This window comes from Notamacropus eugenii, chromosome 4, assembly GCF_028372415.1.
Source record: "Notamacropus eugenii isolate mMacEug1 chromosome 4, mMacEug1.pri_v2, whole genome shotgun sequence".
NCBI classification, from domain to species: Eukaryota; Metazoa; Chordata; class Mammalia; order Diprotodontia; family Macropodidae; genus Notamacropus; species Notamacropus eugenii.
Genome location: NC_092875.1, coordinates 52,963,750 through 53,035,838, shown reverse-complemented (window position 1 = coordinate 53,035,838; position 72,089 = coordinate 52,963,750). Strand labels below are relative to the sequence as shown.

The following is a 72,089-nucleotide window of genomic DNA, read 5'->3' as shown; positions in this document are numbered from 1 at the left end:
TTTTTATCCATCTGAGGTGTTTCTAGCCTTTGGAAGATCCATTTTTCAAAGCCCAGAAAGGAGAGGAATCTAATGTCTTTTTCAGAGCTTCTGAAAAGGAGCATGGCTCAAGGCAGGTTGAGAGTGTCGGGGAAGGAAATGCTGATGAAGAGACTGAATTTGGAATCAAAAGACATCAGCTCAGTTCTTGTTAACTAGTTGTGTGACTTGTTACTTCCCCCTTTGGATCTCAATCTCCAAGGTCTCTTACAGGTTTAAATTCCATGACCTGAAAACAAAGGGGAAGGCATCCGAATGTGCACAGCATAGCTACATAGACTCTTAAAAGTATCTGCACCACAGATGGAAACCAAGGAATGTAGCTGAGGATGAATTTGAAAGGCCTGAGAATTTCTTCAGGGAGGCCACACAGCTTGGAAGGAGTTCAAGCCTTATGACAAATGCTCAGGATGACAAAGAGCTCTCTGTCTCTCCTTCTTTGTATTTCTTTCTCTATCTCTTTCTCTCTGTCTTTGTTTCTCTGCCTCTCTCTGTCTCTTTTTCTCTTTTCTTTTAAGCTTTGCTAAAAGTTAGAAAAGCAAGCAAGGGGCTCATCCACTTCTTGGGAGAGAAGCAACTGGTGTATTGTGTCCAGTTCCAACACCATGTTTTAGGAAGCACATGGAAATGGACAAACTGGAGTTACCACACAAGAGGAAACAGGCCCTGAACTGTGAAGCAAATAGGGGTGTTTAACCTGGAGATGTGGGGCAATGGAGTTAGCGTTTAGGATGGAGTAGGAAAGGACAGGATGGGTGACATCTGTCATCAGGTATTTAAAGTTCTGCCAACTAGAAGAGGGATTAGATGCGTTCTCCATCTCCCCAGAGGACAGTAATGGATTTATCTCCAGGCCACAATATCTTAATTAACAGCAAGTGACTAAGCAAACTCATCCTGTCCACTAAAATGAGGTCACAGATCCTAGGTTGCCTGGAACGACACCCAGATGCCCACTATGACCCTCTTGCAAACTTTCCTATGAAAATAATAGGTCACATTTCCAGGGATATTTAAGGATCCCAGAAAGAGAGCTACTGTAAGGATTGCCACACTACTGTAAGAATTCAAACTGGAAAGGGATTTTAGAGCTCATCTAGTTCAATCTCATTATATAGAGTAGGAATCTAAGGCTCAGTGAGATTAAGTAATTTGTCCAAGGTCACACACACTTACACCATTGGAAGTTGGGTCTTTTAAGACAAATGCTCTTTCCCTTACACCTTGTCCTCTTCCGTTGCTATTCTCATTTTGTAGATGTAGAAAATAAGACTTAACAAAGAGGCATGCAAAAAAGACTTAAGGACATATTTATATAAAAATATTTATAGTAGCTCTTTTTGTGGTGGCTAAAAATTGGAAATTGAGAAGATGCTCAACAATTGAGAAACGACTAAACAATCTGTGGAATGTGATTTTGATGGGATATTATTGTGTTATAAGAAATGACAAGCAGGATGATTTCAGAAAAAAACCTGGAAAGACTTACATGAACTGATGCAAAATGAAGTGAGTAGAACCAGAATGTTGTACGCAGTAGCAACAATGTTGTACAATGATCAACTGTGAATGACACATATTCTCAGCAATACAATGATCTAAGACAATCCCGAAGGACTAATGATGAAGCAGACTTTCTGTCCCTAGAGAAAGAACTGATGATGTTTGAATACAGACTGAAGCATGCTATTTTTTACTTCTTTCATTCTAGTGTTCTGGTACAAAATGACTAACATAGGAATGTTTTACATGATTGCACTTGTATAACCTCTATCTGACTGTTTACCATCTCAGGGAGGGAGGAAGGGACAGAATTTGGAACTTAAAAAAACCTAAATGTTAAAAAAAATTGTTTTAAAGTGTAATTGGGGGAAAATAAAATATTGTGTTAAAAAAAAGAAAAGGAAAAGGATATGACTTGGCCAAGATCCCATAGCTAGTAAATGTCCCAGCAAGAATTAGACCAACTTCATTGTTTCTTTGAATCAGCTGAAGCCATATTGTTCCAACCCTCAAGGTCTGTCTAATTGGCTTCAATCCAAACTTTGCCTCTTGGCCTTCGGAGTTCTTTTTCCCATCATTCCTGACCCCTCCAGGCTCATTGTGAAGAGAACTGGATTTGTGATCAGAGGACGTGGCTTAATTCTGGGCTCTGCTGATTTCTAACTATATGACCTAAGACAAATTACTTTCCTTCTCTGGACCTCAGTTCCTATCACTAAGGCCCCTCTTAGCTTTTACTTTTAGGGCCTGTGATACCCCACCCTTCTTCTCAGTCAATCTTTCCCTCTTCCAAGAAGCCCTACCTGATTCTCATACCCTATTCTGCAACTCTTGAAGCAGCCTACCATGGGAGATCGAAATGGACATGGACAAGCTGGAGTGACCAGAGAAGGGAAAGAAGGATGGGGATGGGCCTGAAATTTATGCCACATGATGATTCACTGAAAAAAACTGGAAGAGACGTGGGGTGTGCACTGGAAAGGTAGGGGAAGAAAAGATAGGGTGGAAGGACAGCTGAGGTTATGATCGGGAAGACCTAGGTTCAAATTCTGCCTTAGATATTAGCTGTGGGACCCTGGACAACTTCATTTAACCTCTCTATGTTTCAGTTTCCTGTTTTGTAAAACAGGAGATAATGACTCTAACACTTATTTAATGGAGTGGTGGTTAGCCCAGGACATTTAAAATCTTAAGAAAAGCCCTGTTATATTCACTGTTATCTATGGCCTCAGTTTATCTTCAGATGCTGCTTTATCCTGATTTTCCTCCAAGTTCTTATTTGGGTAGTCTGGGATCTTGGGGCCACTCTAGGAGGGTCAGATTATTAGGTGGGGGAAATAGAGGGAAGGAAACATTTATGAAGCACCTACCAGGCCCTGTGCTAAGTGTTTCACAAGTATCTCGGTTGATCTCAAATCAGACAGGTTCTTTCAAAGGGAATCCCAACAACTGAACTTGAGAGCCCTTCTCCCTGAAACACAAAAGCTCAAGGAACATTCTGTAATATCTAATACCGAGAATAATAGTGTTTCAAGGTAGGCAAAGTGCTTAACAAATATTATCTCATTTAATTCTCACAACAACCCTGGGAAGTAGGTTATTATTATTATCCCCATTTTATAGATGAGGAAACTGAGGCACAGAGAAGTTAATTGACTTGCCCAGGGTCCCACAGCTAGCTTAGTGTCTGAGGCCACATTTGAATTGAGGTTTTCATGAATCAGTCCTTTGCTTTACTCTCATCCCCGCTTACCTGCCTCAGTGGACAATCACCAAGCGTTTCTTAAGGGTCTATTATGTAACTGGCACTGTGCAATTACCTCTCTCCACCTTTATCTGTGACCATTTCTTGTACAATTACCTCTCTTCACCTCTTCCCTTCTCTGGGTTCGATAAAAGGGTATCAGAGATGTGTGTGTGTATGTGTGTGTGTGTGTGACAGGTGTGTGTATATTCGACACAGCAGTGTACTTATGATATGGGCCATCTGACACTGTTCTCTGTGCGATAGAGCAATGTGTGTGGGTGTGTGTGGGAGTGTATGTGTGTGTGTGTGTGTGTGTGTGTGTGTGTGTGAGAGAGAGAGAGAGAGAGAGAGAGAGAGAGAGAGAGAGAGAGAGAGAGAGAGAGAGAGAGAGAGAGAGAGAGGGAGAGGAGAAGGGGTATCACTGAGCTGGCACAAGATTAGGGCAGACAGAGAGAAGGTGCATAAATAGGGGACCCTGTCAGGCACTGTACTGAAGATACAAAGAAAGACAAAAGACAATCCTGCTCTCAAGGAGCTCCCAGTCTAATGCCAGCAAAAGTCATTCATGGATGAGAGATATAGACAGGACCAGTTGGAGATCATCTCAGAAGGAAGGCACCAGGATTAAGGGGACTTGGGAAAGGTTTCTTGCAGAAGATGGGGGTTTGGCTGAGACTTAAAGGAGTGCAGGAAAGCCAGGAGGTTGGGTTGAGAGAGGGAATTTCGGGGAAGGGGCACTGGGTGAAAATCCCTGGGGCTGGAAGATAGAATGTCTTATTGGAGGAAGAGCAAGAAGATTGGCATCTCTGGGTCCTATAGGAAGGTGAAAGAAGACTGGAAAGGTGGGGTGGGGAAGGCTCTGAAGGGCTTTAAAAGCTGAACACAAGATTTTAGATTTGATCCTGAAGATGAAAGGGAGCCAGTGGAGGTTATTGAACAGGCTGAAGGAGGAGTGTGTGACATGAGCAGATCTGGGCTTTAGGAAAGGGCAAACTGAGGCAAGAAGGCCAACCAGAAGCCATGAAATAGTCTCGGCATGAGGTGACAATGGTGTGCACCAGGTTCATTATAGTTTTCAAGAAGAGAAGAGGGCATATTCTAGTAGGAGAAAGGACAGTATTTGTTGAGTGCTTGGATATGAAATGTGAGAGAGGGTGGCGAGGTGAGGATGGCACCTAAGTGGCTGAGCTGGGTGATTGGGAGGCTGCTGGTACCCTCAACAGTAGAAGAGAAGTTTGGAAGAGGAAATGGTTTGGGGTAAAATATGAGGAATTCGGTTTTGGAAGCATTACCAGAAAGCCTCCCTTGTGAGGATGGGAATGTATAACTGATGGAGACAGACCTCCAACTATCCCCACCACTTCCAAAGCACTAGTATGTAAAAGAAAGGTCTGGGCAAAGGGCAGGAGGGGTTGAGCTGTGGAGGAGGTGGTGCATGCAAGAGGGACCACTTACCTGCAGCATAGACACAAAGATGTGTGGTTCTGCTCACCTAGTTCTACTGCTGCAGGGTTTTTATGTGTCTGACACCAAAGCCTTATGGTTGCAAGCTAACCTCCTTGTTCTTTCAGCAGCAAGCCAATAAACTGTGATATAATATTTCAAATTTAAGGGCTTTGGATTTATAGACTGACCTTTTTCAATGACTAAAAAATTAAACTCTGTGTGTGTGTGTGTGTGTGTGTGTGTGTGTGTGTGTGTGTGTGTGTGGAGTGGCTGTTTTCTAGTCGTTCAGTTGCATCTGACTGTCCTTGACCCTTTTTGGGGTTTTCTTAGCAAAGATACAGGAGTGGTTTGCCATTTCCTTTTCCAGCTCCTTTTATGGACGAGGAAATGGAGGCAAATAGGGTGAAGTGAATTGCTCAGGGTCACACAGCTAGTAAGTGTTTGAGGCTAGATTTGAAATTAGGTTTTCCTGACTCCAGGCCTGGTTCTCTGTCCACTGTATCACCTAGTTGTCTGTATACATACAGAGACACACATGCACAGAGAGATATGATATGATATGATATATATATACACACACACATATATATGTACATATATATCAAAGGGGTTTAATTTGATAAATATATCAAGGGAGTTTAACATATATGAGTTATACACATCTTTATATACACTTGCACAGATAGATAGATAAATCATTGATTCTCATTTGTGGTAGTTATATTTTATAAACACTCAACTAGCAAATAGTGAACGAATATTCCATGGGAAATTCAAGGTAAGGTTTCTTGGAGCCCCTCTGGCCGCAGCATTTAAGTCAGCACTTTCTGGAGCAGCCTCATGTACACAGATCAGTGAATTCCCTTTTTCTTTTTCTGAATGGACCGTATTGTTGATTCACTAACATTGAACTCATGGCCAAAAGCACTATCATTCAGGCCTGAATGAAGCTTATCTAATGAATGTATTTTTTCTCATAAGGCACATCAGAGCCTTTTTGTGCTTAGGGACACTGGACCGTACCGTACTTCAGCACTGTCCATTTTAAATAGCAAAACCACCAACACAAAGCACCAAAATGCAAAAGTGGCTCTAAATAGATTGTGCAGAGGATACAGCATATAAACTGAAAAAAGGCAGATGTCCCCTTGTTCTGCTTCATCTGGAAATTTGTGCATCAACAACTCAAATTTTGACTACTCTGAACATGTCTGCAAATGACCAGGAAATCACCACCAGTATGGCGGGTTACAGATAAATTTTAGCAAGTAAGTGAGTTCCCAAATACAGAATCCAGGAGTAATAAAAGTATGGAATATAAATATATATGTATGTATATGCATATATACATATACACATGCATACATGCACAGATGCATATAGATTTGTTTTCAGTTTATCAAATAACTTTCCTGAGTCACAGGAGCAAGGCATTATTAGGAAAATTATCTATTAATTTGACTTTCATTAACACTGGACAATATGATGTTGTCACTTTGCTTTCCATGGAAATTTATTTTATTGCATGCCTTAAAATGGCAGTGTGTGTTTGACTTCTCAACATAATAAAAGCTCTTGTTATTTTGTTATCAACACAAAGGATCCGGCCAAGGATTGGGCCTTGTGATTTCATTGGCGTAGAGAATTCTCCTCCCTGCAGCGGGCATTTTGGCCCCCCTCTCTTTTTTCAGCTTATGGTCTTCTAGGCAAGTTAAGGAGTTGTGTAGAGCAGGCGTGTCAAACATGTGGGCCAGCTGCCCATGTGTTATGACTCAAAACAGATCAAAATGTAATTGGGAAATATTTAACAAAATAAAAGAAATAAAAGTGCTATAAAACAGAAATAACATTACATTTTAAAACTAAGGCAGCATGAAGTCTGCAGGGATCCTTATGTACAGATTTCTGTTTGAGTTTGATATCTCTGGTCTAGAGCGTTAAGAGGTTAAGTGGTTTGTGAGGTATGAGGGCCACGCAGCCAATATTTGTCAAAGGCAGGACTTGAGCCTGGGTCTTCCTGACTCTGAGTCTACCTCACTTTATGAATGATTGATAGAGTGAGGAGACATTCTGCATAGAGGTTATGTATTCAATTGTTTTTTCGTGTTCAAAGTGCCTGTATTTCAGCCTCAGATAGAGCTATCACAAGCCCCTTTCCTGTTTATTACTGTTACATACTTGAAGTTGTGCATAATTGTAGATAATTATGAAAGGCTCATTCATTTTTGATGGCTCAGAGGAGATAAAGTTCACTGACTAGAGCCTTGCTCCAGTTTATTTTTATTGTTAGGAGCTTTAGTTAGCCATGATAGACCTGGCTTTTCAGAAACATTGTACATAAAACCTAAATTATATAACTATACTTCTTGTCTTGATTGGGGTTGAAATGTATGGATGAAACTGTTTTGTTGAAAATATATTTAATTCTGATTATTATATAACTATGTTATCAAAATGTAATGTGTAGTCTACTAGATCGTTCAGAAGGTAATCCACTAGGAATTCAAAAGGAAAGTTGCCCTCTCTAAGTTCATCCATATAGTGAAACTAAAGCCTTTCACTATTATGGTAAACGTTGCCCCTGCATTGGTTAATTGGGATTATATTCTTAGTGGCTTAGAGATAAAATCAATTTATATTTATCTCAGTCCTTCTAAAACGTAAGTTGAGCAAACTCTACTCTATATTAAAATAAATGACACTATACAATGATATATGAAGTATATGCTTTTTTTATTGTTGTGATGCAGCTATACTCATGACCAACCCAAAATAATTGGTTAAGCGTATTATTATGATTTTACAAAGTATATTAGAAAAGAAATAATTTTATTGAGATGATGATTTAGATCTTGACTTATTTCGGCCTTAAACTTATTTGATTCTCTTTGGGAAGTATAAAATCAGAGAAATCACCTAGCAGAACTTTTATGGACAGATTCTGAGGCAGAAAGAGGACATTTAAGTTTATAGTTCCAGAGTTGTGAGTTACTTTAATTACATGGGTTTTCCTCATTCATGCCATCCCTGACAAATTTTCACAAAGATATGTTCACTTTCCTCCATAGATACTAAATGCATTAATAATAGAGTATGACCCAAGTCTGTTTGTGGACTTCAGTGTAGCATTTATTATTTCTGAATTTGTATTTGCTATACTTGTGATGTTACTATTTCTTTTGCCTAAGTAAATGGTTAGGTTTGAGATGGGAAAGTGTCATAATTGTGAGTGGCTTGTTTGAGTACATGGAAAGAAATAGGTGGAGGCTCAAGATTCAGAGGGATAAGAGGAGTATCTATCTATCTATCTATCTATCTATCTATCTATCTATCTATCTATCTATCTATCTATCCGTCTGTCTATCCATATCTCTCTCTCTCTCTCTGTATACATCTCCCCACAATGGGGTCACCCCAAGGACCTATCATAGGGAGGTAGTCCTTCTTAGGGAACTAATCCTTTTGTGAGCTGCTAAAATGGTTTAGAGTGATCAAGTCAGTCCAGAGAGTGAGGAGGTGTCCAAAGATGCTATGTGAGAGGTGTGGGATGTTTACAGCATTGTTACATAACCACTAACCACTCCTATCTTTAATTGGAGAGACATAAAAGCACCCATTTGGAAATCCTAGATGTTTATCTATCAAATCTAATTAATCCTTTAATTGCTCACATTTATCGTTAGATTAAGCATACGACCAAGGAGGAAGGCATTACGGATTTAGGATTTTACTGAATCTTTGGACAATAACTAAACAAACAGTTAATACCTTTGTATATGGTAAACTTTTTTTTTTAATTTTAACTTCTGAAGATATTAAGGCTAAAGACTTTCTCAGGCCTAAAATTTCCATTCTAGACTCTCAAAGAGTGAGACTTCCAGAAAGCTTGCAGGACAAGTCCTCACCAGGTACTCCCACACCACTAGATCTGGTGTCAAATGTCAGGACCATTCACTATGAATCCTCTAGCTTACATTAAAAGATGTTTCTTTCCCTCTGGAAGAGGGATTCAAACAGAAGGGCAGATCACCTAGGCAGATAATATCTTCCCCAAAAGAGAATGAGGCAAAAACAGCACAGTCCCCATAGCCTTGGAAATTGTGCTAATCTTAACTCCTAGTATATTATAAAGGTTCACAATGCTACCGATGGTTGCTTTGAAATGTATTTTACGTAAAACCTAAGGCATATCAGGTGGGAGAAAGGGGGGACAAAAAGGAGCTGGAAGCCAGAGTTTTCCAAAAGATTGTGTGAACCCTAACAAGCTCAAAAGATGAATATTTTATACAGGTCATATTGTTTAAAAGTGTAGAGTTGTTGATATTTGGTAGTAGCTCTCTAAGCGCCTTAATTTAATTGGAAACACTGCAACTTATTGTGTATTGATTGGTAGCAAATACAGTTAATGAAGATGATGAAGCTATGCTACCCATTCCCATTCCCAGCCCCATGCCTATCCCCATAAATGACAAACTCACAATGCAGATTGATAGCATACATTTTATACAGGTCCAATGAAGAAATTTATTTTACTTGGCTATTTATATTTGTTACAAGGAACTGTTTACATTTTAATAAGTTTTTATTGATGCATTTATTTTTTTTAAACATCACCACAGTTTTCTTCAGTATCTCTCTCTCTTCCCCTCCCAGACAACCAACCATATAACAAATGGTATTTGTTAAGACAAAAAGAAAAAAGAAGAGGAAAAATTCAGCATAACTGATACCTACATTGAAAAAGTCTGAAAATAACATGTAATGCACAAGGCTTATGGATCTCCTACCTCTGCAGAGAGGCTGAATGGAATGTCTTCTCATATTTCTTTTTCTGAGATGTGCTTACTATTTGTAATTTTATAGCGGGATGGTAACAAGAAGGAGGGAGTGAGGATAAGGAGTAGAGTTCTTCCCTCAAACTTTTTAAAAACAAAATTCAAAGAGAATAAAAGGAAGGCCAGAAGGAAGGGCAGACTAACAGGACAGCTTTGAAAGAGTAGCTTTACATGTTAATTTTATTACATACTTGGAAAGCAAATTGTACATGGTAAAGATTTAGAGTTTTATGTAAAATTTCCTTTTTTTCTTAACAGGAAGATAAGCAATCAGATGGCTCAATGTATAGATTGTTGGTCTGGAGTCAGGAAGACCGTGTGACCCTGGGCAAATCACTTAACCACTGTCTGCCTTAGTTTCCCCACCTTGCAAAATGGAAATAGTAATAGCACCTACTTCACAGGGTTGTTGTAAAGACCAAGTGATACATTTAAAGCACTGAGCACAAAGCCTGGCATATAGTATGTACTTAATGAATGCTTATCCCCAGTGTCAAGATATTTGGAAACACCCTTTGCCCCAGAGCTAAAGCCCAGGAAGTAGGCTATGCCCTAAGCTTGGCATAAAAACAATCCTTTGCATTTTGGATAATTTCATCTTCTGGCAACGTTTATTGCTTTGACTAATACCAGGTGTTCACTGCCCCATATTTCCTAGGGACCTAAGAGCCATTCATCACACTTCTTGACATGTTTATCATCCCTGTTTCTTGTAATAGCTGAGTGAACCAAATCAGGTACTGCACTTCTATTCTCACAAAGTTAACTCTTGTTCTGCACCCCGCTGTTATTCAGTCAGTTTGGAGACTGTTCCCACAGGACCCAGGAACAGCCGCATTGTCTGTACGTGAGCTTGCTGTGGGAATTGCTCAACACCTAAGAATGATTATGTCATGGTCCAGCCACTTGTGGTTGTTTATGTATGTTGTTTGTGTATAAAAACACCGTCTTGCCTCAGCAGTTAAGCCCTCCTCCTCAGGAGGACTTCTGTTTTCCAGTATTTTCTCACTGTGAAATTAGTTAAACTTCTGTTTGTGTCCTGATTCTTCTGCCTCTGGCCTACTTTGTCCAGCTCTGGCCACTCACAGGTTAGAGGCTGGTTCCATTCTGGTTAACACCTACTTCCAGTTCTATAATGTACATGGAAATGCTCATTGCATTTGGTGTTGAGTTCAGGATTAAAATAAAGGAAAACCATTTTTAAAAGAAAAACAAACTTGCTATGTGAGCTGGAGCTTCTTTGAGGATAAGTTCCATGTTATTGATTTGATTATCTTAGGAAGCTCCAGGCTGTTTCACTAATGTCACAGAAGGGCAGATGTTTGCAGGCCCAAGGTGGAATGTTGAAAAAAGAAAGCCTCAAGTTTATTAGACAATGGGCATGGTAATCATACTCCTTATGGAACATAAATTTATAAATTGACCTTCAGAAGATAACTTTTTTTTTAAGTTCTTGCATTGTTACGAAGTTCCAGGTTTACCAGAAAAAAACTCTCACACTGTGGTCATTGCTGTGCACAAAGTTCTCCTGATTCTGCTCCTTTCACTCAGCATCAGATCATATGTCTTTCCAGGCCTCTCTGAAGTTTTCCTGTTCATCATTTCTTATACTACAATAGTATTCCATTATATTCATATACCATAATTTATTCAGCCATTCCCCAGTTGACGGGCATCCCCTTGATTTCCAGTTTTTGGCCACCACAAAGAGTGCTGCTATAAATATTTTTGTACATGTGGGACCCTTTCCCATTTTTATGATCTCTTTGGGATACAATCCTAGTAGCGATATTGCTGGGTCAAGAAGATAACTTTTTATACTTTTCTTTGACATCAGATGGAACTGAGAAAATGTTTCAGCATATCTTATGAGAATTTAGTTGCATACTTTATGACCTACCCCTGACTGAAGCATAAAGCTGTTACAGCTGTGTCTCACTTCCCTTCATCATCCCCTTCATTTGTTGCATGTACCAAATTTCAGTTCAAGGAGGCTAAAGTGGGGCATAGAGTCTATTATGGGGAACTGACAGGTGAGTCTTAGTCTGCCAGCTCAAGGAAGGGTTGTGGGAAGGATGTTAAATTCTTTCTCTCACTCTGTCTCATCTCCTGACTTCTATTACTCTGTGTCTTGACCTCTGTGCAACACCTCCCCAGCCCCTTCTCCAGAACACTGGCAGAGTTGGCTGTCTAATTCAGGAGAGTGGTTTGGACCAATTCTTACAATCCCTGATAAGGAAGAGGCTCCTCCATATCTACATGAAGACATTTATAAAAGATATAAAGATGTACCGGATTACTATCTCCTGAGAAACAATTTCTGATCCTTTAACAGATGGTGGTGGTGGTGGTGGTGGTGGTGGTGGTAGTGGTGTGTGTGTGTGTGTGTGTGTGTGTGTGTGTGTGTGTGCGCGCGCGCGCGCGCGCGTGTGTGTGTGTGTGGTTTGAACTGAAGGGAGGGAGAGGATGTAATGGGGAAAACTTTCTTTTTTCTGTATCCAAAATCTGCTTTCCCCTTGGTTGTATTGCTTTAAGCTTTCTGTGTTGACTTCAGTCTAGTTCTCTTCCTTAAGAACAGAATTATTGTGTTTTGTTACTGTTTTCCTGCAAGATACCTACTCTTCAAACACCAAGGGAGACACAGGCCTCTCTGCTGTTTCTTCCACATGCTGTCCCATTTCCCTACTCCAGGCATTTTTAGTGACTGCTCCTCATACATGGAAGGCTCTCCTTCCTCTCTTGATCCCCTGGTTTCCCTGGATTCCTTCAAGTTTCAGCTAAAGTCCCGTCTATGGCAACAAGGCTTTCTCAGTTCCCATTAATTCTGGCATCTTCCCTCTAAGATCATCTCCAATTTATCATATATATGTATATATATATACATATATATGTGTATGTATACACACACATACACACGTATATACACATCATGTATGTTTATCATACATATACATCATGTACATTTGTCATATATGTATATGTAAAGCCAATTATTGCAGCACACCTGAGAACTGCTGCTGTGAATGATTTCAAGAATGTAATCACATAGTATAAGGAACCCTTTATTTATTTAGCAACAAACTAAACATTGTTTAGTAAAGTATGACATTCATGGCAAAATCTTTAAGTAAAACATATCATTCAACATATATACATGTATATGTATATATAAATATGGATATGAATATATGTATATATACTCAACGATGGCAACATCCTTAATCAATACCAAATATCCAATTTTTTCAAAATACCACACCATCTACTCCTAGGCTACAGTAAGAACAATCTTCTTAATCAATACACGGTGGCTAAATAAAGTGCTCTCTCATCTTGCCTCAAGACCTACTTACAAACCCCAGGGCTCCTCCTCTGTGGGCTGACAGCCTCCAGCTCTGGTCTGGGTTCATACGCAGGCAGCTCTTTGCTTCTGCTCCGTGTCTCAGCTCATGGGAACTGTTCCACTCCAAACTCTTCCTGCTTTTGCCTGATGGCAGGTTCCATGGGCTCTTGCCCACAGCTTCTATTTCTAGGAAAACAAGGCTTAACAGGGCTTTTAATATTTATACACATTACCAGTACTATCATCTCAATTCATTCATAAAAACCAACAGACAGGACTTCTGTCTGAGAAATCAACACACATCAACAGTAGAGTGTCTGTCTGAGAAAACAACACAGACCAACAGACAAGGCTTCTGTCTGAGGAACTAACACAGATCAATAGACAGAGTGCCAATATCACCAATATTCTTTCTATTGGGTCTCCCCACTAGCAAGTTCCTCTAGCCCTCTCATGGTTGCTTCTCTCTCAGGTCTACTTCTGACTGTTTTCTCTCTACAATACATATACTGTTTCTAACCAAAGACTCTTGGTTGATACAAAGGCAAAACTCAATCAAAGGCACTTGATTGACTAAAACTCAAACAGCAAAAGATCCTAAATTGCTTGCCATTACAGCGTATGTACATAAATATGTGTACACGTAATATATTTGTCATACATATAATATATCATATATATTTATCATATACATGCAAAAGGCAGTCTTTGTTCTCAAGGAGCCTACAGCCCAATGAAGGAGAAAGCATGCAAATAATTGTACAAATTATATGTAGATGACTATGTGGATGAATATATGTACATATTTGCTTGTGTATTGTCACCTCCATTAAACTGTAGGCTCCTTGAGAGCAGGGATTGTCTTTTGCTGCTTTTTTTTTTCAGTATCCTCTGCACTTAGCATAGTGCCTGGCACATGGTAAGTGCTTAATGCACTTTTGTTGACTTGATTGCATTTAAGAATGAGAAGAGGACAAAAATAAAATCTTCCATGAAAGTTTACAAAGTTGACAGAACTAGTATTCCCAGAATCCTCAAGATCACTCACTCTGGTCTATTTGAGTTGTCTTAAACGTTGTCTTTGAAGCATATCCTTCAGACATGGGGACTGTCTTCCCCTATTCATTCACTTGCCTAAAGTTCCATCTCATGGGAGCTGCTGAATGGTCTAATTCTTCCTCAATCCCCTCTCTTGCTCAGTGTCAGTTCTCAAGAAACCCTGAGGTGAATACTGGACGAGTCCTTGAAGTCTACCCCCTCCAGTCCTGCTGCTGACCTCACTTAAGCCCATCTGTTTCTCAGTCCATAAATATTGATTAAACACTGACTGTGTACCAAGCACTGTTCTAAGCACTGGGACACAAAGAAAGGCAAAAACATGGTCCCTGCCTTCAAGGAACTCACATTCTAAATGGGGAAGATGACATGTAAATTGTTAGGTACATGTAAAGCACATACAGAGAGGTAATCTTGGGGTGGGGGACAAAGACTAGGAAAGACCTCCGTATAAGGTAAGTCTTCAAGGAATTCAGAGCATCTGGGAAGTGCAAATGAGGGGAGCATCCTTGACATAGGTCTGAAACCCTATAAATATACCACTATATTCACTGACACAGCTGCACAGCTGTGAAAATAGACATCAGCAATGAAGCAGATGTGGAGTTTTGTTTGTATCACGGCAGTGAGCAAGTACAGAGACTGAGCATGGGAGACCTAGAGGTGAGGAACACGTATGGAGGAGAAAAATGTACTGCCAAGACTGCAGGATTGCCCAGGTTCTTTTGTTCTATCCCCCTGTCCCGTGTCTCATAGTGACATCTTGGTGAAGCACACGGGTCCTGCTCTCTGCTGGACTCACTGCTCCTCTGGTTGACCAAAATCTCTGCCACCTTTGATTTCAGGCCAAGCTAAAATCTTTGACTAAAAGATGGCCAAGCTCATTCAGAAGGAGCCAGAGCCCCATACCTTTGGGCCAATGTAAAGATTCGGAGTCAGAGCTTCCTTTCCTTGGAATCTCAGCTCTGAGGTCTGATGTCTCCTGAGAGGCAGGATCCCAGCTACACACACCAAGCTTTCTCCTTACTTCCTCCCCGAAAGCTTAGGGGTTCTGGAAGTTGTGTTCCTGATTCCCCTTTTAGGCTGTATGCAAATACTCCTTTTATGGTCATGTGTTTCTGCCATGAGACACCATTGAGATGAGGCTGAGATAGTAGGAGTGAGGGTATTCCCTTCGTACTCTTTCCCTCTTTTCCCCTTTCATTGCATTCATCCCATTCCTTCTCTTCCTCTACTCTACTCTCCCCTCCTCCTCTCCTCCTCCTCTCTCTTCTCCTTTCCTTTCCTTCCTTTTCTCCCTTCTCCCTCCCTTTCCTCACCTCTCCTTCCCTTTACTCTTCTCTTTTTCCCTCCCCTTCCCTCTCTTCCTATTACCTCCCCTTCCCTCTCCTCCTCTCCCGTCCCTTCCCTTTCCTCCTCTCCTCTCCTCTCCCTTCCCCTTCCCTTGGCTCCTCTCCTTTGCCCCTTACTCACTCCCTAACAGATGCTCACTTTGAGTGAGGTAATGCCCATTTAGCGAATAGTCCTCTTTAAGAAGTCAGTACAAGGATGGCCCCCTTTAATTAGAAAAAGAAAAAGAAAAAATCAAACCAGGAGGGGAAGACCCTCAGGGTTGCTGTTACAAAGAGAAACAGTTACCATTGACATTCACTTTGAAGCAGGAGGGCCCAAAATATAGGCATTAAGTGGAGTTTGGGCAGGGACCTATTGTGGTCCAGTCTATGAGTTTAGGAGTGAAATGGGTGAGAAGAAATAAAGAAAGAGAGAGAGAGAGAGAGAGAGAGAGAGAGAGAGAGAGAGAGAGAGAGAGAGAGAGAGAGAGAGAGAAGGAAGGAGGGAGGGAGGGAAGGAAGGAAGGAAGGAAGGAAGGAAGGAAGGAAGGAAGGAAGGAAGGAAGGAAGGAAGGAAGGAAGGAAGGAAGAAAGGAAGGAAGGAAGGAAGGAAGGAAGGAAGTAGAGGGAGGGAGGAAGAAAGAATGAAAGACAGGAAGGCAGGAATCTAGCCGATAAATCCCAAGCTAACTGGGGAGCTTACAAGCCATCAAAATTCACCTTCCTTTGAAGAGGAGAGGGAGAGGACAAGCTGAGTTACTCAATAGGTCACTGGATCCAGAGGGCTGTGGAGGAGAAAACGAAGCTGGTGATATTGCACAGCCCTCCCTCCCTCAAATCCAAGTCAACTGCAAGTCATGTCATCATCACTTTTCTGCTATCATGGTCCTCTTTGAAAATGAAGGACAAACACAACAACCTTAACAGATATTAGAAACTTTGGGAGAGCTGAAAGGGGCCTCAGGGTACTGTTGGTAACTGCTTTTCTTTTCATCTCTTCAGAGTGGACTCCTTCAGCACTAACTCTTTCCATAGAGCTGACTGATTTTAGAGCCATCTTCCTTTAACAATATATTTTAAATTTATTTTTTAATTAACAAAAATTTATTTTCTCTCCCCTCCTTTTCCCCCAATTTAAAAACATAAAAGACAAACAAAACCCTTATGACACATATGCTTGGTCAAGCAAAATAAATTTCTACATGGTAGTAATATATAGTCCAAATATGTATGTTGCACTCTGCACCCTGAGCATTTCATCTTTCTGTCAGGAGACGGGCAGGGTCAGGTTAGTCCCTTCTCTTTCTCTGCTCCTTAGTCAGGGACTGAGGCAGGGATGGGCCTGATACTGAATCCCTAAATTAACTCCACTGAGGCAGAGGAGGCTATTGCCTAATATAATACTTAAGCAACCCTAAGGTGACAGGAAAGGATTCCTACAACAAAGAGACTGTCATTATGGCCTGAAAAGTGTGTCCCAGGGTAGATGACCAACAGAGTCCCTACAATGTTATAATGTTTTCTCTCTTTCTCTCTGTCATTCCTTTTCTGTCTGTCTCTCTATCTGTCTAGACAGAACAGACAGAACACTAACATAAAACATGCAAAAGCAATTAAAATACAAAAGAGACTTATTTTGCCTCTGCTTGAATCAATAGCATTAATTCAGTTGAATATATTGCTAAATTATCTTCATGGAAAAGCAAAGTGACTCCATGTATGTGTCTCCCTATGTTGCCACTCCATATTGACTGCGTTAAAAAAAACAGCAAACAAACAAAAAAATCAAACCTGAAAAATCAAACCAACATTGACTACTCATTAATGACAAAATTACAAAGACATATACTATAATTACTATATATATTAATTACTATACACAGTTACTATACACCACACAAAGCAACTATGCAGTGGATAATAACTGCTTCTAATCAGTCATTCAAAGGTCATATAAATCAGAGTCTGAGTTTCTCCACTCTCAGTGTTGTTCCATGATTCCAGGTGCTATTTCCAAATCCATTTCAGGAAGCTAGCAACTCTGAAAATTGAGATTATAAGTCATTAGAAATCTCAAGTCTCTCCCACTACTTGGGAAGGAAGGAAGGGTCTTTTCAGGCTTAGTATCCTGTCCCAGACAGTTTCTAGCATGTGGATGTGCCCCCTTTCACTGATTTAATGAACTTTTCTTTTCCAATTTGCTCTAGATTTTCTCAAATGCCTTTTATGAGTGCTAGAGGCTGTTGTTCTCTTTACAAGACAGACATTTGTATCAAGCATTTTTCCAAGGGGAATTTATGGCTCTTGTTATCTCACTAACTGGGAGTGAGTCATATTTCAAGAAGGATGGATGGGAGTGGAAAGAAATCTGAGTGAGGGAGAGCAATTAGAGGTCTATTGTAATGGTCAAGAGGTGGAAAGGGATTGAATTGGGGTGGTGGGTATGAAAGAGAGAAGAAAAGAAATACATACACGCACACATGTATGTATACACACCAGGCACTGTGCTAAGCACTTTGTAAATATCATCTCACTTGATTCCCACAGCAGCTCTACAGGGTAGGTGCTATTATCATCCCCATCTTCCAGATGAGGAAACTGGGGTAAACAGAGGTTAAATGACTTTCCCAGAGTTTCACATTTAGTAAATGTCTGACCTCAGATTTGAACTCACTTCTAGGGTCTAGGTGCAGCACTCTATCCACTTTCTCTCATCGTGTGAAGTCAAGGGACAGATACGAAAGATATTATGGAGATAGATATGTAAAACCAATTGGATGTGATGGAATATTTTTCACCTAGTTGATGAAGAAAAGTCTCCAAATTGTAAGAACCTGGGTTAATGAAGAGATTGTGGTGTCCCTGACAGTAATAGGAAAGTATATCAGAAGGGTGGACTTGAAAGGAAAAGATGGTACAATGATAATACATTCTTGCTCATCCTGGGTTCACTCTTTGAGGGATGTAATCACAACCACAAAGTGATCTGGGGGGCAGGTGGTAGGAGGCAAATGTTCCCAAAGGTACCTACCCAGCTGCTGCTGTAGTCATCCTGTAGCCCTTAGAACTTCCCTGACAGACAGACTTCTAGCTCAGAAGGGGAAGAGATTGGGAAGTAGCACAGATGAGGGATGAGGAATATGGCAGTCAGGGGGATAGTGTTGTTAACAAGTCCAAATGATTGGCTGTAATGGGCCAGGGTCAGATGCCATGGCATGCCATTTTTTCACTCTCCGATTTGTTGCTTACATGCCCTTTAGGGCTGATTCACAGCCCTGTCCCCACTTTGGAAACTACTGGTCTAGGCAATTCTCTAAGACTACAGAACTGCAAAGAAGGTGCTAACCTACAATGACTGAGAGCTTCTCAGTGAAGGCTTCCTTATACCAGCTATCTCTCTAGAAAACTGTCCCCAGCTTAGGTGGTCATAGATTCAGTATTTGTCTTTATTCTTCAGCTTCATGTTTCTCGGGGTTTTCTTTTAGTGGCTAGATCACTTCTGTACATTCCTTCTCATTTACTGACCTTCACATCTACATTGTGCCATGAATTCTCTAATTCTCTCTCTTTTTCTCTCTCTTTCAATGTCTCTCTTTCTGTTTCTGTCTGTCTCTCTGTCTCTCTTTCTCTCTCCCCCTCTCCTTCTCTCTCTCTTTTTCTGTCTTTGTCTCTGACAGATTGATTATCTTGCAACCCAGCCCAACTCTGTTGCAAGTCACTACATTTCTCTTTGTTTTGATTTGATATTTCACTGCTAGGTAGCATGATGGATCGAGGTTTCACTCTCCATCATGTCTCAATACCCAGCTTGGTATGCTAGAGAAATCAGAGACTTGTCTTTTGGTGGGATCTGGAACTCTCTCTCTCCCCTGGTTGAGCTGAGTTACCTCACTCCTAATGGGAGGGTTTCTTCACTTTATATTATCTGGTGTATGTTTTCCCATGTATACTGATTTCTCTGTTTCCTTGAGAAGGGGGAGGAGCTATTAACTTAGATAAATGGGTTTCTTGACTACCTACTATGTATGGAGTCAAGAATGTCTGAATTCAAATGCCACTTCAAATACTTATTAACCGTGTGACCTTGGACGCTCAGTAATTTACCCTCTGTCTGCTTTAATTTCCTTACCTGTAGAGTGGGTATCATAATAGCGCCTGTCTCCCAGGCTTGTTGAGAGGATAAAATGAGATAATGTTCATAAAGTTCGTGACACATCATAAGTGCTTAATCATTGCTTGCTTCCACCCCCTTTTTTGGATTCACCACATGAATTTATTCATTTTATGTTGTGAGAGCTTTCCCTCACACATAGTGTCGGATTTCATTGTGTGGCTCAGAGATAGGAAGAAGAGACATCTCTAACCCCTTCTGCCCTCATATTTCTCTTTCTTTAGTTTGTTCCATGAAGGGAAGCAGGAGGCTGGAACCAGAAGTTGGTCACTCTGCTCTCCTCAGAGGGAGGGGGTTCTGGATTGTTGTTGCTCAGCTTTCATTTTCAAAGACCGGTGACATCAAGGGTGATGTCTTGACTTGTGCATGGATTGGATTTAAGTGAGGTGGAGTTGTGTAAAATCATCAGGCTCACTCTCTTTTCCAGTCATCAAAGTCCAATGTCAAGATGGCTGTGTATGGCTGTGTATGCAGATGACATTAGACTCTTTGATGTCTGACCAAGTACTAAATGCTCCCCAGTGTCTGCTCAGCTGCCTTCATAGCCATTGAAACAAATAGTCCTCATCTGCCCATTCCACAAGGGAATGCTTGGGAGGGTAGACATCCTTCTAACTCACTGACAGGTATGAGACTGATTAGTTCCCCTCAACCTGGTTTAACCCATCTGCCAAGACAATTTACTGGGGTATGGCTGCTGTGCATGCCACAGCTTCTTGGAGCCACAGGTGAGAGTTGGGTGAATCAGGTGGACACTAAAGGTGGATGGGCAGCCCTCACACCAGAGCTGCTAATTCTCCCTGAATATCCTATACACCCTGGGTATCAGGTTAGAGTTATATCAGTCTTCTCCCTTAAATATTATTAGTTTAGGAGATGTGGTTCTCAGGTTTAAGCTAACTTCTGGTGATTGTTTCATTAACTGAGGGGAATAAGACCCAAAACTTTATATGCAAGGCTTAATTTCCTTCCCACCAAATATCAGTTGCACAGTGAATACACATAGTAGGTAACCAAGAAACACATTTATCTAAGTTAATAGCTCCCCTCACCCCAAGGAAATCAGAGAAATCAATATACATATGAAAACATACACCAGATAATATAAAGTGAAGAAACCCTCCCTTTGGGAGTAGGGTAACTCAGCTCAACCAGGAGAGAGAGACAGAAAGGCAAGTTTCTGATTTCTCTAGCATAACGTGCTGGGTATGCGGACATGATGGAGAAAGCAGTCTTTTCTCATGTTAGCTTCTTCCCAGAGTCTTTTCCTTCAGCCACCTGAAGTGAGATTGACATTATCTATTTTCTCTCTCAAGGCAGAAGCCAGAGGAGCCTGAAACACAAAGAGGCTTAGAGAATCTCAAGAAGTCTGGAGAGCTCTCCTCTATCTCATGCTTGCCAGCTCTGCTCTGTCCCTTACACAGGTGCAGAGCTTGATCAATTGATCAACTGATATGCGATAGAACCCATAGCAGTAATCTTTGGGACTTGGTTTACACTTATACTTCTCTGTTTCCAATCATGTTTTTCATGTTCCAGTTATGATCTAATTTTGGCTCCACATGGCTTCTACTTTTTTGGAAAAGTCTTGAATTAATTACATAACTTTGTGAGCAGGTCATCTGAAGGGTAATTGCCAGTTTTACAGTTTTAAATTTTGGCACACAAGTCATTGGCTCAATTCGATTTCTTTCTTACAAATCTGTAGTCATAAGGTGCCTTCAACTCTCTCCCTTTCTTCCTTTCCAATTCTTTTTAGGCACTTAGATGATTACAATTCAATCTCTATACACATTACACATGTTTAATTTAGTGAACTACTCAGTTTTGCCAAATCACTTAGATTGGCCCATGTGTTTAGGCAAGTCATACTCAAACTGCTAAAAGGTATTGCTTTTCCCCCTAAATATTTCTACAGTGGAAAAAACTTTGTCTCCCCCTCCCTGTTCTCTTCTCCTTAAACACAGATATTCTTTCCCCAAGGCTAAAAATGTTTCCTCTCCAAGAGGAAGAGAGAGAAGACAGAAAGGCTTACACTCTTAGGGAGGAAATTATCAAGCACAAGATAAAGTGGTAGTGAAAGCAGAGATTCTGGGGTTTTGGGAGTCACTGAAAAACCTCCTTTTCTTTTAAAAATTGACTCTCTGTTAAGACTGAACACTTCCTTAACTGAGCAGACTCCATCACAAATACACATCAAAGGGGAAAGAATGAACATCTATTGCCAGCATCCACTCATTCATACAGTGAAAAATATTTTAAAGGCTCTATTTTTTCTTTTGTCTAGAACAAGGGATTTTTATTGTGAAAACTGTTCCCCCTGGTAATCTCTAGTCTATCAGTTCCATTTATTTAAGAAAGTGCAAGTTTCATGGCTACAGTGGATGTACATATAAGACACTGGTCTTATCTGTATTCCCTGTTTCAGAGATTAGAGACTTGTCTCGTCTTGTCAGTGAACACTGTGTTCTGACCTCCCCTGAATTGTGAGGTACCCAGTCTCAGTTCTCACTGATCAGCTGATACCTGACAATCCACATCCACTGGGAGAATCTTTCCTTAGACCTTGACGATGGCAGAAATCTGGTCTAAATTCTAAGGAAGTGCAGTGACAGTCACATGTTATTTAGTAGCCAACACCATATAGGGGAGAAGAACCTGGAACACGATATTCCAGAAGGTAATTGATATGTGCTTATAACCAAAAATAACTTAGCCTGCAAAGTCAATTATAAAGACATGGGGGAAATGAACTTTTAGCATAATACAGGACTTTCTGATGAAAAGATCAGAGCTGTGGGGAAATTTTGGCTTCTCAATATCCTCTTTTCCTGCTATGCCATTTGTGCCCCCCCTAACCAGAACACCATCCTTACACAAGTTGTCTTTTCACTCCACCCTTGATCTGCAAGATTTGCAACCGGGTTCTGGAAAGTGAGAGACAAAACTGCCAGTTCTTTTTTGCCCTGGTCACGGTGCTGGCGAAGCCCCAAACAATTCTGAGATTTCCTCTTGCTTTGACGCACGGCTTCTTTCTGAGTACTGAAATGCTTTGCAGCATGCTCCTGATGAGCTTCCATCACCAATGTATTCATACCTCTCTGTCTTTTATCCTTTAAAATTAAATCTTTGCAGTATGGCTTCTGATCTTATTATTCAACCCAAACTTCTCCCTCCAAAAGTACCAATGACATCTTAATTGCCAAATCCAATAGCCTGGTCTCAATCCTCATTTTTAATGACTACTCTGCAGCCTTCAACATTATAGTTCATCATCTTGTCCTTGATATTCTGCCATCTCTAGGTTTCATCATACTGTTTTCTTCTGATTCTCTTCCAACCTGAGTCCTCCTTTTCTGGTGTCCTATGCCCTCTTTTCTCTATATATTATTTCACTTGGTGATCTCATCAGATCCTAGGATTTCAATGATCTTCTCTATGTAGATGACTTTCAGATCTACTTGTCTAGTCCCTATTTCTCTCCCAACCACCAGTTCATTTCCAAATATCTATTGTAGGTCTTGAACTGGATGTCCCGTAGACATCTGAAATGCTGACATGTTGGAAACCAAGCTCATTATTTTGCCTCCCCCTTCACCCGTCCCCTCTCCTTAGCTTTTGTATTAGTCTTGAAGGCATCAGTCACCAGGCTTATAATCTAGGTTTCATATTTAACTTTTAATTTCTTCTTACACCCCATATCCAATTGATTGCCAAATCTTGTTGTTTCTACTTTTATAATATTTCTTATATATGTCCCCTTCTCTCTTCATCAACTTACACTTCAACTGTATAATAGATGGCCTTTTGGTTTCCCTGTCTCAAGTGTTTTTCCACTCCAATCCATCCTTCATTTAACTGACAAATTGATCTTCCTAAAATAAAGGACTAACCATGTCATTCCCCTCCCCATTAAAAACAAAATATAACTAGTTCTCTATTATCTTCACAATTAAATATAAAATTCTCTAACTTTTAAACTTCATGACTTCCAATCTTATTACAACTTACTCCTATCCTTGCACTCTATGTTCCAGTGACATCCTTACAGTTTTTTTTAAGATACTCCATCTCCCAACTCAGCATTTTTGTTGGCTGACCCCCTTGCTTAGAACACTATTCCTTCCTTATTTCTGTCTTCTTGCATCCTTCAAGTCTCAGATAAAGTCTTACATTATGTGAGAATCCTTTCCTAGTCCTCCTTCATCGTGGTGCCTTCATTCTGAATTTATCTCCAGTTTAAGGAATATGTATCTTATTAGTAGTTCACATGTCGTCTCTGCATTAGACCATGAGCTCCTTGAGATCAGGGAGTGGATTTCTTTTTGTGTCCTCAGTAATTACCCCAGTGCCCAGCTCATTGTAGGTGTTTAATGTATGTGTGTTCATCCTTCTTTGTCGAAGAAGACCATGCCATCAGAGAAATAATGACATGACTTGCACTTGACTTTGTTTTTTGAGTGAGGGTTTAATGAATTCTAGTTGAATGACTGATCTAAATATGTCAGAAGAGCCATTGCATAATAGACAAAAAGCCAGAAGATATGAATAAACAATTCTCAAAAGACAAGTCAGTCATCAACAGCTGTGTGGAAAAGTGCTTCATACACTAATAGAGAAGTATAAATGAAAACAACTGTAAATTTCATTTCACACCTATCAGATTTGCAAAGATTGCAAGAAAGGAAAAATGACAATTATTGAGGGGATGTTGGAAGATAGGCACGCAAATGAATGGTTGAAGAAGCTGTGAATTGGTGGTACAACTATTCTAGAAAGGATTTTGGACCTTTATCCCAGAAGTCACAAAACTATGCACATCCTTTGACCTGGCAGTACCATTAATAGGCATATACCTTAAAGAGATGAAAGATTCATATGGTTTGTGAATCTAATGGAATACTGTTGTATAACAAATTATGAAAGGCACAGATGAAAAATTGCATGAAATGATATAAAAAAAAGTGAGCAGAGCCAAGAGATCAATTTAAACAGTGGCTACAAATTATAAAGAAAAGCAGTTTTGTAAGATTTAAGAAGTGTGATCAATTCAATGACCAATCATGACTACACAGCACTGAAGGTAAAATATGTTTTCCACTTCCTGAGATATACAGAATGAGAGGCACATTTGTGGAAATGTTTTGCTTGCCTGTTTAGTGCAAGGGAGGGTTTTCTTTATTTTTTTTGGAAGGGGAAAACTGAAGAGGAGAGAGGGAGGAATGATAAAGCTACAAAAAGAAAAAAGAAAAGAGAAGCATGATATGAACGTCAATGAAACTGTTTATTTTTAAACTAAACAGATGAAAGCAGAGGGAGACTCGGAGAGAAATACATTCAGGATAGCTTTGGAACAAAAAGAACCAAGCTGCATGTAATGAAGATGCATAGTTTTATGCACAATTCTCTTTTCCCATTCTTCTTGGTATATCAAATCCTATACATTGGTGTTTGTCAAATTCAGAACAAAAAAAATTGCAGTTAAGAAAAGACAAAACATGTGACATGTTCAGTGAACAGGAAGAGGCCAGCAGTCTCTGGTCTAAGGACTGGGAGAAGCACTCTAACTGGACAGCATCTAAGTTGATTAAGGCTTTGAATGTCAGGTTGAGGAGTTATGATTTTCTGCTGTAGGATGAGTGGGTGAAGGGTGAATAGGTAATTATTAGTGGTCAATGCATGAGAAGTTAGTGTAGGGTCCCAAAGGCTGATTGGGGGAGAAGACAGTGAGGGCAAGGGAGGGTCTGTGGGAAGCAGTGAAAAGAGCCCTGGATTGAGTTAGAACCCCTGAATTTGGGGTCCAGTTCTTCTGTTTATGAACTGTACAGCTTGGGCCTTCAATGTAGGTCATTAGATTATGATTTCCTTGAGGACAAGTACTATTTTTGCCTCTTTTCATATCCCCAGTGCTTAGCACAGTGCCTGGCACATAGTAGAACCATTGTAAATGTTTATTGATTGACAGGTGGCAGTCTAGTGTAGTGGAAAGAATAGGCTATGGAGTTGGAAGGTCCATGTTGAAGTGCTTGTCCTGTTATTTATTAATTGACTGCCCTTGAACAAGTCACTAAGGTTCTCTGAGTCTCACTATCCTCACCTATAAAATGAGATAATCTTGAAGATCTCTTCCAGATTTCTATCCTAATGATTCTCCCAGTACTAGACATATATACCTAGGAAAATACATGGATGCTAAAATATTCATTGTGATGCAAATTACAATAGAAAAGAATGGGAAACCAAGTAGATGCTTGTCAGTTGTGTAATCATTTAGCAAGTTGTGGTGTATGAATGTAATGGAATATTTTCCTTGGGTCTATGCTTGCTTTCTCAGTGTCTCTGCCTCTGCTACTTGAGACTATGTCCCACTCTGGGATCCAGGACTGGAGCTCTCCCAAGTATAGTGGCTTTCAGTCCCTGTGCCCTCATAATGTTCTTGCTTCTGGCCAGCACTAGGTAAAGTATCCTTGCTACTCCTCGTCTGCTCCCTGCACCTCCAGCAGCATAGATCTTAGCAACAGGCATCCTGGTACCATCCTAGACCACTCCACCACTCCTTCTCCCAGGAGTAGGAAATACAAGGAAGCAAAAGAAAAGCAAAAAATGAAGAGAACCACAGCATCAACAGTTCCCTTTTAGCCTATCTTGCGACTTTTGTCCTGCTACAAAAAAGAGCTCATCAGGATCTAAATAAAGTGAGAGGGTGAAGAGGAGGACACCAAACCATAGAATTATCAGAGACTTTTCAGCTGATCTGTTTTTCAGGGAGTCATTTCCCTAGGGAAAGTCACTATACTTTGTATAGGTGAGGCAACATTGAAATAGGTTAGGTGCATAAAAGATCTATACAGTGGAAATAAGAAGAAAGGAACTAGGGGAAGGGGAGGACCAAGAAAGGTCCTGCTGAAGGTAGGATTTCAGCTGAATCTTAAAGTAAGTCATTCACTCTAAGTGAGTACCTAAATAGGGCTTAGCCAGAAAAAGGTCAAGGTCTCCCATTGCATCCTGGGCCATCTCCAGTCATCCTGATGAATATCTTGTCGTTGGATCTAGATGGCCCAGGTAGGGAAGTGAGGCTGATCACCTTGCACAGCTCTCCTTCAATCAAAACAAAGTGCAAGTCATGTCATCATTTCTCTGATGTCATGGTCTTCTTTGAAAACGAAGGATGAACACAAAAACAAGCAAAAAAACCCAAAAAACAAAAAAGGAAGCCAAGAGGAGGAAGAGAAGGAACATTTCAGACATGGGGGACAGCTGATTAAATGGCATAGAACTGGGAGATCGAACATCCTGTTGAAGGAAAAGCAAGATCTGGGAGGGAAATGGAAAGACATCTAAGAAAGGGAGTTGGGCAGGAATGTCTCCAAATAGGTGTGTTTCTACTGGTTTCCTTTTCCAAGTGCAATGCTAAATAGTAAATCCATAGAAGCCTCCTCATCCTTGAAGTTCACTTCACTTCTGGACTTTTCATGCTAGAATTACATTTCCACTCTGGAGACCTCTTCCTCTGATTGGCTGGTTCCCTCAAACCCCCATTTTAAACAAAAATGTCCAAGCCAGTCATGTCATTCTTCTCTAGGCTGCACTCTTGACTCACTAGATATTACCAACATCTGACCAGGTAGCTGTCTCCCTCACTTCTGTTTTTTAACTCCCTTTTATGAGTCTTGAATCTAGGTAGCACAATAAATAGCACGTTGGGCCTGGAGTCTGGAAGACCTAATTTCAGATCCAGGTTCAAATACTTACTAGCTGTGTGACTCTGGATAAGTCATTTTACCTCTGTTTGCCTCAATTTCCTCAACTGTAAAATAGGGATAATAAATAAAATGGGGATAATAAATAAAAGGGAATAAATAAATAAATAAATAACAGAATTCCCAGGGGTTGTTGTGGGGATCAAATGAGAGAACATTTGTAAAGTGCTTAGCACAGTGACTGACACATAGTAGGTACTTCAAAAATGTTTGTTTCCTTCCCTTCCTTATTTTGTGTATCCCCCCCCCCCCCATTAGAGTATAAACTCCTTAAGGGCAAGGACTGCTTTTTTTTCTGCTCATATTTGTATTCTCCTTGCTTCCACAGTGCTGGGCATACTGTAACTACCGAAAAAATGCTTCTTTTGTTACTGCTAAATCTGAGAATCTATGAAGACATTCATATGTGCCCTGGGAGAATGAAGTCTGCTGTAGAGTAGGGACTCCGAGGCAGAGAGAAATATCTTGAGTCATATACCATTTCATACCCTAGAATCGAACTCAAATATGACCTATTAAAGGGTTAATCAAAAGTGCTTTTGCATCACTGCTATTGAGGTTGATTTATACAAGAAATACTAGAGAAGTGTTTGGAAGCTTGTCACCATCTAGTGGCCAGATAAGATAAGGCAGCCACTGAGTAATTTACCAGACCTGGGAGGGGATGGTTGTATAGAGTGCCATCTGATGGTCAATTGATATATGGTACCCAGCTAATTGAAATCCTTTGCCGAAAAATTATTACAATGACATGCTTTCTTAACCAAAGGGTTCCATGACGCGCCAGGGCCACAGAAGCATTCCCAAGTTACGTCCTGAGACTTCTGTGATTTCTGGTCATGTATGATATTAAATTTCGATCCCTTGAAGTTTTCCATTGGTCTCCTTGGCTTTTCCAGTTTAGTACTCACACAGTGATCTAGACTTTCAGTGTCATGTTCCATCTATGACTCAAATGATTCCTCCTCAGAACGGCGTGTAGAAGAGGGGTTGATCTGTAGAGTTACTCCAATCATATAACCTATAGAGAATGTCACAATCTAATTAGTTTCCAGGGACTGGGGCTGCCCCTAAGATGATTTGGGAGGATGGATAATTGTTATTAGAAGAGCCACCTTCTGTGAGACCTATAAAACCGAGCCGATAGACCTCCCAGCCATTTTGTCTCTTTCACTTGTTTCTCGATTAGGACCCAGAGCAACACTCATAAGAGAATACTTGGGTTTTCCAGAGTGGTGTACGTGTGTATGTAAGGGAGTGTGTATGTGGGAGTAAGATGGATTGGAAGGCTGAACATATGTATAATTTCTACCTCCTAGAAACTGATAATGATTGCCTAGGGACACAAGCACATGAGAGTTGCGTGCTTTTTTGCCAACATATCCTAAAAGAGAAAAAAACAAGAGGCCTGAGAAGGACTTTTCCAGTTAAGTGGAAGCAGTAGCTAGGGCAAGTTTCCACAGAAACTCATGACAGAAGCAGACATGTGTCTCCATGACCTGAGAGTTCAATTCTTGAGTGAAGGCTTTGCTCCCGCCCAGGAGGTTTTATTTATAGGCAATGAACTTGATCCCAGACTTGAGACTTCTAGCTAGAGCAGGGAAATTTCCCATCAACTCTAAGAACTTGGGAAGAGGATTTATTTCCTGAATGATCCCAAACTCCAGAGCTTGGAGTTCTAATATGCTAGAGAGAAGGAGCCTTAGAGCTATAGGAGCTCTGAGGGGTTCAAACTACCCAGTGGTGGAAAGAGACCTGAGCATTGCTACCTCTTGCTCTTTAAATGAATTATTCAGACAGTGAAGTTTTAATAGAAAAGGAATTGTTTACTTAGCAGTCCCCAAATGTGTTCATATGCTGAGTGGAGTCTAAATTGCAAAGTGGTTTCACAAATCTGGTGGGGTTTGAGATTATGTATTACTCTGTAGAAAATTATGACTCACCAGAATGTCACCTATAACTTCAGGTTTTCTCCATTTATGGGCTTTTGGAAATCTAGGCAATTGTTGGCTTGAGTGCCTGTACAGGAGGTGAGGACTCTTGCTGAAGTCTCCTGGTATATGGCCCAACTTAGGGAGACAGGGAAAGATAGTAAGTCAAGTACCATGCATCTTAAGAAAGAAATTCAGGCCAGTCATTTCTTCATTTCCCAGCTGACTGCACTCTTCTAGACTTCTTTATTATGCCCGCAAGCTAGGTACCTTTCCTTTTCCTCTACCCCTTTCAATTTACTTTTGTGTGTGGTCTTTCCTCCACTGGATTGTAAACTCCTTGAGGGCAGGAATTTTCTTTTTCATATTTGTATCCCCAGCTCTTTGCACAGTGCCTGGCACACAGTAGGCACTTAATGTTTATTGGCTGACCGAAGGGAGAAGGACCTGGAGGCTGATAGACATCAATGACTATGACCATCAGAATGTATAGGACTTGGTGGTTCCAGGGCATCTTGATTCACAACTCAGGACTGAGAGTGGTCACACTATCTAGACCCCTATAGAGTCCATGCTTCCACAGAAACAGGCGGAATCTTCTTTCCTCAATGTAGGTGCTTTTCCAGGACTTCAGTGGGGATTGGGGGAAGATGAGGGGCTGGATAGAATGTATATTTCTCTATACACCAATTTTACTCCCAGGGAAGAGCAAGATGGCCACACAGCTCAGACCATGGGTGCCCTAAATGTCAGAGGAACAGGCTGACCAGAGGAACAGGCCATTCCTGAAAATGTTAACTCCTCGTTGGCCCTCTGGGCTCATCTCACCATTCCCATTTCCCTTTTTTCCAAAGAAAAAGAAACTCCCGTAGGCTAGGATAACTCAAGCATAGTGTCAGGAGAAATCAGTGTAGGAGCATACATCAGCCAGCAAAGGCTGAGAGGCATCTGGGCTAGTAGCTGGTAGTGGATCTGGGACTTGGGTATATCACTCTCTCAAATCCATAATCCTGCTCCCAAAACCCCATTTCCCCAAACCATCTCCTCCCAAAATGCTCATTGGATATTTTGGAAATAAAGGATGATAGACACAAATTATGATGGGGAACCAGGGTAGGTCCAGCTGTGTTGCCACCTGCCCTGATGTTACCCCTTTCTTCTTACCTAAGACAACCACTCTCTAGACCTTACACCTGCCTGACCTACAGAAATCACGTCCCATCCTTCCACACATCCTTACCCACTCTGATAAGGGAAGATAGAGATCTACCAGTCAAACTTCAACAAAAAACTCTTGCATAATTGAATTGCCAAATGAGTATCATGATTGAGCAAGCATGGTCAATAACGTACTTCCTCCATTTGGATCTCTGTATCTTTGTGAGGTACTGCCCACATCTATGACAGCCATTAAAACGAAGTAGTTAACTACTGGACTGAATTGAAAATCAGAACTTCAAATCTCTGTTACAAGAAATTAAACTGAGACTTTCAAAAATAATGAAGCATAGTCAACCATATTGCTCTCAACAAAAATACTGTAATTTTGGAGGGCTTTTGTATGGTTAATATGTCCATTAACATTTCATCTTTATCTTAACCCTTTGTAATTTCTATTTTTATGTAAGCTGTATTACGTAAATAATGTTATCATGGTATTACATGTATATGATTTGAAATAAATCATCATGCATATTGCAGGTATATGATCAAAAATGTTATACTGATGGAATATGTGATTAGAAAAGTTTGGGGACAGGACAGGCCTCAAAAATCAGTTCAAGGACATCAGCTCAGGGGAAAGATTAAGGGAAAGATCATTAATCCTGTGTAGAGATTCCACCTTTCCCCCCCCCCCCTTCCCTCAAGTTCAATACAGGTGGGGAGAAACAGATAGGGAGAAAAGGGGTTCTGGGCCAGTTTGGTTTTGTCCTATGGAACTGAACGCTGAATCAGAATCTGGGAGATTTCTCATATTGATTTGATCTTCAAGTGGTCAGTAGACCAGCCATGCAGAATTCATCCTTGATTTGGACTGTCTGAGGCCCCTGTGTCAAACCAGGCTATATTGTTGGAACTGAACAATGCTTTTTGGTTGTGGACAGCCGTCTTGACACCCCAGGGCTGGAGAAGGTTGAGAGCGTCTGTGATTTCACTCGATTCCTGCTCTCCTGCTTTTCTTTCTCTGACTGTTCATCTCCGGTGCCCTGTTCTTCTAAATCACTCCTCACGTCGTACGGTACCTGAGAACCAGACAACGAAGTTGGAGTAGACACACAGAGAGAAAGAAGGACAGACAGAGAAAGAGAGGGACAGTCAGAGAGAGAGAGGGAGTGAAACATAGGAAGCAGTAGAAATACAAGGGGTTAGAAAGGATGGGGAGTAAGAGAGAGAAAGATGGATGGGGGAAGGGATAGATATTAAGTGCCTACCATGTGCCAGGCACTGTGCTAAGTCCTTTACAAATATCTCATAAAGAGAGGAAAATGTGCAGACAGACAGAAAGGAGGGAAGAAATAAGAAACAGGTAGACAGGAGAAAATGATACAAGGAGGGATTGGGAAGACAAAGAGAAAGAAGAAACAGAGAGATAGAAAAGAGAAGTCAAAGAGAGAAAAGAATTTGGATGAGAGAGTCAGGAGAGGTAGAAAAAGGGAAAAGTGGGAAGTGAGAGGGAAAGAGGAAAGGGCTTTGGATGAGACTTTCCTCCCTTCCCCACCTCATCCCCCAGTCGATTCAGGCCTGCTTGGTGCCTACTGGCATTAGAATACCAGGCCTGAATCCTCATTCCCTACCCCCCACCCCTACCTATTGCCTATACTAGCTGCATATATTTTTCCCTCTATGATTTCTATTCACTTGCCCTTCAGCTGCTGAAATAGCCTCTGTGACAACAGGCCAGCAGTCTCACTGAGTTATAGAAGAATCAGGTGCCAAGACCAGGGATAGCCTTTGTACACACCTTGCCCAAAATAACAAATATGTAGAACATGTGAAGGATGAGGGATGCCCAGAAGATATTGAGAACCTGAAGAATCATCAGGAGGGCATTGCTGAAGTAGTACCCAAAGAAGGGTTTATGGTTTTCCATGGAACTATAGTAGGTACTGTACAGGATCCTGTTGAAAAGAAAGAGGATTCAGGTAATGGTAGGGTCCAGGCAACCAGAAACATTGTTGGGACCTGACCTCTAAACACTTTGTGTCCCAGGTGAGACCTCCTCTTCCAGGAAGGGGATAGGATTTAGTAAAAAGCCCTATGTATGGGGGAACAGTATCTTGAAAAGATTCACAGGCTTCCTAGCCTGACCAGGAACTCATTCTTGCTGCTTTTTAAGAGGCAGGTTTTGTTAGCAGATAATCCCCCAAAACAAAGACTTGTGGGTACTAAGATCCCCAGGACTCACGGTCACTACCCACACAACCTTTCCCATGTTCTAGAATCAGGCTTACTTGTATGGGAGGAAAATAAGTCGGCAAATGAGAAATACCACGGTAAAGATGACAAAGGTAATTTCACTTGAATTCTTCCACTGTGCATAGTTGACCATCTTGCCTGCCTTAGAGGAGATGAGAGAAAGAATCTTACAATGACATGATCTAAGATAAGAGGGACCTCTGGGGGCATCTTGTCCATCCCATACTTTGACTTCTCAACCACTGATTGGTCATCTAGCCTCTACATCATTACATCCAGCAAAGGCGATCTCATTCCTTCCCAGAAGCAGCCTATTACACACTTAGACTATTGGGAAGGTTTTCATAAGAGTCAGCCCAAATCTGACTCTGTAACTTCACCACTCACCTGGGGCCAGACAGAGCAAATTTAAAGTGATAGCCCTGTAAACTCTTGAAATAACCTCTCATGTCTTATTCTCTAATTCCTGAGTTTTCCCTGAGTCAAGCATCTCCAATGCCATCGACTGACCCATGCTTGCCATGAGCTTCACAATTCTCTCACTATCTCAGACACTCTCATCTGGAAACTCTCCAGCTCATTGGTGCCCAAGATTCCTCTCTGATAGCTCTAATCCTTCCATAAGTCTTTCCCAAATGTGGATCCTAGAGCTGTACAGAGAACTCCAGATGTGGTCTAACCCAGACACAGCCCAGAGAGACTGTTACCTCCCTTGTACAAGACATTGGACTTCTGAATGCAATTCAAGATCTCACTAAATTATGTCACTCTGTAGACTCTCAATAAGTTTGTCATTCATTGAAAGACCCAGGGCTTTTTCCATAGAAAGCATTGTCTAACTACAACTCTTCATCGTGGGATTATAAGTGTATTCTTTTTTATTTTTTAAATCTCAAGTATAGAACTAGATGTGGCTGTAGTAGACTGATCACTGGACATGGAATTGGGAGCACAAGTTTGTCTCCAGTCCCAACACTTATTGGTTGTATGACTCTGGGAAGGTCACATAAGTTAAGTGACCCATCCTGGCTGAGTTTTCCTTCATCCAGCCCCACCTACTCCCTATATTTAAAGATCCTTCCCTGCCTCCCACACATACCCCATCACCTGCCAAATTCTGACTGCAGATTGTTGCAGAATTCAGGACTAGAAAAAGTCTCAAGCCAAAAGTGCAGACCATAACTACAAGAAGATAGCAGCAGGCCTGATTACTGGACTGCTGTGAGTATAAGAACATCTGGGGTCAGATATTCCATGCTCTTCTCTGGCCCTGAAGCCCCTGTAAAAATGAGGCTCCTAGGGGCCCACTTGGACAAGTGAGTTGGCTCACTCACCTCCAAGAAGATATCAGAGACATCATGGATCAACATCACCAGGGTCCCAATGCGTATGTAGTTGGCACAGTAAGAGAAGTAGATCAAAATGATGACAGAAAAGTGGTGGATGATTTGCTGTTTGAAGTCCTGAGAAGAGGGGGGCAGCCATGAGGCCAGAACCTTTGGGATTTCCCATGGAATGAAGCTGGCCTCGCCTTTGCTCAGAGTGAGTGGATCCTGATCCATGCAAAGTTCCCTTACACTATGTCACCCATGACTTGGAGCATCCTCTGCAGGAAGGCCTGGGGCTTTTAAGAAGAGGCCAAGGCACTTCAGGTGAGACATATTGAGAAGTAAAATGAGATGAGGTGGACAGGAGAGATTTGGTGGGTCACGGGGAAGAGAGACAACATGATGGGAGAACTGGAGACTTGCTTGTTTACAGACCCAGGGAGAAGAGCTCCAGGGGGCATGCCCTTGTTGAATTGAACTACACTGAACTGACCTCTGAGGTAAAAGCTTCCTTGTCTAACCTTCATAAGAGCACATTGATTTGAGGTTGATCAGGTCTGTTCTTGTTGCTTCAATGGGACAAATCCCTTTTGATTACACCAGGGATTCCGGGATAGTCCTACAGAGCCAAATCTAAGTTCACACTTTTTCGGGAAGGGCAGGAACTGGAAGCTGGCCTCCCTTTCTTTCCTCTTGGGTCTTTTCCCAAAGCCTGGGATCCCACCACACTCACCTTTCTTTTTATGTCAAAGGATAAGGTAATCAAGAGGGAGAGGTAGAAGCCAAACTCCAGAAGGTACCACCAGTATATGGCAGGCTTCAGAGCCTGAGGGTCAAAGAAACCGTAAAGTCAGATCATGGTACAGAAAGAATCAGAGGTCTAGGGGAGACAAACTGTTTGGAGAGAACTTTTCTAGAATCAAAGACTATGCCTTGCATCTTCTCTGCCTATGTCTGGGCCTCTTGATCAAAGGACGCCTGAGACAAGTCTTCCCCAAGTCAGACTCACCACATTATCTTTTTCTGATGGGGTTATAGTAGACTAGGTCAATATTGAAAACAGATTTTCACATACATTGTAGCTAATCATTTAATAAAATTTCTCATGCTATTCTTGTAGAAAAAAAATAGAGAAAGAGTGACTAGTTGATCCTATGGTTAGGTAACTCCAGACTTAATTGAATGGGCCCAACAGGTGGTCATTAATAGCTCAATGTCAACTTGAAAGGAAGTTCCTAATGAAATGTCCAAGATATCAGTGTTAACCCCTGGACTTGTTGGCATTTTTATCAATGACTTGTAGAGGGAGAGGGGAGACAGGAAGCAAGTTTATCCAATTTGTATATGACACTAAGTTAGGAGATATGACTATCCAAAAGGCTATTGATCAGCTGGATAGAATAGTTAGCTAAATATAACGCAGATACATCTAATAAATGTACATTTGGGTTAAAAAAAAAGTCAACTTCCTAGATGCAAGAAAGGGAAGCAGTTGATTAGAGAGCAATTAGTATGAAAACATCTGTTTTTCTGGTTTTTTTAATGGCCTGTAAACTAGCTCCATAGGAGATAGCAGCATGATTTGAAAGTAAATACCAACCACACAAACCAACAATAACAAAAGAAGCCCCACAAAACAAAACAAAATTTAAAAAACCACTAACTAAATGTTAGACTGTGTTGTGAGATAGTGTTTTGGATTAGGCAGGCGACATTCCCACTGTCCTCTTCCCTGATTTCCAAAGTGACTACTCTGCATCTGGGGTGATGGATCACCCAGAGCCTGAGGGCTCAAACTTAGAGTTCATTTAATAAAAATGTGTTCAAATATCTTCCTCCCTCTGCCTATATGTTCCCTTCTCTAAGAAGTTCTCAAGAGAGCTCAAAAGAAGTTAAGGAAGAGAAAAGCTGATAAAAGTCACCCAAAAGGAAGTTTTTAAAAAATTGGCAAGGAGGTTCCCTGGAGTCTCTGGAGCTCCCTGATGAACTGCTTTTAAATTATTCTTGCCAAGAGGGGACATAGCTCAGTCATCTTGGGGACAAAATTAACTCCAGCCACCCCAGGCCTGGCTTTCTACTTCCTCGCTCAAAACAGTCCGTGCTGGTGTTGTGGAGTTTAATCCAGGCTACCTCAGTTTCACCAGTACCCTGGCCAACAACAGCTGGTCAGACCACACTTACAGCATTATTTTTAGTTCTGGGCATTGTAGGTATTGTGTTGGTAAACTGAAGCAGGCCCAAAAGAGGGCAACATGGATAGCAGAAATCCTTGAAATCATGCCCTGCCATCCTCTAACCTCTGAAAATATTGACCTTGGAGAGGGGAAGTAGATGAGACAAGATATGTGCTTCAAGTGCTTGCAAACAAGGAAGACCTTCAGTTTGGCCTCACAAGGCAAACCAGAGCAATGGGTGCAATATCAAAGAGTTCAATTAAGGCTAATGTAGGGAAATACATCGTAATGTTTAGAGCTTTCCAAAAAGAGAATGGACCATGCTCAAGATCTCCCAAAAAATATTCGATGAGCTCTGGTTAGGTTTGCCATAGGGGAGATTTCTGTTCAGAACCAGCCTCTGAGGGTCCCTTCCAACAGTGGGATGCTGGGATTCAGCAATTAGGATCCACTTTAATGGGCATCTCGGATGCCCACCCTTGTCCTGGGGCTGCTCACCTGTTTAGGGAATCCATCCCAACATAGTTCAGGCTTCCAAAACCATGGCTCCTGGAAGGAAAAGGGTTAAATCCCTGGAAAATGCCTCATTAAGGTCAGCCTCCATAGGCAGTGGCTCTGCTCCATAGCTTGAGGTGGTCATATCCCCAGGAAACTCCAATAGGAATATTTTAACCATACTTTGTAGAAACACCCATCATTTCCCTGGCTTCACCTTTCTCTTTCCTTCTCAGGGAAGCAGGTCAGAGTCAAAAAGAGGTCAAGGAGAGCTTTGGCCCTAGGTCCCTACTCTGGTCCTTCCCTCTAAGTTATCTGCACCTGACCCTTCTGTGTTGACTATGGCATAGCCTGAACTGGAGGTGGGGCTAGAGTAGCTTCTCAAACTGGCCACCAACACAACAGGGGATGACCAAATTGTACTCCCCATTGGGATACCTATCACTTTAGGCACATACAAACTGAGCACCCCACCAGTCTGCCTATCCCCACATTCTTCTTTTACTCCAGACTAGATGTATTCTCCCCATAATTCTTGACTCAATGATCTGATGCCATCATATGCCATTATTGCATTTTACTCAAAATTTCTGATCCATTCTTCCTACTTCTCAGATGGGCCAATCTAGCTGCAGAGCCCCTGGAAAGGATATAGTCATGCATTCCTCCCACCCATAGGGACATGGAGGGAAGGTGTGGAATGAACAAGGGGAAAAAGTAAAGATGAATGAGAGAGCTAAGGAGGGTTGAGAAATACTAAAAGGGCAGAGAGGGACCAAGGGGAAAGAGATGAAAAGGATGAGGAGACAAAGGGAAATAGAATGGACCAGGCATGTAGGAGGAGAGGGATGAAAATGAGAATGAAAAGGAATGAAAAGAATGAGAATGGAGAGGACAAGAAGGTACAAGGGGATGGATGGTGTAAGAAGAATATGAAGACATAAGGGAAGGAAGAGAATGGAAATGGGTAGTAAAGATGAGAAAGGTAAGAAGAAATGGGACAAACAGTTTGAGAAAAGAGAGGGTGAATGTGGTCAGAAATGAAGAAGATAAGAGGGTATAAGGGGAGGAAAGAAGATGGAAGGGGTAGAAAGAGGGAGAGAGAAATATAACATAGAGATTGATGGCACACAAAGGACAAATGGGGATGGATGGGACATATGGTGAGGTTGGGATAGGACATACTCACATTGTAGACAGTGAGTAAGCCTCCAAAGAAAGAAGAAAAGTAAAATATAAATTTCCAACTGAAAATAAAAAACAAAGTTAATTAGGAGAGGATGGGTTTAATGGAAAACTGTATTGCTAGGGTGAGTGGATTGACAGACAGATGAAATGGGCTTCTGCTTCCTTGGTCAAGCCTGATCTCATAATCCCCTAATCCCATAATGGACTGTTTGGAGCCACTCCTCCATCAGGTTCCCTCAGCTCACCAAGCTTCGGAGAATTTCGCACTCAGTAACGGTCGCTCCTGGTTTCTCCGATGTCGAAACCAGCATTGAACTTGCCTCAAAGAGAGGTTGCATTGGGTGGCTAGGTGACTCATCTGAGCCTGGGGACAGCAGAGGGCAAGGGATTTAGAAGTGGAGCAGAGAAAGGGAAGACCACAGACCTAAAGACTATATGGAAAATGTCCTCTCCACCAAGTTTGCCTAGTCCTCCCCACCTGCTTCCAACACCCACTGCCTACTCTGCCCCAAGAATTTCACAGGGAATGGGAAGGAGAAGATAGGGTTGCCTCTTCCCTTTCCCAGAGTCAGTGGTATATGTTCACCTATTAAAGCATTCATCAAACCACACCTTGGTCCCTGTCAGGGTTTTCTTGCCCGTAGGGCGAAGAGGGAAGAAAAGATCCATGTTGAAAGAATCTCTGACAATACTAAACATGAAAGGGACCTCAGAATTCAATTCAACTCAACATCATTTTAAAACACCTAGTATGTTCTAGGTACTGTACAAAGACAAAAAAATGAAACATTCCGTGTACATAAGAGGTAGCAGTTAGGTACTATGGTGGCTGAAATTTTTGGACTTGGAGTCAGGAAGAGCTGGGTTCAAATCCTGCCTTGGACTCTTACTAGCTGTGTGATCCTACTCTTTACCTCTTAGTTTCCTCATCTGTAAATAAAAGCATCGACCTCACCAGGTTACTAAAATATCAAATGAGGTAACACATGTGAAGTGCTTTGCTCACTTTTGAGAACACTAAAAACAGGGAAATAAGGAAAAAAGTCATAGGAAGTGGCACTTGAACTGTGGATTAAAGGACTGGAGGTGAGAAGGGAAAGCATTCCAGGCATAGGGCAGAGCTTGAGCACAGAAATAGGAGATGAAGAGTTGCTCACCACAAACAAGCAGGTATAACTGGGACATAGAAGGAATGACAGGGATTAAATGTGTAATCTGCCTGAGAAATAGGCTAACAATAGGATGTAAAGGGATTTAAATAGATGAGTTTGTATTTCATCCTAGTAGTAATAGGGAGCCACTGAAGCTTCTTTATCAGGTGAGTAACAATGAAGACCTGAATTTTAGAAATGACCTATTTAGCAGCTGTGGGAACTATGGTATGGAGAAGAAAGAGGTTGGATGCAGGGGGACCAAGGGGAAGGCTATTGCAATAATGGGGACCAGAGGGTTATAATTACGGTGTGAGTGGAAAGAAGGGGATGAAATGTGAGAAATGTTGAGGTGGTTGAATCAATAAGATTTGGCCACTGATTGGCTATGGGTGAGAGTGAGAAGGAAGAGTTGAAGATGATTCCTAAGTTGCAAACCTTTATCCACTTTAGAAAGTAAAATCTGGGAATGACTTAAGAGTAAATCAGGTTCAGTCCCCTCATTTAACAGATGCTTAGAGAGGGGGACATGACTTGGCCAAGGTCACACAGCAAGGCATTAGCAGAGTTGAGATTAAAACCTAGTTTTTGCGAGCTCCTAATCCATTTTGATGCTAGAGCTTGGTAGATCTTGGTGTTCATAACAAGAATTGCTCTTCTGAGGAGAGATGGCACCACAAGAAGCTTGTTTGTGAGTCAGTCCTGGGAACATAGCCTCCTCTATCTGTCCTGCTTCTTATTCAGGAACTAGTGAATCCCTGCTAAAGGGAATTGTGGCTTAAACCACTGGGCTCTTTAATAGTATTGTAATTTGGCCCCTACTCACCTCTTTTGGATTCTGACTCTGGGTACGGAAAAAGGACTCTAGGATGGGGTTGTGAGAAGCTTTGATCTTGCGGCCATCACGCACACCCATGAGCCTGCTCAGGGGTAATGCAACAGTCCTAGGAGAGAAGACAGAAAAAGGTTAAAATCTAGGAGAGCCTTCTATATCTGAAAATCTGAACCTTGGGGAATTCTCTATGGAGCAAGGGCATGGACCATGCTCAAAAATGTCATTCCTGGTTCTGAGTGGAGAAGCATTGGATGGCCTGCTTTTAGCCATTGCTGAATGCCATTGAGATGTGATAGAGTTTCCTTATTGACTGTACAGCCAGAAGAGCTGCTGACTTATTGAATGTAAGAAAGGAAAAAAAGATAATGTCTACTTTCTCAGCCTCTTTTCTTCTCTGACCTACTACAGTTTATATGTACCCAAGTAAGTGAACCGACATATTAACATTTAACTAAACTAGTCCACAAAAGGGACAAATGACATAAAAAGATTCCAACAAAGAAGAAACTACAAATTGAAGATAGCATTAATGTGTTCTCCAACAACTACATGATGAGGTAAAAACAGTGGTGCTCTAACTAAACCTGAAAAGGAGCCAAAAACTTTGAAATGTTTTTTATTTAATTCAATTTTATTCAATTAAATCCAATCATTCAAAATATTGATTCATAGTCAATTCGGTTAATAAGAAACCTTGCCCTAAGTCAAGACAACAAGTATTCATTAAGTACTAACTACGTACAAAGCATTGGCCAAAGCACTGGGGATACAAATAGAAATAAAAAGACAGTTCCTGTCCTGAAGGAGCTTACGTTGTAACTAAGGAAGGCATCAGGTAGAGTGGAGCTGAAGTGAAGAGGGGAAGATAAGACACCTGTATTGGGGACATCATGACAAGATCTTGAGAATTAAAGATAATTCATCTGGGCTCAAAATGGAGGTTCCTGGAGGAACTCACCAATGGGACAAGGGTATATGGTGTCTTTAGATTTTAGTTAATTATAGTAAAAAGCAATAATTTAAAAAAGATACTTAAAAGCTAAATTTTTGTTGACAAAAATGAAGAGTTTCACCCATTCTTGAAAACCTGAAAACTCAAGCCTGAAAACCGCCTGTTCATATCATTTGACCATTTATCAATTGGGGAATGACTTTTTTCTTATAAATTTGACTCAGTTTTCTATATATTTGAGAAATAAGGCCTTTATCAGAGATCCTTCCTTTAAAAAAATTTCTCCGGTTTTTTGTTTTCCTTCTAATCTTGGCTACTTTTGTTTTATTTATACAAAAGTCTTTTAATTTAATATAATCAAAATTATTCATTTTACATCTCATAATGCTCTCTATCTCTTGTTTGGTCATAAGTTCTTTCATTATCTGTAGATTAGACAGGTAAAATATTCCATAATCCCCTAATTTGCTTATGGTATCAACCTTTACGTCTAAATCATAATACCCATTTTGATCTTATTTTGGTATATCGTATGACATGCTGGTCTATACCTAGTTCCTGCCAAACTATTTTCTAGCTTCCCCAGCAGTTTTTGTCAAATAGTGAATTTGTGTCCTAAAAGTTTGGATTTTGGGGTTTATAAAGACACTGAATTACTATTATCATTTACTAGTGTATATTGTGCATCTAATGCATCCCCCTGAACCACAACTCTGTTTCTTAGCAAATACCAGATTGTTTTGATAATTACCATTTTATAATATAGTTTGAGATCTGGTCTGGCCAGGTTACTTTTTTCACATTTTTTTTCATTAATTTTCATTAATATTCTTAACTTTTTTCTTCTCCTGATGAATTTTGTTATTATTTTTTTTAGCTCTATAAAATAAATTTTTGGTAGTTCAGTTGGTATAGCACTGAATAAATAAATTAGTTCAAGTAGAATTGTCATTTTTGTAATATAATGGCTTGGCCTATGAGAAGTTAATATTTTTCAAATTGTTCAGATTTGACTTTATTTGTATAAAAAGTGTTTTCTTAGAGGTAAGGCCAAAACAAGGACTCACCTGACCTCTCACAAGTTCCCCTCCAAATAGGTTTAAAATAATGCCACAAAACAAATTCTGGAGTGGCAAAACCAACAAAAGGGAAGGCTGAAACAATATTTTAGCCCAAAACAACTCAGAAGTTTGGCAGGAAAGGTATGTCTCACTGTGGTAAGAGGGAACACAGTCCAGAACATGCTGTAAGGCACCAAGCCCTGGCACAAGCCAGCAATGACATGGCCTCTGCATAAAGTAGCCAGCAGCCATGCTTCAACAAGCCAGCAACAGACTTTTGGGGCAACTAAATCTATGGCAGTGACTTCGAGAGCTCAGAGCCCATAGATAGTAAGGGAGATTGGGCAAGTGGTGAGGAGATTACACTGGGTCCAGGACTCTGTTATACTGGATTGCAGTCCTAGGGCAAGAAGGAACACTAACACACTAAAGAATGTGGCTACAAGAAAATGGGGACCCTGATCATAGTGACTACAGGGCAGAAAACAGTGAGAAAACTCACAGACCAGAGGACAGGGCAGGACAGCAGTGACCACACATCTCCTTAAATCATGCCCCCTTGGAGAAACTAAAAACATACAAACCCCCAGAACTGAAAACAACAGAAAAAAGTGAAGCTTTGGATAGAACCTCCTCCACCCAGGGGCAAAGCACAATTATAACATAAAGCTAAAAGTCAAGAGATAAGCTGGAAGAACAAGCAAGCAACCAAAAAAAGAACCTGAAATTAGGAGTCACCTGACATATGGTGACAGAGGATATCAAAGAAGAGGACAACAATATCAAAATGGCGACATCCATAGGAGCAAAGAAAAATGTGAACTAGTCTCAGGTCCAAAAAGAACTCATGGAAGAGCTCAAAATTAAAAAAAAAAATCAAAGAAGAGAGGTAAAGGAAAAATTGGGAAAAGAAATAAAAATGATGTAAGAAGAAAACAACTCCTTAAAACATAGAATTGGCTAAATGGAAAAGGAGATGCAAGCTCAGTGAATAAAATAATTCCTTAAAAATTAAAAGTGGACAAGTGGAAGTTAATGATTCCACAAAACATCAAAAAACAACAAAACAAAATTAAAAGATGAAAAGTAGATGATTAAGTGAAATATCTCATTGGAAAACAGATCAAGGAGAAATAATTTAAGAATTATTGGACCACATGAAAGCTATGATCAAAAAAAGACCTTAGACATAATATTGCAAGAAATTACCAAAGAAAACTGCCCAAATATCCTAGAAACAGAGGGCAAAATAGCAATCCAAATAACCCACTGATCATTTCTTGAAAGAGATCCCTAAATTAAAATTCCCAGGAATATTATAGACAAATCCCAGAGCTCCCAGGTCAAGAAGATAATACGGAAAGCAGTCAGAAAGAAGCAATCCAAATATTGTGGAGCCATGGTCAGAATAACACAAGATTTAGCATCTTCTACAAGAATGGATTGGAGGGCTTGAATATGATATTCTGGAAGACAAGAAAGCTAAGATTACAGCCAAGAATCACCTTCCAGCAAAACAGATAAAACTTCAGGGGAAAAAAATTGATATTTAATGAAGTAGAGGATTTTGAAGTATTCCTGATGAAAAGGCCAGAGCTGAATAGAAAAACTGACTTTCAAATATAAGAAGACTCAAGAAAAGCATAAGAAATTAAACATGAAAGAATAATAAGGATCTCAATAAAGCTGAACTGTTTATATTTTTATATGGGAACATGATACACGTAATTTCTAAGAATTTTGTCATTATTAGGCAATTAAAAGGTATTTACATAGACAGAGGGCATGAATGTGAGTTGATTATGTTGGAATGACCTCCAAAAAATGAAGGGATGAGAAAGAGGGATGCAGTAGGAGAAGACGGAAAGGAGAGGTAGAATGGGGAAGTTTTCTCACATAAAAGAAGAGAATTTTTACAGGGAAGGAAAAACTAAGGAGGGGTGGGCAATACTTGAACTCACTCTTATTGGAATTGGTTCAAAGAGGGAAGAATGTGTGTGTGTGTGTGTGTGTGTGTGTGTGTGTGTGTGCAATAGGGAAATAGGAGAGGAAGAAGGTAAAAGCGAGGTATTAAGTGAGGCAGTGGTTAGAAACAAAATTGATTTTTAAGGAGGGACAAAATAAAAAGTTAGAGAGAAGAAGAGAGAGAAGTAAATGAGATGAAGGGAAATACACAGTTAATAATTATGATTGTGAATGTGAATGGGATGAGCTCACTCATGAAATAGAAGGACACAGTAGGATGAATTAGAAATCAGAATCCAACAAAATGTTGTTTACAAGAGATACACTTGAAACAGAGACATGCACAGAGTTAAAATAAAGGGCTGGAACACAGCTGAATGTATTTTAGCTGAACTAAAAAAAGACAAGGCTAGTAATCATGATCTCAGACAAAGCAAAAGCAAAAATAGATCTTATTAAAAGGGATAATAATGGAAACTATATTTTGCTAAAAAGTATCATAGACAATGAAGTAGTTGCACAAATTTTTACAGCAAATTTCTCTGATAAAGACCTCATTTCTCAAATACAGAGAGAATACAACTGAGTCAAATGTATAAAAATAAAAGCCATTCACCAATTAATAAATGGTCAAAGGAAATAAACAGGCAGGTTTTTTTGTTATTTTATCTGTTTACAGTGTTCTACAATCATTTCCATATACCGTAGTTTTTTTCCCTTCCCTCCCCTTCCTTCCCCCTACCTCCCCACTCCCTCCCTGAGGCAGCATACAATTTTATATAGGTTCCTATTAAATATATTCCTATTAAATACATTTTCACCTTAGTCATGTTGCATAGAAAAATTAAAATGAATGTGAGAAATCATAAAACAAACCAAAACATAATACAAAAGAAAATGATCTGCTTCATTCTGCGATTGAATTCCATAGTTCTTTCTCTGGATGTGGAAGGCATTTTGTGTTCATTGAGAATTTTTAAGTCCTTGCATTGCAATGAAGTACTAAGTCTACTAGAAAAATTCCTAGAACACTGTGGTTGTTGCTGTGTACAAAGTTCTCCTGGTTCTTCTCCTTTCACTCAGCATCAGTTCATGTAAGTCTTTCCAGGCCTCTCTGAAGTCTTCCTGTTCATCATTTCTTATAGCACAATAGTATTCCATTACATTCATATACCACAATTTATTTAGCCATTCCCCAACTGATGGGCATCTCCTTGATTTCCAGTTTTTGGCCACCACAAAGAGAGCTGCTATACATATTTTTGTACATGTGGGACCCTTTCCCATTTTTATAATTTCTTGGGGATATAGTCCTAGAAGTGGTATTGCTGGGTCAAAAGGCATGCACATTTTTGTAGCCCTTTGGGCATAGTTCCAAATTGCTCTCCAGAATGGTTGGATCAGTTCACAGCTCCAACAACAATGAATTAGTGTTCCAACTCTCCCACATCTTCTCCAACATTTATCATCTTCCTGTTTTGTCATGTTAGCCAATCTGATAGGTGTGATGTGGTACCTCAGAGTTGTTTTGATTTGCATCTTTCTAATCAATAGTGATTTAGAGCATTTTTTCATATGACTATAGATAGCTTTAATTTCTTCCTCCGAAAACTGCAACAGGCAGTTTTAATGAGAAGAAATCAAAGCTATCTATAGCCATATGAAAAAATACTCTAAATCACTACTTAGTGATTTAGAGAAAGGTTAAAACCACTCTGAGGTACTACTTCATACCTCTCAGAAATGACAAATCCTGGAGGATGGGAGAAAAATAGGTCTACTATTGAACTGTTGGTATACTAACGAATTGTTGATGCAGAAGCATTATGGAGAACAACTTGGAACTAAGCCCAAAGGGCTACAAATCTGTGCATGCTCTTTGACACAGCAATACCACTACTCAGTCTGTATCCCAAAGACATCAAAGAAAAAGGAAAGGGACCTCTATGTGCAAAAGTATTTATAGTACCTCTTTGTTGGCAAAGAATTGGAAATCAAAGGGTTCCTCCTCAATTGAGGAATGGCCGATGAAGTTGTGGCATATGATTGTGATGGAGTGCTATTGTACCATGGGAAATGACAAGGGGAGTGTTTTTAGAAAAACATGGCAAGGCTAATATGAACTGGTGCAAAGTGGAGTGAGAAGAACCAGGAGTCATTGTGCTGGGTAATAGCAATGTTATAATGATAATCAACTGTGAAAGATTTAGCTACTCTGATCAATGCAATGATTCAAGACACTTCCAAAGAATTTAAGATTACAATGCTATCCACTTCCAGAGAGAGAGAGAAATGATGAGCTCTGAGTAAAAACTGAAGTATCATTTTCTCACTTTTTTAGTTTTCTTACTATTTTTTGAAATATAGCTAATATGGAAATATATTTTATATTATTTTGACATGTATAATTTATATTGTATTGCTTGCCTTCTCAGTGGGTAGGGGAGGGCTGGGAGTGAAGGAGAGAATTTGAAATTCAAAATTTAAAAAGAAAACAACATTAAAAATAAATAATGTATTTTAAAAATAAAGAATGGGGAGGAACAACAAATTGTAAGTTGACTCACCTTTCAAAGGTATATCTGACAATTATTATGACAAATGTCAATGGAACAACTGCTAGCAAGTCCTTGGGGTGAGGGTATACCACCTCATCTGAATCTTCAAAGTCAGCCCATGAGTACTCCTGAGGGAACCAATATTTTTCATTCCAAAACCAGTCATATAGACTGACCAGCATCCTGTAAACAAGAGACAGAGAGTTATATGGAAAATGCCCAGGGAGAGGATTCTGGGAAGATGGTGGAGTACTTCAGAAAATTCCAAGCTCTCCAAATTTACCCTACAAACAAGACAAAATTGTTGGGGGTGTAAGCTCAGTTTTCACATGAATAGTCTCAGGCAGGTAAAAGTGAGGACCTCTAAACCTCAGAGTTCTCACGAGGCCCCCCAGGGAACAGCTGGGGATTGAGGTGTGAAACACGGGCTATCTCGTGCATTTCCACCTCTTCTCAGTGGGAAACTTGCTGGGGAGAGCATCCCACCCTTGAGATTGGTCCGTGGTCTGAGCACACCTGTTGTTAATTAGCTAGGGGCTGAGAGCACACCCGGTATTCACATGCAAACTATGCGGTGGGAGAGCTTAAGTAGGGGCAGGAAAGCCTGAAGGCCCTCTTCTGGATGCGAAGTTCCTTCCAGGGGCTCTTTGAGCTGAGGGGCCCTTAGAGGGAAGAGGGTCCCTCCCCTCTTCCACTCCCATCCTCTTGCTGTATGATCCTTGCCCCTTGGGAGGAGGAGGATTCCTCTCTCCTGAGGAAGAATTCACCCTGCATATGTAACTAAGACCCTGAATAAAGCCTAATCCTTGTTTGACTCTGGAAAGTCTCTTCTCTCAACACGTTTATCCAGCTGATCACTGAAGACCTGGACGAAAGGTAAGAAGGCTCGGGTAGCTCATAGGCCTCTAGGCCGAACACAAAATAGTACCTTGAGGAGAACATAGAGCAGCAGTAAAAATAAACAATAGTTAGGACAGAATAGCTGCCCTCCCTGGATAACAGGAGAAGAACAGAAGAAAAATTCCAGAACCAAGTTTTGGTTCCTGTGGAGTGTAAATACCTCCAGATAAATTATGTTGAAACAGCAAGGTTAGCTGAGTTGGGAGACAGTCCCAGCTACAGGACATTTCATCTCCTGGCCCTTGTGTAGAGTTGGGCATCTGAGTGGGGGAAGATTGAGGCTACCTCTGCTGATAAGGGATGCCAGGCTCAGCTCTGGTGCTGGGATGAGATGTGATCCTGGATAAGAAGGAACCAGCACATGCCTGGTGAATGCAGAAGCAGTGGGATGGGGATGCTGTTGACTTTACTTACAAGAGGCCAGAGCTCTTGCTTTCAGTTTCAGGCCAGAGGGGAGACCTAAAGAAGATCCTGAGGCCAGAGGTACTATCCTCCATACCCCAGGACTAGAGGTGATTACAACAAATTGCTACATATTTTTAAATGGGCAGGCAGCAGAGAAAGAACCCAACCAAAGAAAGTTACTATGGGAATAAAGAAGACTGGGGTTCATCTTCAGATGAGTCTATTGAAGCAAAAACAGGCTCTCCTACCCCAGAGAGTAATGCCAAATGGTCACCTACCCAAAAAGAATTCACAGAACTATAAAAAGACTTTAAAAATCAAATGACACAGACTAAGGAAAATTTCTTTTTAATTTTTAAAATTTTTTTAACCAATGGGAAAAGGAGATCCAGAATCTTAAGGAAGAAAATGACTCCTTGAAAATTAGGATTGGGGAAGGGAAAGCCAGAGAAGTTATAAGATACCAAGAAATAATAAAACAAAATATAAAGAATAAAAAATAGAAGAGAATGTGAAGCATAAGAAAAATAACTGATCTGTAGAACAGATCAAGAAAAGAAAACATAAGGATAATCATACTACCTGAAAGCTAGGATCTAAAAAAGAATCTTGATACAATAATACAAGAAAAAAAATTAAAGAAAATTGTCCCGAAGTGTTAGCACAAGAGAGTAAAGTAGGAATAGAAAAAAATACACTGATCACAACCTCAAAAAGATTCTATCAGGAGAACCTACAGGAAAATCATAGCTAATTTTGAAACTTCCCGCTCAAAGAAAAATATGAGCAAAAACAAGAAATAAAAAACCAAAACAATTCCAATACCTTGGAGCCACATTTAGATCATACGAGACCTAGCGGTAGCTTCACTAAAAGACCACAGATTTTGGAATACCATATATCAAAGAGCAAAAGAACGGGTTACAGATGAAAATATCATATCCAGCAAAATTAGGCATAATCTTGAATAAAAAAATAGACATTCAATGAATTGCCAGATTTTCAGATTTTTATTGCAAAAAGACTTGAACTTAATAGAAAATGTGATATACAAAACCCAAGAGAAATATAAGGTAAATGCAAATCACAAAAGACTCAGTAAGGAAAGACTGTATACTTTTTATACAAGAAAATGTAAACTTTATGTCTAAGATTATAATTAGTAATAGAGCAGCTCGAAAGAAAGACTGGGGTAGAACTGAGTATGATATAATTCTAAAAAGTAATAACATCTAGGAAAAGGTAGAAAGAGTAAATATTTTATACAAATGAGGTGTGAGATGAAGAATTGATATAGAGGAATTAGATGGGGGAGGAGGGTGGGTAGTTCTGGAACCCTACTCTCATTGGGAAGAGATTAAGGAGGGAACAATACACATAAAATTCAGAAAGAAAGAAGGCAAAGTGTATGAGGAGGGAAGAGAGAATTAGGAAGGGAAACACATTTGTATATATAGATCTATCTATCTATCTATATAGTATAATACATATATACATAAATATGTATGTGTATACATGTGTATGTATATGTGTGTATATACACACACATACATATATATACATATATACACACACATATTATATTTATCTGCACTTAATTGTAGCTTTCTTTGGGGAGAGGAGGGGAAGGAAGGAGAAAAAAAGAACAAAGTAAAAATTGCATTGCAGAGAATAAAAGAAAACTTACAAGGAAGCAAAGAAAAGATGAATAGCTCCAAACATAATATGTAATATTTATTATATAGACTTTCTTGAAATGGAAACTTATTGCCGTATATTTTGAATCTTCTCTCATGTTCTGCAATGCACATGGCAGTACTTTTTTCTTATTTTGTATTTAAGTTGTAGTAATATGTTTATTTTTCTTTTCTTATTGTGTATTTAAGTTTAAAATAAATAAATTAAATTTTTTTTTAAAGGGGTGGCTAGATGGTGCAGCTGATAGATCATCTGCCCTGGAGTCAAGAGGACCTGAGTTCAAATCCAGCCTCAGACACTTACTAGCTATGTGACTGGTCAAGCCACTTAACCTTGAGTTCCTCCAAAAAATAAAACAAATAAAATGTTAACCTTTATAAAAGAAAAAGAAGGAAAATACTCCAAGAAAAATGGTAACATCATTGACAAGGAGTATCATATGCTGGTTAATCTTTTTAAAATTCTAGTAAAGTGAGGGCAAATATATATGACTCTCTGGTTATAAAAATAAAGACTGTCACAGCATCAAGGTACCTTGAAGTCATTTTACAGATAGGGAAACTGAGGCCCAGGAAGGTTAAAGAGATTTGCCCCAGATCATACACTATGTCAGTGGCAGAAGTGGATCTCGAACCCTAGTCACCTTACTCTCTTGTCCAGGGCTCTTTTCATGGCACTTCCTTTTGTTGTTCCAATGCAGGGAGGACTTGGTTGGGTGGTCCTCATCTAATAAAAAGGCTGCTGCTTAATTCTACCTTTTCACAAAAGGCCCTTGTGTACAAGGCTGCATTTTGTGACTGCTACTGTGAAGCCAAGTCAGCATCTAACTTCCCAAAAGGAATTCTTAGTTTTCTTACCTAAGGTAAGTGATCTTCCCTCAGCATCCCTCTCTCAACTTTGGGCCAGAAGCATAACCTCAAAAAGAAAATGAAGTCCTTAAAGGAAGAGACGATTTTATTGTTTACCTTTGCAATGCCATCAGTTTGCATTTCACACAACAGGATCTTAATAAATGTTTGTTGAATGCAAGACCATAAACGCAAACTTTTTGTCAGTATAACCAAGCCACCAGTCCTCAACTGGAGCATGCTCAGAGTAACAATTCCTGGTTCTGGGATACCATGTGGAAGCTGAGGGGTTGGTATTTCTATTTATTTGTGATTTATAACTGAGAGATTTAGACTTTGAGATGACAGAGTCCTCTTATCGACTGATGAGCCAGAGTGCTCTGGAACTTTGTAGAGTGACAGCTGCCTCCTAACCTTATTTTTCCTTTTCTCGTGATGACTCATGAAAGAATACATTTGATTTGCATGCTGAGTCAAGTATGAGAGGAGTGGCTAACCCCATTTCCTGTCCTAACCTCTAAATTCACATGGAAGTTAGAGCACACGTTCTGCTTGGGCAAGACTGAGCTTGGATTTGGGATGCTTCTTTCGTGATGGTTCTTTCTTGACACCTTAGATGAATTAGTAACCTGAGACAGGTGTGTCCAATCTTGGAAGCAACTCTGTGAGGCAGAGAAGTTGATAGACCTTGAGCCCTATTGGGTTAGAGTTAGCTGGTGGCAAGAGAAGTTTATGTATTGGAGATGATGGCCTCTAACAAAAAGACTGTGAAAACCTAGCCATTTTGGCAACAGATATAGAGATAGAATTGTTTCGACAGTGCCAAGATGAGGTGAAATATAAAATGCCTCATTAGCAGTCCTGCAAACTGCTTTATGTTTGGATTAAGTTTAAGTAGTAGTCTCCCAGAAAATTATAATAGTGCTCATAACTTGCTATTAAATCCTGTTTTAATTTTTTTCTGTGTACTCTTGTGAGCAGACCTTATTTAGCATTTTTGTTTGTATGTAGGAGTAAATTATCACAATAAATGACTCATACTGTCCAATGAATACCTTGTTATATCATCCCTTTCTGGGAAGTCCTAGAAACAAATCAAAGAGTGAAATTGTCCATATCCATATCCATAAAGTGTTAGCCTTTATTTTAAAAAAAAGTTTCAAGGTTGTGGACTTAATGAGCCAAAGACTGTGAGAACAGGGAGCCAGCCTAGTCCTCTATCATAAGAGGATAGGATTCCTTAAGAATGTATTTTAAACTGAATGCCTAGTTACTGACCATGGAGTGGTAGAGTGTGCCAGCCCCTACAGACCCACCAGATGCTATTCAAAGTTAGAGCAAAAGAGTGGCATTAGTAACACCCCTCATTTGAAAAAAATAACTGATATTTCTATAGCTCCTTAAGGATTGCAAAATATACATTATCTCATTGATTACCAGCACCATCTTGAACACCACCACCCTCAGACCCTAAAAGACACACAGCCCAGAACCCTGGACACAAGAACTTTGGAAATAGCAGTGAACCCTTCCCAGCAGCCACCAACCTAGCCCTCATACCCATCATCAAGGGGAGAAATCATTTTGGAAAAGTGGCCTACTTCCTCATCGTCACAATTGGCAACTGTTAACCAACTGCCACTCAAAGGCAGATGGTCACAAGAATGCCAGCACTTGGCACCACCTGGAGTTCCAGCACCCTTCAAATCAGTTGTTTCTGCTTTTAGCCCAGTGCTCAGGCCATCATCTGGGGATGATATAGAAAAGGAGCCAGCTATCTTCACCAACTACAAACCAACTGTTGTGCATAGAGCAAACAAGCAAGTCTAACTGAAGTAATGAGAAACAGACAGGAGACAACATATGCCAGGCACATCAAACCACCACCCCCATCACTACATTGACCTCTCTTTCCTTCATATTCCAATAAAGACTGCCCTGCACCTAATATCCAAGAGTCTTAGGAATAGCAATACCTTTAGCCCAACCCTTGTAGTCATCACCCTGGGAAATAATCTGTGTGAAAATGCCCCTTGGCAACTATTTATTCAGTATCCATAGCTACTGAAGACCCAGAAAAGAAAGCTTTTGCCACCAAAGCCATTAGCATTGTGAAATGATTCAACATCGGAAGCTGTAACAAACCCATGGCATACCAACTTCTGGTACAGAGTAGGCTGGAAAGTACTAATGTGTGGTCATGGGGGTCACAGAAGCACAGACTGTCAGATATCAAAGGGTCCTTAGTCCAACCAGACACATCCATTTATGAACATGATCGCCCTTTCATTCAAGTTTTCCTGAAAAATCTCCAATGGGAGGAAGTTACTGCATCCTAAAGGATACCATTTCACTTTCCTATCATAGACAGAAAATTTTTCCACAAAAAAACCTAAAAACAAAGGAGAAGGAAAAATAGAAGAGGAATGAAGAAACCATGTGGAAGCACTAGAAAGTCAACAGTTTCCACTTTAAAAAGATGTGCAGAAGAAACAAAGGTAGGATGAATATAGTCCTATAAAAAACCAGCATCATAAGTGATAATACTCAGAACAACCTGGGGGTGGGGAGAGGAAGCTAAGGTCAACAGAAAAAATTGGTTTGGTTTTGTTTAGACTATGTCAGGGAAGAGAATAGGCTGCAACAAGGGATAGGACGGCTGCAGATGGCAACAGATAAGACAGGAGAACTGGATGGAGGAGGGATGAACACAGTTGTCTTTAGATGAGGTTCTGATAACCTCAGCCATTTCTTGGATGAGGAGAAGGTGGGAGTGGAGGAGCTAGCCCATTCCACTGTGCAGGGCAGAATTCCATGGTCTCTGATCACACCCTCTGCCCCTCTCTCAGAAGAGGAGGACAAGAAGATTTCCACCCTCTACTCTGACCTCCCCCCATTTCAGGGGACCAAGCAAGACTGGAAGTGGAGTCTGGTCCTCAAATAAATCACCCCAGGGGGAGGGAAGGCCATACTGTCCCTGTGGATACATGGAGGAGCTTGCTGCTTTCTGTGACTCCTTGGCATGAAAGCTCTTTATCATAGGTTTTTGGAGTAGGGTGGTTAGGGGGTGGGGATGGGGTGTTGCAGCTTTAATCTGTGAGGCTGCCATAGCTCATTGTGTGGGTTTGGATCTGATGCCATCTTGTGTGGAGCCTGGGTCACTGCCCATGGTGCTTTTGACATTTTTCTGCTGGCAACACAGACAGACAGTGCATTATAACAGTTGCCTTATTGAACTGGCTTACTTGTTTGGATCATCACTAAGGATGGCCTTGCTCCTTCAATACTGCTCATGGTCTAGGCTGGATATTGGGTGGGTGGTTACCTAAGGACTCCAGTGTTGCCCAGGCAACTACCATAGTTGAGGTGATAGAAAATCCTGGGGGAATGAAAGATCGTTGATAAAGGAATTACCAAACACTGGAATCCTCAGGTGATCTGTGTCTCAATTCAACAACCCTGAAGACCCAGCATGTAAAGCCAATGGGCCTTGGAGGAAGATTACTGATTTCCAGGGCTTGAATAAACTTGATTTAGCAGTTCCTAGCCTCACATGAATTTCTGAAATCTCATTCCCTACCCTTCCATGCCCCTCCCCCAACACACACAACACACACACACACACACACACACACGAATGGTTACACCCTTGATTTTCCATCATCCATAACTATCAAACTTTCATGATAAATCATCTTGAAAGTCCCTTATCACATCACAATCTCCTATCATTCCATCTCTTCCAATGCCTCACCCCTCCTTAAAACTTTCTTTGTAGTCATCTCCAATTCCTTCAGTCCTCAGTACTTTTCCAGACCATCACCCCTGCTTTGGTCTCACTTTCTGACCTTCACAATCTTGACCCTATAGTTAAACAGTTCAATACTATACTGTCCTTTCTTCCTAAGTCTTGTCCTCTCGTCCATGAGCAGAGATCTGCTCGTGCTTTGCTGAGTCCCAACCCTGAATTACCTTCTGTCCCCTCTGCTCCTAGTCTTCTATTGCTGAAGGGAGTAGGAAGAAACTATGCAAGTATTCTTACCAGGTCCACTACAAATTTGTGCTATCTGACCTCAACTAAGATCTCACTGGACCTGGGAAAAATCTTTGCTTAAAAAGACCAAAGTCTCCCACTGCATCTGGGACCATCTCCAGATGACTCCAGAGTAGAAAGTGAGACTGGTGATTTTGCACAGCCCTCCCTCACTTAAATCCAATTCACTCACATGTCACAACATTACTTTGTCATGGCCCTCTTCAAGAACAGAAGGACAAACAACAACATCTGTGAATAGAAAAGGAGAGCTGGCCATTGATGACCAACCTGAAACTGGCCAGTTGTGCAGCATGGCTTTCCTTCCTTCCTTCCTTCCTTCCTTCCTTCCTTCCTTCCTTCCTTCCTTCCTTCCTTCCTTCCTTCCTTCCTTCCTTCCTTCTTTCCCTCCCTCCCTCCCTCTCTCTCTCTCTCTCTTTCTTCCTTTCCTTGTTTCTTTCCTTCATTCATTGGTTTATTTATTTGTTTCTTTCTCTGTCCTCATAGGGTATCATACCTGTGTGTTCTCTGCCCAAAGGGGATGTAAATGTTAATCTCTGAAACTTTATTTTCTTTCTTATAGACCAGCCATAATTGCAAATCACTCCTAGAAAAAAGTGAGGCTGGTGACCTTGCACAGCCCTGCCTCACTTAAATCCAATTCACTTGCATGTCATGGCATCACCTTCCTAATGTCATGATCCTCTTCAAGACGGAAGGACAAACAATAACATCCAAATAAGGAGTCATCCATATTTTTCTTGAAAATCACCACTGAGGGAACCTAATGCATCCTAAAGGAGCCCATTTTCCTGTCAGGGATAGGAAATTTTTCCTTGAAGAAACAATTCAAATGAGGGGAGGAATAGAAGAGGAATGAAGGAACCATGTGGAAGCATTGGAAAGTCAACAGTTTCCATTTTAAAAAGATGTGCAAAAGAAACAAAGGTAGGATGAATATAGTCCTATAAAAAACCAGCATCATAAGTGATAATACTCAGAACAACCTGGGGGTGGGGAGAGGAAGCTAAGGTCAACAGAAAAAATTGGTTTGGTTTTGTTTAGACTATGTCAAGGAAGAGAATAGGCTGCAACAAGGGATAGGACGGCTGCAGATGGCAACAGATAAGACAGGAGAACTGGATGGAGGAGGGATGAACACAGTTGTCTTTAGATGAGGTTCTGATAACCTCAGCCATTCCTTGGATGAGGAGAAGGTGGGAGTGGAGGAGCTAGCCCATTCCACTGTGCAGGACAGAATTCCATGGTCTCTGATCACACCCTCTGCCCCTCTCTCAGAAGAGGAGGACAAGAAGATTTCCACCCTCTACTCTGACCTCCCCCCATTTCAGGGGACCAAGCAAGACTGGAAGTGGAGTCTGGTCCTCAAATAAATCACCCCAGGGGGAGGGAAGGCCATACTGTCCCTGTGGACACATGGAGGAACTTGCTGCTCTCTGTGACTCCTTGGCATGAAAGCTCATTATCATAGGTTTTTGGAATAGGGTGTAGGGGGTGGGGATGGGGTGCTGCAGCATTAATCTGTGAGGCTGCCATAGCTCACTGTGTGGGTTTGGATCTGATGCTATCTTGTGTGGAGCCTGGGTTACTGGCCATGGTGCTTTTGGCATTTTCCTATTGGCAACACAGACAGACAGTGCATTATAACAGCTGCCTTATTGAACTGGCTTGTCTGAATCAGTAGAAGGATGGCCCTGCTCCTTCAATACTGCTCACCATCTAGCCTTAACACATGGGTGAATGGCTGCCTAAAGCCCCTAGTGTTGCCCAGACAACTAATATAGTTGAGGTGTTAGAAAATACTGGAGTGTGAAGGAAACATAACTATGTTGCCCGTCTTCTGTTCATATTCTCCTGTGATACACCAGGCTGTGAGTATCCAAAAACCATTCTAACCATAGTGTTGCTGCATGCTGTTCACCTTCTGTCCTAAATCTGCATGACAAATAACAAAACAAATAACTGGAAAGCTGCAAAATGATATGACAAAGCTTGGCCCCAGAAAAGAGCTATGAGAAGACATCTCCTTTCCCCTTCTTTGCAGAGATGGGGGACTATGAGTATGGAATACTGCATAAATGTCAGGCTCTTTTTTGCTGCGTTAGTTTTGCCATTTTTTTCCTTTTTCATTCTATCATTCTTTACTATTATGGAAGATTCTCAAAGAAAGGTTGTGGCGAGGACTATAGTAGAAAACCTAAATGACATAAAAACAAAATATGTCAATATAATTACATTAAAATTAAAAATGAAAACAGATTGGTGTCCATATAGATCACGAAAGGGTGATCACAAAGAGCCAGCCTAGTTTCAGGAGCAAGTCAGGCCATCAATGGAGATGGAAAGCTAGTTCTCAAAAAATTGCAAACTATTAACAACTATAGAAAAGATTGCTCCAAATCACTTTTAACAATAAGACAAATGCAAACCAAAACCAATATGAAATTTCGTCCCCCCTAAGAAAACTGGCAAAGATGGAATTAGTCAATGGTAGAGGGGTTGTGGAAAAATAAGCACATTAATGGGTGACTATTGGTCTAACCATTCTGAAAGACAATTTGCTATTATGCTTAATTATGAAAATGATCATGACTCCTATACCCTTTCACCCCAGAGAGGTTGAAGACAGAATGGAAGGTCCCACAGGCATTGAAACATTAATAGGAACACATTTTGTAGTAGTATGGAATTGAAAACAAAGTAGATGGTGGATAACTAAGGAATAGCTAATCAAAAATAAAGAGAGGCACAGGAAGAACTTTATGAACTGATGCAAAGTGAGATAAACATAGTCAGGAAAGCAATATATCTACAATGATTAGAGCAACATCAATGGAAAAAACTGCAACCACAACAAAAAACCACAATTGAACACTGTGTAATCATAATGACTCACCTTGACTTCAAGCAAGAGAAATGAGAATGTAAATTTTCTTTGCAGAGTTGGGAAGATTGGATGTGGGACACTACCTAAACTGTCAGACTTGATTGATGCACAGGTGCTGGTTAATTTTTGCTAAATTGCTCCCCCTCCCCACACATCCTCTTTCTTTCTTATTCTTCATTCTAAGGGATGGATCTCTGTAGGGGTTGAAGGAGGGAATATTATCATTGATGATAGTTCAACAATTACATCTGCAAATTCTTTCAGTGCCTAAGGAAGTAGTTCTTTTTGACATGGTGACTCAACTCATCAAAGGCACCCAGGTGTCTTACTATCTCCACACTTACCTTGAGTATTTGGTCAACTTCTTACTAGCCCTTTTTATTCCCTACTTTCTAGAAATAAAAATATTGTGTCCTCATTGCCAGTCACTACAAAATTCTGACTGCTCTCCCTACTTACCAGAAGATCATTAGTTCTTGTCTTTCTTTGTCCTCTAATTGGCATTCAAGAGCCTCAAGACACATGGCGGAGGAAGAATAAGATGACTTTGAGGTTTTAGAACTGGGTAACTGGAAGAACAGTAGTTCTTTGCCAGAAAGGGACAGAAATCGTAGAGTTCAGAAAATGGATAGGTTTGTGTGTGGGTAAGGTGGGGGAGATGAAAAGATCTGTTTTGAACACAGTAATTTTGAGATACCTAGCAGGACAAACAATTAAAATGCCTATGGAGCAGGTGGTAATGCAATAGGTGTCTCCACTCTCTCTCTCCTCTTGTTTTCAATTTAACCCCTTACAATTTGGCTTCTTTCCTCAACATTTCATTAAAACTGCTCTCTCCAAAGTTATAAGTGATCTCTTAGTATTCTTTCAAGCCTCATTCTCCTTGACTTCTCTGCAGTTTTTGACACTGCTATCATTCCCTTCTCTTTGATGCTGTGTTATCTCTAAGTTTCAGGGCCATTACTCTCTCCTGGTTCTCTTTCTGGCTCTGTCTCCTTTGCTAGATCCTCTTCCAGATACACCCTCTAACCATAGGTGTCCCACAGTGCTGGGCCTTCTTTTCTCCCTCTGTATTACTTCACTTTATCATTTTATCACTTCCCATGGATTTAATTACTATCTCCACACAGATGATTTTCAGATCTACCTATCCTTTAATTTCTACTAATTTTCAATCTTACATTTCCAACTACTTTACAGAAATCTCAAACTGGATGCAGAGTGGACATCTTAAACTCAGTATTTCCAAAACCAAAATCATTCTCTTCCTTGTAGAAAGCACCATCATCCTTTCAATGCCCCAAGACCTGGTGTGGGGAACCTGTAACCCTGAGGCCACATATGGCCCTTTAGGTTCTCAAGTGCAGCCCTTTGACTGAATCCAAACTCCATGGAACAAATCTAGAGGGTTCCCCACCCTTGCCCTAGGCAGCCTAATGACAACCTAGGTGTCGCCTATACCCCACAATCTCTCACACTGCACATAAAATGTGCTGTTAAGCTCTGTTGATTTCACTTTTGCAACATCTCTCCAATACACTCCTTTCCCTCCTCTGACACTGCCTCTACTCTGCTGTAGCTTCTTTTTACCTCACACCTGGACTATTGCTCTAGCCTGCTGGTGGGTCAGCCTGCTCAAAGTATTTTCCCACTTCAATCCAATCCCTCCTTTCAGCCACCAAAGTGATTTTTTCTAAAGCTCAGGTCTGAGCATGTAACTTTCCATCCTCCCCCCTAACCTCTAGTAAACTTCAGTGCCTCCTGAAGTAAATAGATAAAACCTCCATTTGCCATTCAAAGCCCTTCATCATCTAGTACCCTCCTACCTTTCCAGTCTTCTAATATCTTCTTCCCCAAAACATACTATTTGATCCAGTAACATGGGACTCCTTGTTGCTGCACAAACAAAATGTTCCATCTCTTAGTTTTAGGTATTTTCTTTGTGCTCTATGCCTGGAATGCTCTTCCTTCTTATCTCCACCTTTTCTGACTTTTTGGGCTTCCTTCATGTCCCAACTAAATTCCCATCAGCTGGAAGACTACCCAACCACTCTTAATTCAAATATTTTCCCTCTTTAATTATTCCTGTGTACACTATTTTGTACATATTTGTTTGCTTATTGTTTTCCCATTAGATTGTGAGCTTTTTGAGGGCAGGGATTGTGTTTTGTTTCCTTTTATATCCTCAATACTTAGCACAGTACCTAGTACACAGTAGGCACTTAATAATGACTGAGTCATCATTTCTTAAGCATAATAGTATTCTGTAACATTCTCATATCATAACTTGTTCAATTATTGTGAATTTGATAGGACTTCTCAATTTCCAATTATTTGCCATCACAAAAAGAGATACTTTAAATATTTTTGAATATGTAGGTCCTTTCCCTTGTTGTATAATCTTTTTTGGGGGGGAATAGACATAGTAGCAGTATAACTGGGTTGAAGGATATATAGAGTTTAATAGCTTTTGGGACATAGTTCCTAATTTTTTCCCAAAAATTGGTGGATCAAAGCTCCACCAATTAAAGAACTTGTTTTCCTATATCACCTCTAGTATTTACCATTGAAAAGACAATCTATGAAAAATGAAGACATCATGAAGAGAGAGTGTAAAGAGAAGAAAGAAAATGGCACAAGGCAGTCTTATACACCCAATAGTTATTGATAATGCCTTGGTTAAAGATCCAGTAAAGAAGAATGAGAGGTGATCACTAGGGCAGGAGGAAAGCCAAGGGAAAACAAAGTCATGAAAAGCTTGGGAAGAGAGCAGTTAGGAAGAGAGAATGTTTAACAGTGTCAAATGCTGCAGAGATGCCAAGAAGGATGAGAATTGTGAAAAGGTCATTAGATTTGGTAACAAAAAGATTACTGTTAACTTTGGAAAGAGTAGTTCTACTGCTTGAAGAAGTTGGAAGCCAGATTGTAAAGGGTTGAGAAATGAAAGGAAAATAAAAGGAGACAATGAGTTTAGACAGGTTTTTCAAGGACAGTGACTGAGGAAGACAAAGGAGAGATATAAGATGATAGCCTGAGGCAATGGTAAAGCCAAATGAGGAGCTTTTGTGTTAAGTAGAGTCAATAATAATTTATTAAGCATCTAGCACTGGAGAAACAAAAATAAGCTAGTTCTTGCCTTCAAGGAGCTCACATCCTAATGTATGAGATGATGTACAACCACCTGTGTTGAAACAAGATACATAACAGAGAAACTAGAAGTAATGAACACATGGTGAAGACCTGAGTGGGTTTATAGGCAGCAGAGAAGGAAACAATAAATAGAGAGAGGTGGAGAGGATGGTGAGGGTAATCTTCTGGAGAAGATAAGAGGAATTGGGATCCAGGTATATGTTGAAGAGTTGGCCTTGGCAAGTAGAAGGTCTGCCTGTTCATCAGAGGCTGGAAAAAAGGAGGGAATAATATCTGGGGGTTTAAGGGAGTTTATGGCAACATAACTCTATTGTCTCAGCAACATATGAGTTGAAATCCTCAACTGAGAGAGTGGAGGAGACAATAATATGAGAGGCTTGAGGAAAAAGGAGAATGGCTGAAATAAATAGTTGTTTTTGGAGAATGCCCTAGAGAGGCAATTAAAAAGGTATATAGAAGATTTACCTTCCCTACTTACTGTTCCTGGGATATAGCATTTCATTTCTTGTCTCAATGCCTTAGAATGATTGTTGCTCATGCCTGAAATGAGTTCCTTCCCAACTTCCAATTCAGAATCCATAACTTCCTTTAGGATTTAGATCAAACACTATTTCCTCCAGGGAGCTTTTCTACCCCATCCACCTCTAGCTACTAGTGTCATATATCTCTTCAAAAGTTACCTTCCACCAGGCAGAAAGTTGAAAAAAAATATTTTTACTCCCAGTGTTTCTGATACAGACCTCATTTCTAAAATGTATAGAGAACTGAGTCAAATTTATAAGACTACAAGCCATTCCCCAATTGAAAAATGGTCAAAGGATAAGAATAGACAGTTTTCAGATAAAGAAATTAAAGCTTTCTATAATCATATGAAAAAATTTCCATATTGCTATTGGTTAGAGAAATGCAAATTAAAACAACTCAGAGATACCACCTCACATCTATCTTTGCCTAATATGACAGAAAAGGAAAATGATAAATGTTGAAGAAGATGTGGGAAAATTGGAACACTAATGTATTGTTGGTGGAGTTGTGAACTGATCCAACCATTCTGGAGAGCAATTTAGAACTGTGCCTAAAGGGCTATAAAACTGTACAAACCCTTTGATCCAGCAATAACATTACTAGGTCTGTAGCCCTAAAAGATCATAGAAAAGGAGCGACATATACAAAATCACTTATAGTAGCTCTTTTGGTGGTGACAAAGAATCGGAAATTAATGGGATGTCCATCAATTGGGTAATGGCTGGACAAGTTGTGGCATATGAATGTAGTGGAAAACTATTGTTGTATAAGAAATGATGAGCAGGCAGATTTCAGAAAGACCTGAAAAGACTTACATGAACTAATGTTGAATGAAGTGAGCAGAAGCAGGAGAACATTGTACGCAGCAACAACAACATTGTACAACGATCAACTTTGATAGACTTAGCTCTTCTCAGCAATACAATGATCCAAGACAATTCCAGAAGATTCATGATGGAAATGCTAACCACATCCAGAGCAAGAACTATAGAGTCTGAATGGAGATAGAAGCATATTATTTTTACTTTTTTTGTCTTTTCTTTCCTGTGGTTTCCCCCTTTTGTTCTGATTCTTCTTTCACAACATGTCTAATGTGGAAATATGTTTAATATGACTGCACATATATGGCTTATATAAGATTGCTTGCCTTCTTAGGGAGGGAGAAGGGAATGTGGGAGAAAAAATTTGGAACTCAAAATCTTATGAAAGTAAATGTTGCAAAAAACAGAAAAAAATAAAAAATAAAAAACAAAAATAAAAATAAAATAAAATATACCCTAAAAGGGGAGTTTCATGTCAAAAAAGTTACTATCCATCTATTCAGTATATATCTTAAAAGATATTGATTTACATATGTTGTATCTTGCATTAGAAAGCCTGAGAGCAGGGATTGGTTTTTTCTTTCTCTTTGCATTTCCATCACATAGCGCAGTGGTTGGCAGACAAATATTTAATGAATGCTTACTGAGTAGCAAGATCTTATTGCAGTTTGTCATTTGTTCTTGAAGAGGACCATACATCAGAAAGGTGATGCCATGACTTGGAAGTGAATTGGAATTAAGTGGGAAAGGACTGTGCAAAGTCATCAGTCACTCTATCTCCTCCAGAGTCATCTGGGTCCAGTGGCAAAGTATAGATGAAGACTCCTGATGCAGTGGGAGACCTTGGCCTGTTTAAGCTAAAATCTTTACTAGGTTCAGTGAGATCTTAGTTGAATTTAGGAAACATAAATTTGTAGTAGACCTAGTGAGAATACTTGAATAGTTCCTTCCTGCTCCCTTCAGCAATAAAGGACTATGAGCAGAGGCGACAGAAGGTAATTCAGGGTTGGGACTCAGCAAAGCATGAGCATAGATAGGACAAGAGGCCAAGGGACTTGTGAAGAAAGGACAGTACTTTTGAACTATGGGGTCAAGATTATGAAGATCAGAAAGTGAGACCAAAGCAGAGGTGATGACTCAGGGAAGTACTGAGGACTGAAGGAACTGGAGATGCGCACAAAGAAAGTTTTAAGGAAAGGTGAGGCATTGGAAGAGATGGAATGACAGGAGATTGTGATGGAATAAAGGAATTTCAAGATCATTTATCATGGCAGTATGGCACTCATGGATGATGCAAGATCAAGGGTGTAACCATTTATGTGTGTGTTTTGTGTGTGTGTATGGTATGTTGGGGGAGAGGCATGGAAGAGTAGGTCATGGGATTTGAGAAACTGTGAGGCTAGGGGATTTGGAGAACATTAACACATGTTGAAATTTACTTGTGTAAAGATAGAAGTTGTGTGGGAGAGGTAGATTGTAAGCCAGGTACTGAGATCTTTGAGAAAGGAGTCAGTGAATAAACCAAGGACTGTTAGATAATACCACTAGGAAATGGATTGGATAATTTTGGATGGAATGAACCTCAAAGAAGGAGAGGTGGCTGCATAATGGTACCAGAAGGGGAGTCTGAAAATGGCAATAGGTGATAAAGAATATTTTAATCCCACATTTATGACAAATGTGTTAGGAGTTATGGGAGAAAAAGCAGTGATGAAAAGGCTTTGAAGCACAGAGACAAGTTCAGCCAACAGGCTGATAATTCAATAGTCTACAGGATTCAATAGATGTTTTGGACTTGGAATGGGAGGAGAATGGGTGACAATGAAATGGTAGATTACTGGTGTTACTGTGGGTACTCCTTATTTTCAGCATTTTTAGGTAAAGGTACAGGCACAAGGGTCTCAGGATCCAGCCTATAGGATTAAGCCCTAAACTTTTCCTGTCTCTCCAGCAGTTGCCCTCTCTAGAGCTGTGAAAATTAGGCAAGGACACTTAAACACAATTCTTTCAACAAGAAGCGTTTAGAAATTGAAGTAGAAGTGACAGGAACCCGAGAAGGAGGGGTCCATGTCTTCCTTGAGTATAAATAACTAAGCAGGGGAATGTAGACCATACTCTGAAGTGTTCCAAGATTTACAAAGAGCTTATTTAAAAGAATTCACAGAAAAGATGGGTCTAATCCTTGGACAGAGACTCTAAAAGCGAAGAAGATGCAAGATATTGTTGAAGGTTCTCAAGAAAGATATGCTGATGAAGAACAGGCAATGTGGTAGCAAGGAAAGAGCTCTGAATTTGGAATCAAGGGCCTCTGGCTCAAAACTAAAGCCTCCCACTAACTGGCTGTATGACAGAACTTTTCCTCTCTGGTCCTGAATTTTCTCGTCTATAATAAAATTGAACCAGATATTCTCTGACATCTGTTCAAGGTCTAAATCATATGACCTTGGGAATCACAGCAGCAGAGTGGCAGAAAAGTAAGACTAAGCTCTTCTCTCCCTCAGCCGCATAATTCCTCTAATCATCTGGAAAACATACCAGGATGAATTCTAATTGGGAAATAAAAAAAATAAAAAATTACAGTGATACTTTTTTATAAAAGTGGAAAGAGGGAAACAGGGAGATTTGTGGACACTGTAGATTGGATCTATGTCTTGAGTTGGGGTATGGAACCTTCCATTGTAGGAGGTACTGCTTCAGTGTAAGAAGTCTCATGACCAGCATAAAGAAGCCTAAACTTGTGTAGGGTGCAGAAACAGGAGTCTGGGAGCTCTGTTGCTCACTGTATATCTTCAGGTCATGCTAACTACACAGTCTCCTGAGAAGGAGACCTGTACCTAGGAGTGGTCAAAGTTCTAGACTATATATTGAACAAGGGGCAAGCTTAGAATTAAGCAACAGCTGTAAGTTTCTGACCCCAGGAGCAGAGGAAGTCTCAGGTTCAGCTTCCAGGTCTTGAAACCTGCATTAGAATAACTGGGCAGGAATCTCAGATCAAAAGGAAGCTTACACCTCTGTCACTGAATCATCAGAGCTTTCCAGATGCCTGATAGGGGTTTAGTCTAGTAGCTGGTTATTAGAACTCCAAATGAAGCAAGGCATGCTGCTCAGACCCAAAATCAGGTCAGGAGTTTGCATAGCTCAGATCAAGAGGGGCAGCAATCAAACTTTGTTCTGGATCAGACCATTTTGGGAAAGCTTATGGATGCCCTGAGATCCTAGAATAAATATTCTAGACATTTCTTCCAGAAGGGCAGAGTCCAGCTTTAACATAAAGCCTGAAGTTAGGAACTAGGCTGAAAAAATAAACAAAGTCTTCTATGGTGACAGGATATTCAGGAAAGAGAAACAGAAGGATATGACTCCAAAACATGCACATGTAGGTTGCATTCAATTACATCTGAGCTTCCTTCCAACTCTGAGATTTGTGACTGTAGAATGGAAAGTATTCTGAATTTGGATTCAAGGGCAGAAGGGAAGGAGAAAGGAGCAAGCATTTATTAACAGCTACTATGTGTCACGAACTGCACTAGGTGCTTTATAAATATTCTCTTATTTGATCAGATCAAAGGATCTGATATCTAATTCTGGGTCCTCCAGTGATGACCTTCATCCTATTGGGCAAGTAAGTCACTTACTCTCTCTGGCACTTCATTTGTTCACCTATTAAATGAGGGATTTTGGAGCAGGTGATGTCTAAGGTCCCTTTCAGCAACATTTGAAGCTCATAGCTTCTAGATCCCTTTCCTAGCCTAGCTTTTCTGATCACTACCACACTACCATCAACCATCTCTGCCTCCTCTCTTGCTCTGCTCTTCCTTCCTTGGGTGGTAAATCAACTTTACAGTTTAGGACTTTGATCATTTGAAGCTAAGAAAAAGTGGGTGGTATGTAGATTGGTTTAGAAAACTGATTCTCAGTACAACTCCAATAAGAGGTTGCTGAACTCCAAGTTAAGGGGCAGAACCTTTGCATGATCAGCATGTCAGACCTCTGGATCAGAGACTTTCAGTCTGTAGGATGTCTATCTCTGTACTTTTAAAAAGTGACCTTTTACTCTTTTCAAAGTGGTAATGAGAGGCATTGGAGTGGGGTAAAATAAGAAATCTAGCTTCTGAGTTCAGAAGACATGGTTCAAGGACCATCCCTGACACCTACTAGCTGGGTGACACTGAAGAAATAAATCACTTAACCTCTCAGTTGTCTAAGACAATTGTAAGCCTATGAGTTGCAGAGGTGTTGAACTACATTGGTAAAAGCCATTTCCTCACCCCAGAGTTCCACAGACCAATAAAATCATCGGACCAATCTCTAACCTTGTCCTTTAAGGTGGTAACTTTTCTTAATTGAGTTTTTTTTTTTAACCAGACTTGCTCTTTTCTTCTAGATGATTCAGGTTTGCTAGCTTTCACTAGTCATCAGCATTCACAACAAAATCTCAACGACCTCCTTTTACTCTTAAGAGAATGTGAGATCAGTAAGCGTCCACTCTCCCCTTAGAAGTCCGGGATAATCACCTTCCTTCCTTAGGCAAACCCACATCGCACAGCTGATGATCCCTCCACCAGCCCCTGAGCCACCCAAGTCTAACCTGCTCCTATTTCTGCTTCTGCTTGGGAAAGGTGTGAACTTGGGGCCCTGAAAGGTCTGTCCTTTGGGCAGTATCGGTCCCCCCTCCACGAGTTCTTCTGGGTCTCACTTACCTGATGCTCTAGCACCGGAGTTTGCTAAAGCCACACCAGACTCCGAGGGTGTAAATTTGAGAATCCAAGCTGCCAGGGCAGTAGGATGCTCCCTCCTGGGAAAGGTGGGACTGGTAATCAGGAAGGCACCGTCTCTCTCTTCCCAGCCAGAGGATGCTCCAGGAGTAGGTGGAGCGGGGGCCAGAAGAAGGAAGTGATGGAAAGAACTGGATGGGAGGGGATAGGGGGTACCGGGCAGGGGGACTAAGCAGTCAGGGATGAAGCTGCAGTGGCTGCAGAAAATAACCAAATGGATGTTGTGGGAGTGTTTGGGCCCTGGCAGAAGGAGAAGGACGCGCAGAAGGAAAATCAGAAGGAAGGGTCCCTAGGGAAGGTTCTCCAGGCACTTCGAGCTCCTGGAGATGAAGTTGGTGTGATGGTTAAGGGCTCTGATTGCGGCGAAACCTAGATTGGGAGAAAGGAGGGGCACGACTAAGGAAGTTTCGTGCAGTAACACGAAAAATGGGGAAAAAGAGGGCTCCCTAAGGCTCCTCAGGAGTCGTCTTAGGAGAGGCGCGCTGTGAGAGGTCAGAGAGGACCGGGAAGGAGGCTACATGAACAGCTATCCCAGCAGGGATGAGAGGAAGTCTGGTCAAGGTGTGCTGAGGATCCTGAGAAGCCTAGAGTTGGGACTGGAGTCTTAGTCCACGTCTACCTTGCTTGCTGAGCAGCTAACATGCCCGGCTCTGACAACACAACAGGGCGAGACCCAGGTAGCTGCAATAGCACCCACGGCCTCCCCACCCACCCTCGTCAGGCTGCCAAGAATCTTCCCGCCTCCTCTCCTTAGCGGGGTTTTGAGCTATTCCCGTAACCTCTCCCCCCCCGCCCCCCCCCCCACATCTACTTCTCCTGTCTTCACTCCATTCACATCCCCACCCCAGTTTCACTGTTTGCCCTCATTGTTGTATGTACCGAGGCACTAGTCCCATCCAGACATAAATTCTCTCTTTTTCCCTCTCTCTGTCTCTCTCTCTTTCTCTCTCTAGCTCTCTCTCATTCTTCCTCCTGCCCCTAGTGCATGACACCCTTAAAATAGACTGAGGAGCACACTGCCCTCCCACCTGCTCACAATTGCCTCAAACAAAACTTAGAACACCCTCCCCCATTCCTTATAGCTGTAGACCACTCCCCGGCTTTCCCCCATCCCTCACCAGGATTCAGGGCCCTCCTCAAGACATTGCTGCCCCCAGATGGGAGGCACAGAGGCACACTACTCACCTCCCAGTCACAATCTCTCCCCCTCACCCTACAAATGTAGGGACATGCACAGATAGGCACAAAGTCAAAGCTGCACCCCTTGACTTAGTCAAGATCCCTTCTTTTCTTTTCTATCAGGTTAATTGGGTCCCCAGCTATAAAGTAGACCCCCATATGTAAAATTGAAGGAATGTCCTAGGGGGCAGGGAACCTTCTCCCCACATACATTATAAGAAGTATTGGTTAGGTACCCTCAGACAGAAGGACCCACCTCTGAGGGACTGTTGCAGTTCAGGATGTTACTGAAATGCTGAGGTCTCTGCCCTACTTTGAACCTTCTTGTGCCAAGTAATATTTTGACCCTATCTCCTCTCCTAGAGCATCTCCTTTCTCCTCAATGGGAGTTCTAGAAAGATCTCCAAATGGAGTTCTCCCTCATTTCCTTTTAACATTTTTTTCTATCTTTTTGTATTTTAGGATGCCTTACTACCTGAAATATAAAGATGATAATGCCAGTATGAACCCAAGGCATTTACCCACTCTTCAGCTTCTAGCAGCAGCAGCAGCTGAAGGGTTGGGCTGGCATTTAGGCAAGGGTTGGCATTGGAGAGAGAGAGAAGACTTCCAGAAATGAAGTTCGTGTATGATTGGTTGGTTCAGATAGGTGAAATATGAAATGTCTATTTAACCAAGACACCAAATTTCATGGCTTGATGAGGCCTGCTAGCAGTTCCCCAGCAGATTGAACCTTGTTAAATTCTGAATTCTGTTTAAATCATTCTGTTCATGCATGCTATGTTAGGTGTATTGTTGCTTTCTGTAGGAGACTAAAATTATCCACCCTATATGATATTTTTATCAGACTCTGGATACCTTTTTTATTCCCCTTTTGGAAAAAACCAAAACCAGTATAAAAAATCAAATTATTCTTGGAAGAACTGGAGTAGGGAATAAGGCGGCAATGGATGTGAGAATGGAGAAACCAACTTCTCCTTTTGAGAAGTGAAGTTTTCCCAGGGATGAACCCTAAGCAGCAGGCAAAAACAAGAATCGGTGCAGATTGCCAGCCCTTTGCTTCAGATGAATGATGCCTAGCTAGCCACTGTGGTAGAAGGATTAAACACACTACTGAAACTCCCACACACCTGGCTGTGGTTTCTAGCAAGGTCTGAACTCCTACTTTGGTTTATAATTTTACCAATCACTGGCTGAGGAGAACTTCATCTCCCTCTTACACCTAATGACAGCACAGTCATAGTGAGATGGAACATAATAATTTTTCTCCGAACTCTGAATGCTTTGGTAAGTAGCTTATCAGAGGATTCAGGATCAGAAGCTCTCTTCTCTCATGGTTGACTATTTGCTATCTGCCCCAGAATCTCTCTCCAGCATCCCGATAAGCCCTTTCAATCTCTCTTCTCTGCCTAATCTTTAGAGTGACTCTCTGAAGCCTCTAGTGTCCCAGAAGTTGATGCTTCTGACTTTCAGACATGCAAAAGAAACAGGAGTCCCCAACCCAGCAGGCATATTGATCCCTACTCAGCACACTACAAGTCCACTTTACAAGGGTCTGTTCTCTCCATGGTGTGGCTCTGCTGCAGTGTATCACTGCTCCCTACTGAGCCAGTAACATGTCCACTTGCAGTCAATGACAGGGTGAGACCCAGGTGGCTGCAATAGTACCCACAGACTCCCCACCCAGCTTCTTTAGGCTGCCAAGGTTCCTCCTACCCGCCCTCCTTAGGATGCCAAAGCACCTAAATTGCTAGTAGGTGAAAGAGCAGAACACAGAAACAATAACTGTATGAACTACAATGCTAATGATGAAATAACATGTCACAATTTTGAGATGCATCTAAAGCAGTCCTCAGGGGAAAAATTAAATCCTTAAAAATATACATTAACAATCCAAGATAATTCCAAAAGACTCTTGATAGGAGATGCTATCCACATCCAGAGAAAGAACTATGGAATTTGAATGCAAATAGAAGCATATTATTATCATTTTTTTTTGTTTTGGGTAGCATTTCCTTTGAAATGGACAGACTGAGACAGGCACAGGCAAGAGTCAATTGAGAATTTGGGAGTGTCTTTATCAGCCGGCGGCTGTCCTCCGAAGAGGCAGCCCTGAACAAAGGTGTGTGTGCCTTTTAAGCATCTTAGCACCTCCCGGTACAGCCTTGTGGTTCCAATAGCACACATTTTTCACAGAACAGTTTGACAGGGGTTCCTAGGTACTGCTAGGCAAGGGGGCACAACAGAGAGTGTAGCCACTAACAGTAAGTAGCTACTAGGCCCAACGCTGCCTAGAAACTCAACAGACATTTCTCAACCCAGGGGCTCTGTGGGAGAGGGGAAATAATGTCCACTTCACCTTTTCGTTCTGTTTCTTCTTTTGCAACATGACTAATGTAGAAATATGTTTCCATGATTACACATGTATAACCTATATCACCTTGCTTGCCATTTTGGGGAGGGTGGAGAGTAGAGAGAGAGAGAAAAAAAACTGCAACTCAAAATCTTATAAAAATGAATGTTGAAAATTCTTTACATGTAATTGGAAAAATAAAATGCTATTTACAAAAGCATATACATTAACAAAATAGAAAAGGACAGAGTTAATTAATTAATAATGTGTGCATTTAAAAAACTAGAAACCTAACAAACCAAAATAATCACAACAGAGCAAATATTAAAAATTAGAAATTGGAAAATTAGAAATAGATAAATTGAAAATCAAAAAGACTCTAAAAATCACAAACAAAAGTAAAACTCAGTCCTTTCCTTTTCTATCCCTGCCAAAGCACCATGGAATTGTATGTCCTTGCATCTGGCTGGCCTTCATATCCTCCTTTCTCTCTCTGTCACTCACTCATGTTAGCCTCATCTTCCTCCTCTTTTTTCCCTCTGAGATGCCTTCTGAAGTTAGTTCTGGGTCCAGCTTTTTGAATGGACTCTCCACTTTAGCTGACATTTGCTCCCTTAGTGATCTGAGGTTTCCTGAAAGTCAGTTTCTCTAACTATAAAACGAGTGGGAAAATCCTTGTGTTACTTTACTCACTAGGTTATTGTGAAGAATATTTTTTAGAAATATGATTATATATACATTGTACCCATCTTCTATTTTTCCTTCATTTGTTCTTCTGCATCTTCTTTTGTGTCCAGATTAAGTTTCCACCACACACACCCATGGCTCATTGGAAAGGAACCTGAGAGAAACATTTACTTCTTGTCTCAAGATCATGGACCAAAAGAAAATGAATCATTTATTAATACTAATTCAAATATTCTGAGTAAAATACCAGCAGAAAGATTATTGCAGTACCTCCAAAGAATTATTGGTAGGATGGTTCAACATTAGGAAAGAATCTAAATATTTAACCATTCCAAACTACATGACTTTATGAATACATAGAGACAAAACTTGACAAAATTCAGTGTTCACTTATGCTAAAAATCCTGCATAATATAGGCATAAACCTTTTAAAATGAGATTAGAAGCCTGTATTCAATAGGGAAACACTAGAATCTTTAAAAATAAGTTCAGGAATAAAGCAAGGATGTCACCTTTCTCTATAATTATTTGATATAGTCTCAGAAATGCTAATGTTAATATTAAGATATGATTGGAAAAAATAAAGTAAAAATGTAGGCAAAGGGAAGATAATACTATGCTGAGTCATGGATTACAATGGCTTACTTAGAAAATCCTAGGGAATTAGTAAGGATACTAATTAAGACAATTACTGGCTTAAATAAAGTAGCAGAATACAAAATAAACTTCAAAATTAATAGTATTTATATACAGTAATAATAAAATCCAGGAAGCAGTTATAAAAAGGGAAATCCTATTAAAATTAATTGCTAATTTCATGAGAAATCTGGGAGCCAATGGACTAAGGCAAACTCACCACCCATACTGATGCAGTTAAAAATACTCTTTAAAGAAATAAACGAGTAGTTAAATAAGTGGAGAAATTTTCAGTGCTCGTTCCTGGTCTATGTCAATGTAATTAAAAAAAAACAGTACTGTCTAAGTTAATTGATAGCTTTATTGTTATACTAATTAAACTACTAAGAGGGATACTTTATAGAACTAGACAAAGTAAATTTATTTTCAGAAACAAAAGACCTCAAATCTAAAGAGAAATAATGAGAAAAAACAGGAATGAATGGGGAAAATATTACTCTCAGATGTCAAATTATACTTCATATCAGCAACTATAAAAAATTGTTTGGCACTGGGTAAAAAATAGAAAAATATATCAGTGAAATAGTTAAGGAAGAATCAGGAACAAATTAGCTAAATAATTCTTTGTTAGATAAGCCTAAGGACATAAATTTCTTATGAAAAAACCCTCCATATTTAGCAAAAAGTTTTGGGAAAATTGGAAAATATTGTGGTAGAAATTAAGTGTGGACTATCGTCTCATACATATACCACAATAAACTCAACATGAATACATGACCTGAATATTAGAGGTCATACTATTAAAAATAGAGAAATAGATCAAATACCTTCCACATCTTTGACTAGGGTGAGAATTCTTAATCAAACAAGGGACAAAGACTACCA

At 40.5% G+C, this 72,089-nt stretch overlaps 1 protein-coding gene and 1 pseudogene across 2 annotated transcripts; both read right to left on the bottom strand.

Moving 5' to 3' along the window:
• Positions 1-22,551, bottom strand: part of LOC140502186 (ceramide synthase 4-like) — a 37,511-nt pseudogene extending 14,960 nt beyond the window's left edge.
• An 8,131-nt stretch (positions 22,552-30,682) lies between these two features.
• LOC140499491 (ceramide synthase 4-like) lies at positions 30,683-66,990 on the bottom strand. Of its 2 annotated transcripts, XM_072600968.1 has the most exons (11): positions 66,275-66,990; positions 46,296-46,469; positions 39,742-39,859; positions 38,010-38,128; positions 37,766-37,823; positions 36,580-36,630; positions 34,641-34,733; positions 33,914-34,042; positions 32,615-32,721; positions 32,125-32,281; positions 30,683-31,405 (listed from the first exon to the last, which is right to left on the bottom strand). In XM_072600968.1, exons 2-11 carry the CDS (start codon positions 46,466-46,468, stop codon positions 31,226-31,228), a joined length of 1,185 nt encoding a protein of 394 aa, XP_072457069.1. In that variant the 5' UTR covers position 46,469; positions 66,275-66,990; the 3' UTR covers positions 30,683-31,225. The 2 variants fall into 2 exon arrangements, with proteins under 2 accessions (XP_072457069.1, XP_072457070.1); XM_072600969.1 differs by lacking the exon at positions 33,914-34,042.
• Positions 66,991-72,089: the final 5,099 nt, after the last annotated feature.

Coding starts and splice junctions, on each gene's coding strand:
- LOC140499491 (XM_072600968.1), bottom strand. CDS start 46,468: ATGCTGGTCAGTCTATATGACTGGTTTTGGAATGAAAAATATTGGTTC. Junction 37,824..38,009: donor GCGAAATTCTCCGAAGCTTG/GTGAGCTGAGGG, acceptor TTTTATTTTCAG/TTGGAAATTTATATTTTACT. Junction 34,043..34,640: donor CCTTTGACATAAAAAGAAAG/GTGAGTGTGGTG, acceptor CCCTCTTCTCAG/GACTTCAAACAGCAAATCAT.